General features: G+C 34.8%; 7 protein-coding genes and 1 long non-coding RNA gene across 19 annotated transcripts; 4 read left to right on the forward strand and 4 right to left on the reverse strand.

Moving 5' to 3' along the window:
* The first annotated feature begins 4,992 nt into the window (after positions 1–4,992).
* LOC129306711 (uncharacterized) lies at positions 4,993–9,204 on the forward strand. 8 transcript variants are annotated; one of them, XR_008592252.1, is made up of 7 exons: positions 4,993–5,332; positions 5,516–5,830; positions 5,912–6,025; positions 6,117–6,359; positions 6,639–6,869; positions 7,378–7,566; positions 8,453–9,204. It is a non-coding gene; the product is annotated as an uncharacterized LOC129306711 (long non-coding RNA). The 8 variants fall into 8 exon arrangements; XR_008592251.1 differs by having other exon boundaries at positions 4,993–5,309; positions 5,491–5,830; XR_008592253.1 differs by having other exon boundaries at positions 4,993–5,309.
* Positions 9,205–15,876: 6,672 nt separating this feature from the next.
* On the reverse strand, positions 15,877–22,618 carry LOC129306741 (receptor-like serine/threonine-protein kinase ALE2). Its single transcript, XM_054947473.1, has 9 exons — positions 22,048–22,618; positions 20,487–20,570; positions 20,262–20,360; positions 20,093–20,191; positions 19,030–19,398; positions 18,684–18,944; positions 17,661–18,050; positions 17,319–17,556; positions 15,877–16,823 (listed from the first exon to the last, which is right to left on the reverse strand). Exons 1-9 carry the CDS (start codon positions 22,103–22,105, stop codon positions 16,112–16,114), a joined length of 2,310 nt encoding a protein of 769 aa, XP_054803448.1. The 5' UTR covers positions 22,106–22,618; the 3' UTR covers positions 15,877–16,111.
* Positions 22,619–27,062: 4,444 nt separating this feature from the next.
* On the forward strand, positions 27,063–33,707 carry LOC129305634 (uncharacterized). Its single transcript, XM_054945616.1, has 15 exons — positions 27,063–27,133; positions 27,762–27,791; positions 27,877–27,993; positions 28,088–28,172; positions 29,095–29,203; positions 29,324–29,391; positions 29,498–29,623; positions 29,712–30,724; positions 30,950–31,150; positions 31,308–31,368; positions 31,907–32,020; positions 32,295–32,408; positions 32,494–32,597; positions 33,271–33,336; positions 33,503–33,707. The coding sequence occupies exons 1-13, from the start codon at positions 27,063–27,065 to the stop codon at positions 32,551–32,553; spliced, it is 2,169 nt and encodes a 722-aa protein (XP_054801591.1). The 3' UTR covers positions 32,554–32,597; positions 33,271–33,336; positions 33,503–33,707.
* Positions 33,708–34,981: 1,274 nt separating this feature from the next.
* Positions 34,982–35,646, reverse strand: LOC129307126 (uncharacterized). Its single transcript, XM_054948006.1, has 2 exons — positions 35,373–35,646; positions 34,982–35,261 (listed from the first exon to the last, which is right to left on the reverse strand). The coding sequence occupies exons 1-2, from the start codon at positions 35,465–35,467 to the stop codon at positions 35,039–35,041; spliced, it is 318 nt and encodes a 105-aa protein (XP_054803981.1). The 5' UTR covers positions 35,468–35,646; the 3' UTR covers positions 34,982–35,038.
* A 1,734-nt stretch (positions 35,647–37,380) lies between these two features.
* LOC129306145 (alcohol dehydrogenase class-3) lies at positions 37,381–41,273 on the forward strand. The gene is made up of 9 exons (XM_054946529.1): positions 37,381–37,529; positions 37,650–37,786; positions 38,497–38,543; positions 38,632–38,957; positions 39,842–39,924; positions 40,009–40,084; positions 40,409–40,566; positions 40,665–40,826; positions 40,933–41,273. The coding sequence occupies exons 1-9, from the start codon at positions 37,496–37,498 to the stop codon at positions 41,047–41,049; spliced, it is 1,140 nt and encodes a 379-aa protein (XP_054802504.1). The 5' UTR covers positions 37,381–37,495; the 3' UTR covers positions 41,050–41,273.
* Positions 41,274–41,792: 519 nt separating this feature from the next.
* On the reverse strand, positions 41,793–43,922 carry LOC129306143 (ammonium transporter 1 member 4). The gene has a single exon (XM_054946528.1). The coding sequence runs from the start codon at positions 43,550–43,552 to the stop codon at positions 42,059–42,061; it is 1,494 nt and encodes a 497-aa protein (XP_054802503.1). The 5' UTR covers positions 43,553–43,922; the 3' UTR covers positions 41,793–42,058.
* A 2,869-nt stretch (positions 43,923–46,791) lies between these two features.
* On the reverse strand, positions 46,792–50,632 carry LOC129306512 (uncharacterized). Of its 2 annotated transcripts, none has more exons than XM_054947148.1 (8): positions 50,396–50,632; positions 49,437–49,649; positions 49,137–49,247; positions 48,860–49,062; positions 48,690–48,765; positions 47,997–48,129; positions 47,324–47,410; positions 46,792–47,229 (listed from the first exon to the last, which is right to left on the reverse strand). In XM_054947148.1, the coding sequence occupies exons 1-8, from the start codon at positions 50,498–50,500 to the stop codon at positions 47,153–47,155; spliced, it is 1,005 nt and encodes a 334-aa protein (XP_054803123.1). In that variant the 5' UTR covers positions 50,501–50,632; the 3' UTR covers positions 46,792–47,152. The 2 variants fall into 2 exon arrangements, with proteins under 2 accessions (XP_054803123.1, XP_054803122.1); XM_054947147.1 differs by having other exon boundaries at positions 49,137–49,328; positions 50,396–50,631.
* A 5,463-nt stretch (positions 50,633–56,095) lies between these two features.
* On the forward strand, positions 56,096–65,515 carry LOC129305258 (uncharacterized). Of its 4 annotated transcripts, none has more exons than XM_054945265.1 (13): positions 56,096–57,237; positions 57,688–57,888; positions 58,313–58,396; positions 59,581–59,640; positions 60,130–60,174; positions 61,030–61,229; positions 61,328–61,813; positions 63,295–63,388; positions 63,495–63,674; positions 63,747–63,839; positions 64,899–64,961; positions 65,123–65,197; positions 65,288–65,515. In XM_054945265.1, the coding sequence occupies exons 1-13, from the start codon at positions 56,884–56,886 to the stop codon at positions 65,498–65,500; spliced, it is 2,148 nt and encodes a 715-aa protein (XP_054801240.1). In that variant the 5' UTR covers positions 56,096–56,883; the 3' UTR covers positions 65,501–65,515. The 4 variants fall into 4 exon arrangements, with proteins under 4 accessions (XP_054801240.1, XP_054801241.1, XP_054801243.1 ...); XM_054945266.1 differs by having other exon boundaries at positions 63,750–63,839; XM_054945268.1 differs by lacking the exon at positions 60,130–60,174.
* The last annotated feature ends 4,744 nt before the right edge of the window (positions 65,516–70,259 follow it).

Here is a 70,259-nt window from a genome sequence, read left to right on the forward strand (position 1 = left end):
TAACATGTATCATTCATAGTTAATCAAACCAGTTTAAATTTAATTTTAATTTTTTATAGTTTTTATAAATTCACGATATAGATTTATTCTGAACTGTTTTGAATCTAATAAGTATAAGAAGTTAAAAATTTTAAATATGAACAATACAGACTAAATCTATATAATCAATTTATAAAAAATTATAAAAAAATTAATAAAAATTAGACTCATCTAATTAAGTATAAATGATACATGTTAATAATAAATATATTTATTTAAAATTTTATAAATTTTTATTTAAAAAAATATTTAAATCTGGACCGTCCAGATTGTTCAAGTTCGTTTAGGGGTGATGAGCACCGAATGTGCTCCCGCGTTAATCATATGCTGTCTGATAGTTGACTTAGAAAAGTTCAATTTTACCCCATTGACGTTGGATTTCTTTTTTATTTATACAATAATTAAGTAACATTAAATTAAAATCACATTAAATTAAGAAAAATTAATCATTTAATCTCTATAATTTTAACTAAATTATAATTTAATTCTTAAATTTTGACTCACGATAAATTTACAACTTAATTTTTATAATTTTAATTTGATTGTAACTCAATTTTTAAATTTTGATTCAATACAATTCAATCTCTATAGTTTTGAATATTTAAAATACTGGTTCTAATATTTTGAAAATAAAATTCTAAAAATTAAAATTATTTTGACATTTAAGAACTAATTTTAAATTACTAAAACTTTAAATTTGATAAAGATTGTAAAGACTTAATCTTTCTAATTTCATTTTCTAAAATATAAAAAATAATATTTTAAATAATTAAAGCTATAAAAATTGAGTTAGAATGAGTGAAAATTTAGAAGTTAGGACGTTGAGTAATAATTGAATTAAAATGTAACATCCTAATTTTTTTTATATAAAAAAAATTGTTGTGAAATTTAAGTTTTTATTTAAAAAAATAAATAATAATAAAAATAAAAATTTATATTATTTGAGATTATTCAGAAATAATAATATGGTTAGAAATTTAATTATGAATTAAAAATTTAAGTTTAAAATTATATAAGAAATATTTTATTAAGATATAATATTAAAATTTAAAAAAAATTTATGTGTGTGTAAGTTAAAAAAAAACAAAAAGAAAAGAAAGTAAAAAAAATGAAAGAGGGGTGTAGAAGTCCCACATCGGTTAGATGTGGGACAAGGAAAAGATTTTTCATGTATAAAAGAAAGTGAGAGCGTGCACAGGAAGGCAAAAAGAAAGTTCATGTAATTTGTAAAAATTGCAACTAAGAGCCTAAGATGCAATTTAGAGAAAATTGCAAGTAATGGCTCAATGGTTTGAATAATTAAATTCAGACTTATAGTTTTTTTAATATAATTGTGGGACCTAAAATCCTATTTTTATATTATTTTTCTCTCTTCCTCTCACGTTGCTCGGCGTCTTCTTGTAAGGGGGATTATTTTCTTTTTCTTCAAGTATGTTCTAACTTTCCTGTTTAGATTAGCATTTAAAAATTTATTTAATTATAAAATTAATTTTATAGTTATTTTCTAAATAATATTAGCTTTCTAGTGATATGATTGTTTTGTAGGATAAAGTAAATATTCTGATTAGGATTTTTCTATAGGACAGTTAATCTGATGATATGATGGATTAATATAGGTTAAAACTCTTAGAGATATAATAAATATTATAGAATATTTTCTTGAGGTTGAAACTCATGTTTAAAAATTTTTGAGTTAAAATCTAGATCTATATGGTTGAATTTATGTAAAATCTGAGATGTAGGGATGAACCTCTGATTATTAAATATTTATTTAAGTATGAATAGGTATTTTGAGGTTATAGAAAGGTGATTTGAGGCTTCAGGATAAATTTTAAAATTTTTAATTTATTTTTGGATGAATTTTTAGAATATAGAAGGATGAAATTGTGATACTAGAAGTGATTTGAGGAAAAAAAATAGTTTATTAGGATACGAGAATTTTAGAAAAGAATTTGAAAAGTTAAATGAGGCATAAATCTTAAATTAGTGTTAATATGAATTATAAATCTAAGACTTTCTAACTCTTTAAATTAGAGTTATTTATTTTAATGTAAAATTAATATATAGTATTGTGAAATAATTATATAGATTTTATTGACAAAGATAGCGGTGAAAGAGGAGTTTTGAAGGGGAACTTGTTATTCAAAACACAAGGTAACCATTATTAATGTGTTGTAATGGGTGTATTTGTGAATTGTTATGTGTTGTTTTTATTGTTTGAAAAAATTATGAATTATTAAAAATAAATACTGTATATACTTGTTTGAAATTATTGCTAAGTGGGTTAAAAAAATTTATTTTTGTTTATCATGATGAGATATTATTGTTCGGATATATTTCTATTTGGATATTTAAATGATGCATGACTTATCAGGATATTTTAATGTATAGTGTTAATGAAAATTTCTGTTCTGTTAATTATTACCACGTGATAGACCCTCATTAGACCCAATGAGTGGCGTGTCGCTTAGTCCAACTCACCTTTGGCTAGGTGATTTGGCGTCCGAGCATGGCGAAGGGAGGATATAAGGTGCGGTCATGTAAATTAAATACTTGTTCGGTTTGTTTGAAAATATTGTTTGGTTAAATATTTTGTATGACCACTTAGCAATCGCATGATTATTTACAACCGCATGTATCATTACATATTAATTGTTGGTTACTGAACTTTTAAGTCTCATTCCCCGTGGTTAATATTTTTACAGGAGCAAGTTCGGCCGAGAAAGCACCAGAGGTGTAACTATGGTGTATGAGACACCATCTTTTATGTTGCTTCTTATTTTGGATTATACAATGTATCTTGTGCCAACTTAGGACATATCTTCTTTGTGAAGCATGTAAACTCTAATCCTTTTTATTAAAAGTATTTATATGACCAAGAGGATTATGTCTGTCCCTCTTGATTTATGATCTGATTTGAATATCATGCCATGAGGATTATGTCTGTCCCTCATGGTTTTAATTGCCTTTTTGAATATTTTAAGACTTGTGTTATGTCTTGGATGTATCATGGTAAGAAAATTTTCTACCACGATAATGGTTTTAATAATTTGCGAAAAATCGGTTTGTATTTTTGAAGGTGTTATAAAAAAAATAGGATGTTACGGCCTACCCATATAAATAATGCATCTACAAGTTCATTGCCCTCTCTTGATGATGACGACGACGACGACGACGACATTAAGGATCCAAGGGCAATGTGGTTAGAGTCTTTGAAGTAAAAAACTTCAATGGATCCACAAAGTGAGTTCGATAGATATCTTGTAACTGATTCTAAAGCTAAAATCTCATCATCTGATTCTGAGTTTGACATACTGTCATAGTGAAAAGCAAATTTTGAAAAATATAAAATTCTCTCCCATATGGCACGAGATGTATTGGCTATGCCAATTTCTACAGTGGCTTCTGAGTCTGCATTTAGTACTTGTGGATGTGTAGTTGACCAATATAGGAGCTCTCTATCTCCTAAAATGACAGAAGCACTAATTTGTGGGCAAATTAGTTGCAGAGAGGGCAATCTCTCTCTGAGTTAGTTGATAAGCTCCCTGAGTTTGCTCACTTTAATGAGACAGAAAATAATATTATTCAGCTTGCAAGTAACATATTTTTTTTTTCTAAAGTTTGCACATGCACATATACACCTTTTACTTTAGTTTTTATATTAATGTAATTTTTTTTGTCTTTAGATGCAACACTTGGAGGGGAGAATGCGGTTGCTAGTGTTGATTGAAGTGGTTTTTTATAAGTATATCTTGACCTTTTATTAACATTTTGAAAAATTAAATAATAAGTGTGTAAATTTGGTTAAGTTGGATGAAGTGGACACTGGTGATAGGTCCCTTATGCATGAATGCCTCTTGCTAGCCCCTTTTATTTTGCTTTGCTATTTACCAGAGTTATGCTTCGACTACTGCAGATTCCACTTCTTTTGATCGCTTTTATCTAGAGAAGGGCATATTTGAGCATTCCAAAGCAAATGTTGACTTGCATATGAGTTTCCTTTCACTCCATTCAAGATTCTCTATGCATTTGCCTTGAATAAGGATTTTAATCTGCATGATTGATATAGTAATTTAAAAATAACAATTAAGAACCTATAAGAATGTTCATAATAATTACATACCCTAGATTATTAAAATCTCAATGATAGATCATGATCATTTTTTAGAATATATTATCTTTTATTGATTACTCTGAGATTTGTGAACTTTAGAAGATTTTCAATTAACTCTACAAAAATTTTTAAATAACAATTTTTCTGTTTAGTTATGACATATTTTTCCTCTTCCAGTCACGTAGGTTGAGAGTTAGGAAGAAGTTTTTTGTGGATTGGAGTCTACTCTTTCAAATTGCTGTTTCTCATATGATGCTCCAAGCTTTTGTGAAATTTGTTGCTTTCAATGATCATAGCTGTTATTTTGAATTGAATTATGAATAATTTGATATTATGTCAAGACTTGTGATAGTTTTATATTTCAAGTAGGGTATTGAATTATGAATAATTAGATATTATAGCCGTTACTGTTATTGTGAATTTATGGGTTTTGATTTTATGGATGCTATTTTGAGTTGATACATAAAACTATTGTTGATTTGTGAAAGTTTTATTTAAAAATGATAAGAAAAATTGTGACTTAATGGGTAGAACGATTATTTGATGGATTAGGCAACTTAAAGCTGCCCAACCAGCCCTACCTAGCCTAAACTAATAGGGCATTTTACGGGTAGGGCTGGGCTTCGAGCTACATTTTGTAGCCCATTCATTCTTTAGGCTGGGTATCGGGCAAACTCCTACCTAGCCTAACCCTGCCCATGTGTATCTCTACGTTAGAAAACCATCTACAGTACTTGATTAGTGGACTGACAAAATTACCCTCAATTAATTGCCACTTTCTACAAATACAAATACAGCATGTGAAAATTTATCGGACAAAAGTGCCCCTGTGGCTGGAATCTGGCTTCAATCGGAAGACGAGAAAAAACATGAAGCAGGTGTCTGGCTGTGCTTTCTTGGGCACTGAGTTGGGTTCCCGCCTTCCAGTTTGAAGTTCCAGATTTCCGTCCTTCACCCATTTCACTCCTTCATTTGCAGAACATTTTATAACTCCTCACCATGTTTTTCGACTATCCTATTCTGCCCCGTTAATGTCTTGCCCGTTTTCTATTCCTTTTATCCCTTCTCAGCCGGTTTGTTCGTTCCCCGGCGATCGCAATCGTGTTCAGAGTGGACACTGTTTCCAGGCGATGGCTCTAACGGTCAATCTCATTCGGTAAGTCTGTGGCTCATCTCAGGGTAAGTTGGCGGGCTTTGAAATTGTTTTTCTGTTTCTTTTTTTTTTTTTCAAAATTTTTCTTCCCGGGTGTTGGCGGTTCGCACGATCGTGGGGGAAATTTTAACTCTATGTATTTTCAAATCACTCTTACTTAATTCTTGAAATTTCACAAACCCAGAGTTTTCTGTCCCGTCTGTTTATAGTTATTCCACCAAGATAAGTGGAATATGCCAACGATCTATTGTTTGAAGAACTGTGCTTGAAGAGCCCATCATGCGACACTTTGATTCCATGAAGCGGGACAAAGCCTACGAGGCAAGTGTTCAAAGCGGGGAAAGGAAGGTTTAAGGTTGTGGGAAGAGCTGGTATGGGGATCAACAGTGTCGATCTGCAAGCTGCTACAAAGTTCGGTTGCCATTAACGCTCCCACCACCAATACCAACACCGTCACCAAGTACGGCATTGGTCTCCTCACCGCCATGGCCAGAAATGTTGCACAGGTCGACACTTCCATGAAAGTGGGTAACATTTTACTTCAGTCTCAGACACCATAATATTTTTTAAAAAATTATTGTGCACTGAGTTTGATTATTGTTTAGTTTGAAGATGGAATTGCCTTAAGGAAGGTGATCCTTAGGGTGGGTCTTTGCTAAAGTTCTCAATCCAGATGAGCTTCTTGATTCAGTGCCGCGCTGTAAAAGGGAAGAGGAAATGTATTTAATCGATCCCTTTCTATTGCAAACTCCTCTGCCTCTACCCTATTTTTAATTTTGTTTTAATTATTCAGTTTCTGTCTGTCTTTAGGGTCACTGAAATCGATTCCAATGAGACGGAGAACGAAGATGAAGTACCTTGAACTTTGTGACCTCGATTCTCCAAGTCAATCCAATTGAGAAAATGAAGAAGCAATCTATGGAGTCCACAAGAAGCATCCTTGCACTGGTTACGCTGCAAGGGAGGAAAAAAACGAAGCAGGAAAATAGGGACCTTGAAGGCCATAAAGTCTTGAAGCAGCTCTGAGGATGCCAAAGAAGGAAGTCACTCAATGTGAGAAAACACTCTCAATATAAGACTCAGCATGAACGTTCTCAATATATTTATTTAGGATTTGTCTATTATCATCCCTTTCTTTTTTGTTTTTAATTCAAAAGCACCATTTTGGCCTGCTTATGGATTTTTTTTGTTAGATTGATATGAATAACCTGATGGATTAGAAAGTTAAAACATTGTTTTGACAGTTGATTCAGTTGATGCTTTCAATCTTGCTATTGTTGTTAATTCTATCACCAAAATTAGCACTGATTTTTAAGTTCTTTGAAAATCTAGGGGGTTAATCGAAGATTTGGGTTCGAAAAATTGGCTCAATTTCTACGAGGCTTTGCTTGGTGTGATTCACTTTCCTCTCTCATGATCTTACTTTCGTTGGTTGGTGTTGTTAATGGATGGAATGGGATTGACAGAAGGGTTAAATCTTAACTGCGGGCATATGTCAGCTATGACACCCTCAGAATCAGGTCCTAAGCTACTACATCTCTCTCCCGCAGCGTCTCCAAGATGGTAAGATTGCTGCACAATTGAACTAATCTTGTCGTTATCTCTTGTAATCTAATTTTTGTGCTCAGAAATTTTGGCAAATATATCATAGCTAATGATTTCAGTGCTCTTGATCTCACATGTTGCATGGTTTAAGCTTATTTCTCCAATCTTGAAATCAACCCATCATCGCGCTCAAAAGGACATTGGTAATAAAGAGTTAGTTCATTACTGAGTAATATCCCTAGGTTTTTTTAAAAATTTCGCTGGTTATGTGTTGAAAGTTGCTACAATTAGTCTGGAGCTGATGGTTTTTTTTTTTTTTGGTTGGGTCTTTGCTGGAGGAGTATTAGGGGGTATGAAAAATGATAGTGGATCATTTTATTTTACTTCAAGCATGTCATGGTTTTTTCTGCTATTAGTACTTACTATGCTAAAGATTCTAACAAGATTCTATTCATGTTTAAATATGAAATAACACTTATAGTGCTTAGATTATTTTGTGAATTTTGATATATTTATTGATTGACAGCGACCTAAATATCAATGCAAGGCTTGCCTCTGTAAACTTTAGCATGGATCATGCAGAAGTAGAGACAAGAGGAGCTCAAGCTCATAGCATCTGCACAAAAATGTATACAAGGGAGACAAACGGAGACCAAAAAACGTGGTATCTTTTGTAATAGGCATGGATCTCTTCTTGGGACTATTTGAACATTAGGTAATTCTAATCCTTGATTAGTAGGATTTATATATATGCTCCTTGAAAAGTATATATACATGCCTGTATGTATATTATTCTACTGTCTTGGAAATACATTTGTAAATTGATTTGATTATTTTTATTTATTATTTACAATGCTTTTATTACTGTACTTCATATTACCATGCTATTTTATTTTTGAAATTTAGTTCACTTTTTACAGGTTAACATTTTTCAGATTTTAGGATGTGAATGTGGTGGGCAAACATGAAAGTCAATTAGTTAATGGCAGAAGATTGCATTTTCATCACTAAGGCAAACGAAGTTGGACAACCATAACTCTTCAAGATTAATCTAGAATTGCAAATAAAATAAGATATACTCTATTCATAATGCCTCAAATTTCATAGAATTGTATGGCATTTGCACCATATCAATTTCCTTGCGACCTGTAAATACTAAGTAGCACCTGCATAGTTGTTTTATGCCTTTGCAAGTTATTACCTCTCAGCACCTGCTATTTGCTTTGTTCCTAGGCTGTCTTGTCTGAGAATTTTAATATCATCAATGTATGGATGTGTATAAACCACTGAAAGATACACTATTTATAGAGTCTTGACCATTGAGGCTTCCCGTGATAATAAGTTTGTACATATTTCTCACAAAATTCTTTGCTCTGTGCTGCCATGTACACTTCGTTTAACTTTGTTTCTGATTTTCTGCCCCGTAATATTGTGTGCTGACTTAACTCATTATTCAACCAAAGAGGAGTCATTTTCTATTTCATATTGGCCCAAGCAGGGAAAAAAATTGTGATTGGACTGGTTGAATCAAAATATTTTGAACAAATATATGTTTATTTATTGCAAATGTGTGACTACGGTTTTTATTTGTGTCATCACAGGTTCTCTTTTCACTTTAGTTGTGTTGTTGCAGTACCAATTCATCAATTTTGGGCGCACATTTGCTAAAGATTCCACTGCTTTGAAATTTTATACCTTGAACATCTAATGATTTAGGAAGTATATGGAGAGGGGATGCTCATTTAGTTTAGAGATATGATTATTAATTCATTTGGAAAACTTGAGTTGCACTAATATGGGAGAAGAGTTCTTCAGAGATTACTAGGACTATTGAACAAAGGACACGTTGAACTCAAGAGCTGCGGGAAGAAAAGTTTTCATGTGGAGCAAGATGCTACCATTTGAATCTCTTTATGAGAGATCGATGGCCAAGTGAATGGATGAGAATTTTGTATATGTGGAGGGATAGTGGGAAACAAAATGACTGGGTTGTAAGTTTCTATCATAAAATTGAGCCACTTCTACCAGTGATCTCAGAAATTAAAGCAATTATTATGAGATTAAGACTTTGTTGGGAGAACGCATTTAGGCACATTAACGTTGTATTATACCATCTCTGAGTCCAAGCTATCAATGTGATCGCAAGGAACATAAAAAGTGAACATTCCTTTAGCCAAGTCATCTGAGGCTAGGATTTAGTTTGTGAATTTACTTTTCATGTGTCGACGTCATTGGTGTGAATTTTATATTGATATGTAATTATTTATACAAGCAGGGGTGGGCCTATTTGTAAAATAGAGGAGGCAATTACCCCAACATGCTTAGTAAAACATACACATAGTGATCTTAAATATTTCATTGGGCTCTATTCAAAATTTTCAACTACCCCTACTCCCCAAAAAAAAAGAAAAGAAAATTTATGTGGTTACATAAAAAATTTCATTAATTTCCTAAAAAGTTTATTTGACCAAGATCTTATTTATGCATTTGAAGATTGAACCTTAAATAGAAAGAGTTTTAAAAAGAAGGGAGCAATATTTTAGAAAATAATTTTTTATTGTTTAAATTGAAAATTTTATCACCAATGATATATACCATACAAAAGAGTTAAGTTTTATTAGCACAAAAAAGTTTAGATGAGACAAATGTTAGGGGATTATGAACTAAGTCCTTATCAATTGAATTCACTTTCATTGGTCAAAACTCAGAAGAGTTAAGTTTTATTAATTAAAATAAAAAGCATAATTCTAATAGATATGTAATTTTTATGTTGTTATAATTTTATATTTTATGTATAGTTCTTTAATAGCATTTAATTGTAATAAAATTTTATATTTAATACAATTTAATAAAAAAGTATAATTAATTTATTAATGATATTAATATTTATCTAATATATTCCCTCCGTTCAAAAATGTAAGGTATTTTTAACTAAATTTCACTTCTCAATAAAGTAGTTACTTACTTTTAAACTAACATTATCTTTTTATATTTATTCCTATTAAATATCTTATAATAAATATAAAGTCATTATCAATAGGGGGCACATTTGAAAAAAAAGTAATGATTACACCTCGAAAGACTTAAAATGCCTTACATTTTTTAAGATTAAATTTTTTAAAAAATGTCTTACATTGTTGAATAGAAAGAGTATAAATTTGGAAGAATTACAGTTAGGTTCCACACAAGAGAATTAATTACTGCAAGATCTATTGACAACTGAATTAAATTACACTTTAATATAATTGTCCCTATAAATTTTGCCCTCACAAACTGATTTTTCTAGATCGTCACTGTATACAAAGTTCTATTTGATTTGCAATTTATTTTTCTTGTATTAGTTATAGATTATTTTTTTCATCCTCGGACTAAATTCTTTTTTTGTTATATTATTGGGTTAAAATTTATGTACTTTCTACTCCTCTTTTTATCATGAATGGATCCATTGAATAATTGTTAGTTTATTTAGTTTGTTATAGTATTTTGATTGTGCTGAATACTTTGGATAACAAATTCAATTAGTTTTTCTTTTAATAAACACTATATTATTATTATTTTTAATTAAAATAGCTCCCTTCATGCGTGATGAAATTTTCCCCGTACGATTCTAGTTTACCTATTAAAATTTCATATAGACATTTAAAACTACAATATTTTTTATATATTTTATGTAGAATAATAATAATAATTTTATTATATATTAAATATGAATATGGATTGTTGAAAAGTTTTGATTTATCGATGATGAGGGAAATAAGCGGTGAGGGAAAAGGAGACACTTTTAGTCTAAAAAATTGGAAGCGAAGCTTTTGCAGATTCGAATGACCGCAATCAAATTCAAAGGACAAATTGAATGAAAAAAAGATGTATGAGTGTTAATTTATCTTATTTTGGGCAAACTTAGGATGATATAAAAAGTCTCATATTAAATAAAATTTGTAAGATTATCCTTATTATCTCCGGCACTTAGCTAACAACCCTAAGGTATTCATGGTATTAACCCAAACGAATCATCTTAGTATATTTTAAATCAGTTAACTACAGTTAAAAAATAATAATTTCACCATGAAAGAAAAAAGGACCACTCAGATAGTACCAAGTGTCCTACTATTTTCAAACCATTAAATCAAAACAAATAAAATGGGATCCCAAGTTTTTAAAAGTTAAAATACCATAAACCAAGTATAATCAATATAAATCAGAGTTTAAAGCATAAGATACTATAATGTAGTTAAATTGAAATATAGTTGAAAAATAAACCAGATAGTAAAATTAGAGGGTGTGTCGCGAGTCAAGGTACACAAGCCATAGCTTCGCCTCTTTGTGTAATGCATTGTGATGTATTGCACAAATACTGATAGCATAGCTTGCTGTCATATGATAGCATCGAGGCCAAACTTCTGGCATGTCCCAATTCTTTATTTAATGTCCGATCAATATAATCTAGGTATTTATAAAAAGCTCTTTTTAAGCTCTAATTAATGGCACTAGTCTCATTTTAAAATTTCATCTCAATTGAAAATTAGATACCCATTTATAAACTTGCATAATTTATTAATTTCACACTTTAAATACAAATTGGGTATCTAAAACCCCTATTGAGTGCCAGAAGCTCACAATCAACCATAGATTACATTCAATCGACTCAAAATTACTTGTGTAACATACCACAGAAATACAAACACACATTTATCATCTTTCCAACCCTCAACCCTTTAATCTCAAAAATAAAAGAGGAAAGCAATTTCGTATCAAAATTCAATATAGCCATCCACTAACATGCATATATAGTCAAATCTATACTTGCGCTAGTATTTTAGCCCTGCCTTAACATATCAAATTATAAGCACAACCACAAGGGCTAAAATACACCAATCAATATCAACAATAAAGTGCAAGTAATTATCAAAAGTATGAATCCCTTATTGGCAATTATCAATATTAAATACAATTAATCAAAATAATCAAATAATCAATCCTAAGCCTCTGAAGCTTTCCTTCTATCTTACCTCATGCTAGTACTTATAAATTATTAAATAGAAAGGGATAAGTACAACTACTTAATAATAAAGGTCAATCTAACTTATACAAATGCAAGTCAAATAACCATAAAAAATGCAAGTGGTATAGTAAAAGACATCATATAATCACCATAACTATCAATCTAGTACAGTCACAATACTAACAATCACGTGACCTTAAACAAAGATATGCATAATATCAAAATAATAACAACCATGTTACTTACAAGATGCTATGTATTATCAATACCATTCTTATATTATCCTAATACCTTCGAATGAAGTCATGGGCTATTAAATCAGTGGGTTTGTTTGTATGAATAAACTACCCAAGCTCTTTAATTATGAGAAGCCACCTAGCTAAAGCTATTACTCTCACTCTTGAACCACGACTTTCCCCAAATAACACATTATGTGGTGTCCTGTCTTTAAACTAGCTTTTTTGTTGAACAAGTAGAAACTAGTTAGGTTTGATTCTTTCGATAAACCATGAAATAGTTTCTCATTGAACAAGTGAGACATTAAATAATCGATAAACCATCAAGCTCTAATGGCAGTCTTGCCACCAATAATAATCATATACTCAATTCATAATTAACACATAGCATGCATATCCCTAATCAACATGTTCTTTGCATGCAAAGCATTCAAACATCATATTTAAGCATGTAAATTCTCATGCTTTATACCTATCACATCATCCATCATTCCCATATCAACATAATTTACCAAATCACTATTACATCACAAATTTCAATTTCATGATTCATGACATTGATACCATGTGCATTCTTTTCAATCTTTGCCTAACACTCATAAATTAATAGAAGCAAGATCATGCTTATCACAATAATATAAATGTTTATTTCATGCCATCCCTGCATTTTCACATTTTAAAAGTTACATTTCTATTTTCAAAGCAAATCACAAATATCTATAATTAACTAACAAACAATTGCATAAGCTAAATTTTTTTTGATTACTTGAAATCTTTAAAAGGTCAAATATTTACCCATCAATAACAACTACTTTTAAAGCTTTGCCAAGCTTAAATGGTGTCAAAAATGATTAATCTATAATTTATCATACCAACAATCATTAATATCCTCATTAACAAAATCTTAACTCTCTATTTTAATACTTTAACTACTCGACATCCCAAGCTCTTGTAGTCAATCATACCCATTGAGTTTCTTAACTCCTATTAGCTCTAACAAACCTTATTAAACTCTTTAAACCATATTTGTTATAGCCCAACCACCTTAACCACCATCATTAATGGTATTTAGGACATAAATTCATCTTTTTAAGAGAGCACACTCTCATGGACATTCAAAATTATTAAACTTAGGTTTAGTTAACTCAAAGAACTCTTATTAATTTTATTTGAATCAATAAGTTTGAATCTATAACCCTATAAGTTTGAAAATTATTTTCTAACTACAAACCCTAGATAGAAGTAGTATAGAAAAGAAAAAAGAAAGGTAGTGAAACTTATTAGAGGTGATAGGAAGCTCCAATCCTTCACAAATAGAAGAGTTAAGTCGTGCTCCTCATCCCTCTCTCAGAAACTCTATTTTTATCCCTCTCTCTTTTTGCATGCAACTTGTGTTCTTTATTAAAATTTTTGGCCATACACCATGGCACACGCAACACGCATCGTGGTAAATAGCACACAAAAGGATCTTTTCCTTTTTTGAGTGATATGCCACGGCTCATGTAGCATATGCTGCGATGTATGGTACAACAAAGGGCCTCCTAAGTTATCTTCCTCTTTCAGAGCACAAATGACCTAACTTTACTTTGAGCCTAATCCCCAAGCTGCAACCATAACCTATTAGGTCCATTAGCCCTCTTTAACCATCCAAACACATACAATTACATGCAAAATTACTTATTTACCCTTAGTTAGATAAATTAATCAAATGGTTAGTTTTCAAGATGTCATAAAATTGAGTTTAATAATTAATACTACTTTTGTCCTAAATTATAAAATACTTTTAGATGAGATTTTCATATGGTTAGTTTTTAAGATGGTTTTATTAATGATACTTTTTCAATATTACCCTTCCCTCATATTCCCTCTCTTTAATATTCTTTACAAATTGAGTATTAAATGAAGGGCATTTTTAAAAGTTTATATTTTTGTCTTTAAAAAGTAAGATTGTAAAATGTATTTAATGAGTTTTATTAATATATGTAATTTTGTCTAAAAGTGTCATGTCATTTGGGACGAATGGAGAATAAAATAAATAAGAATGACCTATTAATTCAAATACTGAAGTTTTGAGTTAATATGTGATGTCCTTCCATTACTCTTTATCCTATTTCTCATCTCCCAAGTTTTCAAGTGGTCGCACATCATTTTTAACAATTAATATCAAAGCCAAGTTTTGCCTAAGACCTGAGGCCCTGTTTGGAATGCAGACTTCAATTTAGAGAGATTGCAATTAAGACTGGTACTGGTATTAATAGTGGGAGTGGGAATGATGGTTTAAAATTATATTTGGTATGAGCAATACGTGTAGGAAATACTTACTTTTATTTTATTTTATAATTAAACATAAATTATGAAAAGACTATAATATCCCTTACACTTGAAAAAAAATTGTGACCTAGCTCATGAGAAGTGACCATGGCAAATCCAGAGAAGTTGACCATGGCAACTTTAGTTTTGAAACTCTGTTCAATTTCAGGTTCAAACGCGACAGACTAGAGAAGTCGATAACTTCTCTGACTCAAATTTTTCCTCTTCCTCTATCTCCTGTCAGATCTGGAGAAGTCAACCATAGCAGCTTCAGTTCTGAAACTCTGTTCAGTTTCAGGTTCAAATTTTGCAAATCTGGAGAAGTCAATGATGTCTCCGACTCTGATCTTTCCTCTTCCTTTATCTTCTTCTTCGTCAATGTTTTGCATCTTCGGAAAGCAACTCGTCCAGGTCTAGATACGAAAGGAAGAGATGAGAGAGAGAGAGAGAGATGGTAAGGGCAACTTCGTCTAGATATTCCTAATCCCAGGAATGATTTTGCAAACCTAAGGGAGTAGGCGGTACTAAACAATCCCATGTAAGGTGGGATTAGGATTGGATTTGGATTGCTCAATGATCTAACTAAACATGAAAAGTTAGGTTTTCTTAGTCCTAGTCTCTAGCTTTCAGTCCCATGTACCAAACAAGGCCTAAGAGTCCATTATTGCATTCACATTTAACTCTCAATATGGGATTGCTCTTGGTTGCAATAAGGACTTGTGTGCACTATATCATTGAGCAAAAGGTAAAATTATATTTAATAACTAATATAAAATATAAGAGAATAACTTATAAATTTAAACTTTAAAATTTGAATTAAAATGTGATGTTCTTCTATTGTTATTTACCCATTTCTCTTCTTCCATTATTTCCAAATGATCGCTCCCATCCTTAACAACAAGAAATATTTTTGGGCAATAAAGAGGAGAATTTACCAGAAATTGTTTCCTTTTGTCATTCATTACCTATGACTGACTGATCAAATGTCCCAAAATCAACAAACCTATCATGGGATGGAAGCCTAGTCTTGATGGAGTCGTAAAATACCTTGACAAAGTGGACCTAAGACATGACCCCATACCAACCTACTGAGGATTTCGATCTTGCTTAGAAATAATATTGTCACGAGAATCTTTAGAATTTTATAAACACGTCAGAGCAGCGGTAAATGTATCATCAGAGTACAAGTCATCGTCCGGATCCGGCTATTTCACATACATTTCTATAATCATTTTGGAGGCTAAATCTTTTTTTTTTTTTTGGGTTAAACGGCCTACAGAATATTCTAAAATGGTTGCTTCTAACATCTCATGGGCCAAAAAAAATATATCGGGGGCCATATTTCTTTTAAGGAGCCGACAAAAAGAGATAAAAGATGCGGTCTAGCAGATCAGGATTGATCTTTTACCTAAACAAAAAGATCAGGATTGATGTTCAAAGATGTTTATTTAATTTTTCAACATATATAAACGCGGGCTGCAACCAAATATAATTCAGGGCATTTACATAACATCGCATAAGTTACATTTCAATTCATCATTGAGTAATGAATCAATATTTCAAAATTAGAAGTCAATAATTTGTCTCTCCCCAATGTTAACACGAAAAACGCAGGAATATGAGACGCCTAAACTATATCAGTCATTCAATCGATGGTTCATATCCTTGTAGAACTGTACATTTAGAGAGAGACAGCCCAGAAACCTGAATTCTTAAATCCAGTAACCATCGTTTAAACCACGCTGAGAAGGAAGTCCCCCATGTTCACTCCGACTTCCGGTAAATCTATACAAAGATAGCTTGCTTCGGACTGATCTTAAGGGCCCTGATCTGTTCCCATGCCTAATTGGTGAAGACATCTCGTCACCCAATAAGCTTGAAGTTGAAAACGGTCTATTTTCCATTTCTTCAAGTGGACCAGAACTGTATTCCATTGTGATGAAAGACGATGCTTGACCATAAGTAAGCCTTGGGGTCATCCCTCCGGCATTCCACCAACTGCTATCTGAAGGAGCAAGATCAGCTCTAATGTCAGACTCCTGAGCAGAAGATTCCTTCTGACTACAGCAATCCCCACAAGTCTCGTCTGTGTCATTGTATATCAATTTCAGAGCTTGCACAACTTCACCCATAAAAGGTCTCTGAGTGACCTCGGGGTGGACACACATGGAGGCAATGGCGGCCACCTTTGCCATGTCATCAAAGTCATAATTTCCAGCTAAAGATGGATCCACTAGCTGTTCTAAACCTTCTCTGCTCGTCAAGAGTGGCCTTGCCCATGTCACTAGATTCTCCTGTCCAGGAGGTTGAGACATGTCCACTGGTTTTCTGCCAGTAAGAAGTTCAAGCAGCACTACTCCATAGCTGTAGACATCACTCTTAACAAGTAAATGGCCTGTCATTGCATATTCGGGGGCAACATACCTGCAAAACGAAGCACAACTAAATTAAAGGCGGGGTATTATGGCATGAGGAACGCAGACGCAGACTGTATCCAAACGTGATTTTATTAGACACGTGAGTCATAAATCATACAGCAGAAAAGTTGTATTTGCTATTTGACATAAAAGAAAGTGCTTAGATGAGAAAATAAATGACGATCTGAATAGCTCTTATTATGGATAGACATGCAGTGTAGCAGAAGAGTTGTATATGCGATCAGAATATTTACTGCATTAATTAAATGAACCATGAATTAAAATTCAGTAGCAAGTCAAGCAAAATAATGAAACTATTATGCAATATAAGAGGGGGAACCTGCAGATTTAGAAAGTTAAACATAATTTCTACACGCTTAGAAACATTAAAAGATGTTGAAGATTAACTATAAAGTTTTGTAGCAGTATACAAGGTTTATAAAATGAACATTTAAAAATATACTACAGAACTTTGAAAAAGACTGAAGAACATTTAACATACCCAAAAGTTCCCATGACTCGCGTAGAAATATGATGACTTCCTTCAGTGGCTTCTCTTGCCAAGCCAAAATCAGAAACCTTAGGGGTGAAATCATCTTCTAATAACACATTACTAGCTTTGAAGTCTCGATGAATTACACGAGGATTAGAGTCCTCATGAAGATAGGCCAAGCCTCTTGCCGCTCCAAGAGCAATTTTCATCCTTGCTTCCCAATCAAGAGGCTCCTTCTTGTCAAAGCCTGTTGAATATAATGAGAAATCCAAAGTGATTTAATTGAAAAGATGTCACTGAAATATAAGTTGATTAAGGAGTGGATGTCTATTACTGATGTAGATATGTTACCATGCAAATGGGACTCAACACTGCCATTGCGAACTAGCTCATACACCAAGCACCTTCTACGCCCTTCAATACAGATACCAATGAGTTTCACAAGATTACGGTGGTGCAAGCGGCTTAGCATCTCAACTTCTGCAATAAACTCACGGTCTCCATTCTGATTATCCTTTGTTAGCAGCTTGACTGCAACTTCAGTTCCATCTTCCAATGTCCCACTATAAACTCGCCCAAATCCCCCTTCTCCTAATACTCTCTTTGAACTGAACTTATCTGTTGCTTTCTCAAGCTCAGAAAGTGAAAATGTTCTCACAGAGAGAACAGAAGTAGCCATGGTTGACATGAGGGACACTGATGTTGAGCTTGTAATACTGCTTGACAACATAGACCCCATGCCTGAATTACACGTATCATTCTTTACACTTCGCTCAACTATGATGCAGTTGAAAATTTAGAAAACCACAATAGCATGAAATTTCCTATAATTAACAAGGATAAATACCACAAGTGCATGCATCTCACTCATCAAAACAGGTTAGTTCACATGTCTTCATATCAAGGACCACCAAAGATAAAAAAAAGTCCCGATTCTGCTATAGATTCTTTCCATAGCATGCTTAAAAGTTGCCATGAAACAGTCAAGTGCGTGAATCATGAGGCACACAGATGTAAATTAGGGAACCTAATTGAAATGCAGCACAAAACTAAACCAATTAAAGAGTGCAAACTTGCAAAGTCCAAACTTCAACAAATTACGAAGTTATAAAAGCACAAAGCGTCTTATTAATTTACTTTCCCAAGAAAAATAAAAAAAAATGTTCTACTAATGACAATGACAGCATACTTCAATAATGGAAATAAATTGCAAAAAGAGGCACCTCCAAGGAGAGAATAGCTAATATTTTAGACTATACCCAGTTAAGTATTGTAGACAATAAATAAAATGCATTGCAATGAAAACATTTGCTTCAATTCCTGTTTCAGCATCATAAATCAAAATGCCAAAAACAGAAAAGTTACAATTTTTACCAGATCGTTTGTTTATAGATGAAGTAAATGCAGGACCAACAGCACTGGATGGTCTGGTAATCCTCCTCCATTTCAACACAATGGAAAATGCTCCGATCAAAACCAACATGAGTACAAAGGCAGATAAAGCAATGATGACTGTGGTTCTCAGATTCATTTTCTGGTTCTTGCTGACAAAGTTGGCAGTGATTGGAAGATTACCGGCACTTCCACTAGGACCACTCCCAACATAGCTTCCATATGGTGGCGATGATGGAATCCCTGATATCAACTGCTTCAATTCTTAACTAACAACGTAACAAAAGTGGAGTAAAGTAAGATGTAATTAGGGAAACAATACAACTACCTGGATAACTAATGGACAGGACTGCATAGTCACCAAAAAGGTTCATATCTAGAGGAACTTTCTTATGCCAAAACCGATCATATATCAGAACTGCAGTGGTGTTGTCAAACTTCTCTCCTAGTGGAACCAAGTTCACATCAACTACAGTTCTTCCCTGATTTTGACTGTCAGCACTTGCACCCATTATCTTCACCTGGCTCTGTGCCAAATATGTGCCTGATGCAACCTCAATCTCTAATTCATTCATTACAGGAAAAATTGCAAAAGGTGCAACATCCAAAATAAGTTTGACTTTCATGGGAAAGACACAGCCACAAGGTGAACCAAAGGGGGTTGCTGTAAGCGGATCCATACATATTTGGTCACAACCTGCCAGAGACCTCACGTTAAAGTGAGTATATAAGAGTTATATATTAGGAGGGCAAATGAAAATGCTAGACTGCAAAAAAATAATAATAATAACAATAAATGCAATCCAATCAGGAAAAGTCATTATCTGACAGCATCCAAAGCTTTAATTTTGCCACAAACATGAAAAACCAGGGCCACTGCATTAGTTCAAACCATTACACTGACACCCTACCAAAATTTAGAGAAGCAAGAAACGCTTTTATGGTGGCAATGGCAGCTTAACATTAGGGGGAAATATAATTTAGGATGATTCAATTGTTTTTCCACGCATTTTCATATAAAGAATCAAAATATAAATACAAAACTTTCTTTCACATAAGTCTGTTTTTTTACTTCAAGACAATTCATCAGCTTATCACCACAACTAAAGAACATTATACATTTAAAAACAAAGTGAGAAGGTAGTAAAATCATAAAATTCATTTTATTTGGTTGCAAAGAATAAAATCATCATTTCTGTGGCCTACTTACATGACTAAGTAGACATGAAGAAAGTAAAGAAGCACATGCAGAGTCATGCACATGCACAAATATAGAGAGAGAGAATGTAATACCAAGTGTATAACCATGAGTTATTCAGAAATTATATTTAAACCTCCTCTGCCCCAAGAAAGTACAAGAGGGGGAAGGGCACCTGACTTCCAGATATTACCTTGATCTTTAGAAGGGGATGGAGCTACTACATGAGGTCTCATCCCACGGTGATGATGAAGATGGTGATGATGTCTTGGCCTATGATTCACGAGAGGACCTAAGAGAACATGGCTAAGTTACTGAGAGATATAGGGTCTAATAGCAAGTTATTGAAACTTATAATATACCTTGACCAGATGGAGACGGTGCAGGTGCCAAAGAAGGAACCAGCCAAGTTTTAGCAGGTTTAGGTGAGGCAGATGATACAGTAGTAGAAACTGACTTCACTGCAGAAAATGAAACTGCATGTCATACATGATGCCATGGTGCAATTATTGTCACACTTTTTAAATGAATTATCAAACAGAACAGATCAGATAATGCAGAATCAATGATGAAATCTGCCATCATACCCTGCTTAAATAACATTTCCCTGACAGACAGTGGGTGGTATGGTTTTGGAGAAGGAGACATGAGTACTTTTAAAGATAAATAACCTGAAATACAATGGGTACTGAGCATCTCAGAATCTCTATTGAGTATTGACAGTGTCAAACATCCTCCCTATCAACTTACACTAATCAGATTAAGCAAGATCTTAGAACATACACATACATAAAACACATGAAACTCAACTTTTTGCCCAAAAGTTAGGGGGAAACAAATTAAGTGTAGAGAAAGTGAATTCATATTTCCAAAATAATTACATGAGCATTTAAACAAGATGACTGAATCTTTAAGTAAGATTTCATTTCAACTGGCACGATGATGCAAGAACTACTTAAAATAAAAAACTCCCACACTTAATGACTGGGATTTTTACTTAAACGTTTACGTTTCTCAAAGAAATGGATATCAATTCAGTGTTTCAGAAACAGCAGTGCATCAAACAGTTCGTTGGCTAATAGAGAGAGGAGACAAAAATTAAGTTCTAATTATCTATTAGATCAATTCTGAAACAGGAAGTGAACTTTGATTTAATTTCAAGCAAATACATTAGCAGAATGGAGCGTCTTACAAGCTGTAAACAGTGATTTCATTGTAAGTTATTCTTCAAGAGGCAAGCAAAATACGTTACTTAGTAGCTGTTTGCTCAGTTTAGTCGATAATGCAGAAAACATGGGGATGAGAGTAGCTGGATCGAATTGCCAGAATATTCAAATTTAATGAAATTATCATATTTAAAAAAAATAGTGAAGGTGAGGGGCTGAGACTAAAGTGCTCAATATTCTCGTATCTAATGTAATCTGTAGTTGAAAAAATTATACAGAATAATTGGGTTTGGTATATTTCGAAAACTCGTGTAAGAGATCAATGGAAACAGCTAAGTCATACACCATACATACTGCCTGCATTGACCAAGTTGAACTTTAATGAAAAACAATAAAACAGCTGTTCAACAAAATCATTAATAAGTTAGCAAAAATGAATTTGGATGAGCAATCAATTATACTAAGTCCACTTTAATGTTAACACTTGATAGCTTGCCTTCTTAAACAAGGCAATTGAGGAATCCAGCTAAATCATCACTTTCTATAATTCAGGTACTACCAAGCTACAGAATTGGCATTAAACAATCCATTCATTCAATGTAATTTTGGATTTTCGCCAATTGACCATGCATATGTAGAACCACCACGTCTATAAATTAGAACTCATTGAAGATCAAGCTCCTAACGAAACAGTAGATGAAGTAAAAGGAGGACTATACGTTGCAGAATTATATTTTTTTTCTAAGCGGTTCTAGTGACCAAATCGTCGTTTATCATTCATATTTTGAAAACGAAAACGCTATTTATCCGAAGAAAATTGAATCCAAAAGACACGAACAAAAATTGAGTCACAGTAGCAAGCATATATTGCATATAACTTGCTCCGACGGCTCGTTTCCGAACTGCAAGAAAGCCAAACAACATGCAGCATTCACAGTATCCTAGTATAGACTGCGGTGATATAAAGGGAAAAATTGCCTACCTGAGCAAGAGATAAGCAAGTTAAGAAGAACAAGGAGGAAGACGATCAAAGTTGGCATTTTCTCTTGCCGAACCAGGATTCACAGAGAACCATTTTCAGAAACAAACAACTTCGAACTAGCTAAATATGCTGTGTAAACCCAGCAACTTCTAAAATCCCAGCAAAGCGGTCTCCAGCAATCAGCCTCTTCGCGGTGGCATTGCCAGCCAGGAGGAAGATATGTCATAGCTGCAAAGTTTCGTTGGAGTGAAGAAGAAGCATATGGTCTAAAACCCTAGGAGAGAGAATACAGATAAGAAGATAGATGCAACAATGCGCGCGGTTCGGATTCTAGATCCATGGAATGCGGGAGAAGATCTTGGCAAGCAGAAAGATGTAGGTACACAACAACAAACAAGTACGTCTCGAGATAGTAGGAGAAACGCAGAAAGTGAGGTTAAAGAAAGAACGAAAATGGAGGCCAAGGTAAGATAACGAAGTGCGGAAACGGACGGTGGGGGGAGAGAGACAGTGAATGAAGCAGAAAAGGAAAAGTAGGGAGAGGGTGGTGAGGGACTTAAATGCGGGAGAGTTGATGCAGTCAGGATGCATATACAGTTTTTGGGGTATTGATGATGAGTGATGACTAATGTCTAGTACACGCAAAGTGGGGGAGCGTGAGGGAAACGGATTCATGAAACGACAAATTAGGGGCCGTTTAATGTCGACATTGCGGAACGTTCTTTTCCCTGTGGCCGTTTTGGAACGCAAGCGAGGAAGTGTGCGATCCAATGAGCTGATGGTTTCTCGGAAACATTTGAAAGTGGTGGGACTAGTTTGTTTGTTAAATAAATTTGGAGTTATTTTCTTTTGATATGAAATGTCTGGAAAGTGCTGTTCTTTTCTCCGAGAAGCAGACCTTGCAAGATTTTATTAAAATTAAACAATAAACCATGCAACTTTTGATAGTATTAATTTTTATTTTAGAATGCATAATTTTATTTTATATTGTATGTTAATATTAATTTTAATGATAATATGTAGATAATGATGGTATTAATTTTATTTTAAAATGTATAGTTTGATTTACATTTTAAAGTTTGTTTTCTTGGTGTTTTTTAAGATAGATAAATAGATTTACATTTTGTTTTATATTCATTCACGAATAAAAATAAAAAATATATTCATTTTAAACATGTTCTCTAGAAAAAGGTGTGACTTGTTTTAATTAAATCTAATAGCAAAAAATAAGGTGATAACGCGTATTTCGCTAGAGGATGTCAAAACTAAATTATAGCGCGACTTTTATGTTGGGATATGCTATAGTATACTCCAAATATAAGAATAAAATAAAACTGTTCAGTAAATTCTGTTGAAGGAAGCTTAGTGTGTGTTATCCTTTCCACGAGTTAAGTGTCTATGCGTGCATGTTTAATTTAACTGCAGATGAGAATATAGTTAGGTGTTATGCAGTGTAAGTATAAATGACTACTTCATTTTGAATAAAGTTTAGTTTAATAATTAATATAAAATAAGAAGAAATTACTCACAAACTTATGCTTTAATGTTTTGAATTAAGATATGATATCCTTCTGCTGCTTTTAATTATTTGTCCTCTTTATCTCTTTAAGCAGTTACTCTCCATTTTAAGCAAGGATTCATGTGCATCATATCATTTAAAACCTAAAAACTAAGCTTAAGATAACATGAAAAATTTTACATTGAATAAAATTAAGTTTAATAATTAATATAAAATTAAAAAAAGCACATAAACTATAATATTAAGGTTTTGGATTAAGATGTAATGTCGTTCGGCCATGCTTGCCCATTTCCCGACTTCTACTTTTGCAAATGGTCACTTCTTATTTAAAGTAAGTGGTATTAGAGCTTGAATTCACCTAAAACTTAGAAAAAGTTGGTTTACATGCACATTTAAAGTCCCAAATGGAATTAATCTTGTACTTGAGCCAATATGAAAAGTCCTATCTCAAATAGAGTTAAATATTAATATGAAATAAAAATAAATAACTCATGAATTCAAATTTTAAGATTTTGAATAAAGATATGATGTCATTTTGCTACTTTTATCCATTTATTATCTCTTATATTTCTAGACAGTCACTTTTTATTTCTAACAATAGGCGCCTTGAATTGTGTTGGGAAAAAAAAATTGACAGTATGAATGGGGAAGAAGAGCATGATTTGATTTAAGCGTTTTTGTAATTGGCCTGAACTCATGACATTTACATCTAACTGGGCCAAATTGGATTAATAAAGACTGGCCAATATCCACAGTCGGGGGAAATTTCTTTAGTTTAGACAATTCTCAAATCATTTCTTTAATATTAATAATAGGATTAGCATTGCCTTTCGCGTGATAAAATTATTGTGACATTGCCCTCGGATTGATAAACATTGATGTTGATAGTTGGTTCTAAGTTGATTGACTTGGGTTAAATAATATTTTGTCTTTAGAATTTCCATGGAAGAGTAACCATTGCAGTAAAATTTAATAATATGGAGCCATTGATGGCTTATATTTTTTCTTGTCAAGACATGCGGCATCAGGTTCAGAGGATCTCTTGTGTCTTGCTAAATTGGTGTTCATTGTTAAAAAAGAGGTTTGTCAGTATAATTTTAATCAATGATCAACTAGCAAGTTATGTGACACACATAAACTTATTATGACTTGCTAATCATGCACATGTTAGGAGAAGAACTCTCAACCTACATTGCACTTGTGTATGTAACAACTCAGTTGTTGGAGATCTGCTCTCTATTACCAGTATTTCAAAAAATGATAGTATTTATATTTTTTATTGACGAAATATACTCTTTATGTTATAAAAAATGCCTTGGCTTAAAACATAGGAGGAGGATATGGATACCACCTTTTCCTTCCAGCCAATAATTTATTGATACAAATGAAAAAAGATTAACAAATACTTATATAAACCACGACAACACAAACAATTAATCACCAATAGATCACCATAACTTTTTTGACATGTAAATATTCAGCAAGACATGTGACATTTTAAACTAAAATGCATCCATCCTGTACCACTAAACTATATGTGTCAAGTACTTTTTCGTGAATAATTTAAAAATTTAAATTAGAGTCAATATTGAATTAATAGTTTACAATGTCCATTGATCAAATAGCAACACTATAATGATTTTTGTGCTTGAAAAATGATATTGCTCTAATAAATAATTTAAGGTAATTGGTATTCAATGTGAAACAATTTAGGAATGAAAATATCACTTAATCCTTTTAATATTGTCACAGTTGCACGAGAACAATTTCCAGTTAACTTGGATTATAATTACAAATAAAAAATAAAAATAGGAGACAATTAAAACTAAAAAACAAAATAAATTTAGATGATAAAAATCATTCAAAAAAATGTGAGCTCGGGTGAAATGTGGCCAATAAGATGGCTTCTGGTGTATATTAAGCATGCATTTACATTTGTATTAAGGATATTCACATCCCATTTACATGATGCAGCGAATCCTTTCCCTGATAAAATGAGTTTACGATGTAAAGGCCTGTATTAACCTATTAAAGAACCCATCGTCTAATTTCCTATAAGGTGGCACTGGGAGAATAAGAATCCTATCATGCTCGAATTAGGAGTGTTCATGATGTTCGATTGCCTGATTTGCCCGCTCGAACCTGAATATTTTTTGCCCAGCCCGGCCCAAAAAAAAGTTCGAAATGTTCTGTACATGTTTGGGCTAGGCAATGTACGGGCAGGGCTAGGCAGTAGGCAAGCATACAGCCTTGGATGTTTAGCCCAGCCCAATTTTCTATGATTTTTTTGTTAATTTTTCAATTAATTTCTTGCTAACTTTCCTATGATTCCTTGCTAATTTTTTTAGCAAACTTATATATTATTGTTGTTAATTCTCTCATATTTTGATTCTCATTTTGCTTTAAATTTTCATGTATGTTCTTGCAATTTTTCTATTTAGTTATGACATATTTTTTCTCTTTTATTCATGCAAGTTGGGAATTGAAAAGAGGCTTTTTGTGAATTAGAGCCTACTCTTTAAAATTATTGTTTCTCATATGATGCTCCAAGCTTTTGTTATTTTGAATTATAGCTGTTATTTTAGATTGAATTATGAATAATTTGATATTATGTCAAGACTTATGGTAGTTTTAGATTTCAAGTTAAATGTTAAATTTTGGATAATTGAATATTGTGGTCATTATTGTGAATTTATGGTTTATGATTTTATGAATGCTATTTTGAGTTAATATATAGGGTTATTATTGTTGATTTGTGATAGTTTTATTTTAAAATGATGAGAAGAGTTGTTATTTTATAAGCAGGGTAATTATTTGATGGGTTGGGTGACCCAAAGTTGCCCAACTAATTTTGCCCAATCTAAACTAATAAGACATTTTTGCAAACAGGGTTGGATATCGGCTACATTTTATAGCCCATTCATTCTTTAATCTAGGCATCGAGCAAAATCTTACTCAATTCAATCCTGCTTATGTGCACTCCTAGCTCGAACCTAGTCATATCACAAGGCGTTATTGGCAAGCTAAAAAGAACCATCATTTGCGTTTTTTTTTTTTTTGTTTTTTGGTTTATCCACATCACCAAACTTGACCCGTGGAAACTGGGCCAACGCGTCAAAGTGTTTCTTTCTAGGTCAAAATCCGGCCCGCAAGAGCATGCTGTTTGCCGGCTACTCCTCGACCTTCAAAATGCTCGTTATTTGCGTCGCGTTTCCCCTAAAACTCCCTAGTATCACATTTCATCCCAAAATAGATCAAACCTTGACTCCCCGGAAAGGTGTTGCACGGTGACCGATCCGAAATCAGACAAGGAGGCTGAATTGAACTCCCTAAGCACCCTCTGGAGGAGGGAGGGAGGGAGAGAGAGAGGAGAGGCTAGTCTCTTCGAGACGAATCATGCTTTCAGATGTTAGGATTTAGGAATTAGCATCCCCTCCCCTCCGGTAACTCTCTCAGATTCCAATTTCTGTTGTTAATCTCAATGAAATCGACAGAAATGACGGACTTCCCTGGGTCTCATGATCAGACCCTGTTCTCATCTTCATCTTCCCGCAACTCCAACAGCAGGTCAGAGTGGTCGGACCCGATAATCTATTATATTTTCATCGTTTTGATCTCTAAAAAAAAAAATTTTATTGGTGGTGTTTGAGCGTTTTGTGCAATCTGGACTTCAATTTCCCATTTGTCTCATTATGGAGGACACGAAGAAGACATGCAGGAAGGTTCATTCAGGGAAACATACTTAACGGCTGTTTGTAAACTCCGACGCATTGTGCCAGTTCTGGTTTTTGCTTGTTTTTAGGGGTGCATGCGTGTGCTACATAGGAGTTGCATTGCATATGGTGTAGGGAGTAGGAACAGGAGGCATGGTAGGGATTGATCCCATACACGTTGATTGAATAGTTCTCCAGCTCATAGCTATGCTTGCCATGGTGATTGGTCATAGATGTAGAAGCTGATAATTCATAATCTTTTTAATGCCTACAAAACTTTCATCCTTTCCTCCGAATTCATATATAGTTCTTGCAGTGCTTTCACTCATTCAATGTGTTGAATTTTTTCAGGGGTAGAAACGTAGTTAGTTTGCTAGCACGGAGAGAGATTTCGCTCAGCACAAAACATGTTCTTAAACGAGATCGGGGAGAAATGTGTGGGTTAAAATCTGGTTCTCCCTCTCGTCCTAAAAATGAAGCAGTGAGGATGCAAGACGTGGTCTTCTCTCATGGTACTTATGCAAGTGACAAATTTACGTTTTCTCTTTCTTCAGAGAAAAAATATTGCTCTGAAATATTTATAAATTTGATTTTCAGGGTTGAGGCAGAGTCGTTACGGCACTTATCTGCTAAGTACTGCTCTTTATTGCCTCCCCCACGGTCTACTATCGCTGCAGCATTTAGTTCAGATGGAAAAGTGCTTGCATCAACACAGTAAGTTGTGACTTTATTCTCCTTCTGCCTTGTCCGCATTTGATCTAAAGACTATCTTCTGCGGTTGAGTTCTGGTTCTTGTTGGCTTATGCAGTGGTGACCACACTGTAAAGGTAATTGATTGTGAAACTGGGAGGTGCTTGAAGGTGTTAACAGGTCATAGGAGGACGCCTTGGGTGGTAAGCTTGAATCTTCATGTTTGCACTAATTTCTGATTTTTTTTTTTTTCACTTGTAATACTGATTATATAGTCCTTTAGTTCGATTAGACACACTCTGAGGAGGTGACAATTACCCAGGAATCGAGTAAACATAATTATCTTTTTATCAATCCCCACACAATAGTATGTAGACTGAGAAGAGGGTAGAAAAGATATTGTTAATTATTTGCGAATTAGGGGTTAAGATAAACTTATGTATTGGTTTGGTGCTCTGTCTTCCACCCTTGATTCACCTGGTTCTTAGGCTTTGGCTTCTGCCTTCCACCCAATCTCAGGTTTAAGTAGTTGATTGTATTCATACACATGCTTCTCAGTGTTTTGTTTGTATTATATGCATAAATAAAATCATCAAGAGCCCAAGACAACTGATTTTTTATGCAACAAAATATAATGAAGCTTGAATAAGACTTGTTATTGTTGAAAGTTTAATGAAGCATTAATAAACTGCTTCTCAAAGATGAAATGCTTTTACCCAAAGAACTTTGATACATGGGTAACGCTTAATGTTGTTTGTCACTGTATTTGCGACTTATGACTTAATCATGATTCATTGGTTATTCAGGTAGTTTTTGTGTGATAATGCGTGCAAGAGAAAACTTTTATCCAATAACGAGGCCTTTTCTTCAAATTTGATATCATAGATATGTTAGTCAATGCTAGTTGTGCATGTTAATTATTGTCAAAGGATTTGTTAATTTCCAGTGAGATGCATGTGCATTGTTTGATACGCTGTTCGTTCTGACTTATGTATGCTCAACTCTCTCACTTTGCGAGCATTTTTATCTTATAGGAACTTATTTTGTGTCATCAAAGTGAACACTGTGGTCAGAACGTGTTGCCACTTCATATTTTGCAATTTTAATTGTGACAATGGGTTACAGGTTAGGTTCCATCCACTACACTCACAAATACTAGCTAGTGGGAGCTTGGATCAAGAAGTTTGCTTATGGGATGTTGACACGTCAAAGTGCCTATTTTTTTACCGTTTCTGTAATTTTACTTCCTATCGCTTTTATACTGAATCACTTTTCCAACTTTTACTGAATTTGTTTACGGTTCTTTTGTTCATATCATTACTCCTAATTGAATCTATTGGGTATGTTGTTGCAGATCGCCCCATTGCATCTGTTGCTTTCCATGCAAATGGGGAAATACTTGCTGTCGCATCAGGCCATAAGGCATTGATCTTGCTAAGAACCTGCCTTGTTAAATCCTTTAATCTGATTCATTTCTGGTGATATTTTTGTGCAGATCCTCTGACATTTTTCTTAAATATTGTGTCAGTTGTACATGTGGCCCTACGACAAGAGAGGTGAAGCTTCCTCACCAACATTGGTGTTGAAGACAAGGCGTTCACTTCGGGCTGTTCATTTCCACCCGCATGCTGCACCATATCTTTTAACTGCTGAGGTAAATGAACAAAAGTGATTATCTACTAATGATATTTAAAATATTATGTTGGAATTTTTTTAATCTATATTGCTGGATTGATGTGCAGGTCAATGATATTGACTCTTCAGATTCCATCATGACAAAAGCAACGTCCCTTGGTTATTTACAATATCCTCCACCCGCTGTTTTTGTAACAAATGTTCATTCTAGGGAACATGTTAATTTCTCCAGTGAACCACCCTTCATGTCACCTTTCTTCTTCATGCCTTCATATTCTATGGGCGACTCAAGATTGGAACTACAGCGGGATAATCAAGCAGACACAAATTTAACAGAGCAAAATGATGTTACAGTGTCTCCCATGGATATATGCTCTGAAATTCCATCTGGCTCTCAAACTAATACAGAGTATGCTGCCCATGATACTTTCTCTAATAGAATGAGAACTGGCATCACTAACCTGAAAATGGATGGCATGGCTATTGATGAAACAGAACCATCTGAAGGATCAAAACATGGATCCTCAACTAAGGTCCATTCTTTTAGTGGTAGACAGCATGGACTAACTAGACAAGCTGGAAATCAAGAGGTTCTTTCAGAATTAAGTCAATTTCTCCGGTTTGTCCCTTCAAGAGACTCCTGTGGGTGGGAGCTACCATTTCTTCAAGGATTGTTAATGGGGCAAAGCCTAGTTGGCGTTCCCTCTATGCTTTCTCACATGGGTGGTAGTTGTGACAGTCTAGCTCAACAAATTGGTTCTTCCATTCTGCCATCTAATCTGTCCACTAATAAAGTTGAGGAAGCAAAACGAGACAGCATCACCATACCTGGAGCTTCTGTGAGATCAGGTTTACAGAATGATTTCCCACATTCCCATGTACCAGAATCTGAATATGGGAATTATGTTGCTTCAGTTAATAAGCTGCAGGATAGGATTGATATCCAAACCATTGCAAGTCGGATCCAGTCTGAACTTGCTACGTCAATGGCAGCTGCTGCTTCTGCAGAGTTGCCTTGCACTGTGAAGCTAAGAATTTGGTCATATGATATACAAAATCCTTGTGCCTCCCTTAGTGATGATAGTCACTGTCTAACCGTACCACATGCAGTCCTCTGCAGGTATAATTGTAATTTATGTTGTTGCTTAATGATGTAATCAATAAGGTTTTATTCATCTCTGAAAAAATTTTGCTTTTTCCCACCTCCAGTGAGTTGATTTTTTTTTTTTTTTTGGGAAAGGTTGTGAATCAGATTACTTCATGGAAAAAAAAAAATTTCTCCAAAATTTCAAAAATATTTGGAGTGATTTGATCAAGTTGTACTCTAATGCAATTGTGTTTGCAGTGAAATGGGGGCCCATTTCTCACCGTGTGGTAGGTTTTTAGCTGCTTGTGTTGCTTGTATGGCTCCTCATACTGAAGCTGATTCAGGTTTACAAGCACTAGCACACCAGGAACATGGAGCTGCAACATCACCAACTCGACATCCAATCTCAGCACACCAAGTCATGTATGAGCTTCGGATATATTCCCTGGAGAAGGCAACGTAGGGCTTACTTCCTCTACCTTCTTTTTCTGCCCCCTGAAGAATTCCTTAACTAGAGTTTCTAAGCGCTCTTCAACTTTCTCACTTTCACTCACTTACTGTATAAGGGACACCATCTGGTTTTAGATAAGTGCATGATTCATGCTTTTCTGAACAGATTTGGATCAGTACTTGCATCTCGAGCAATTAGAGCAGCACATTGTCTGACTTCTATTCAGGTAGTTAAATACTTATACTGTAAATTTAAATTTTATTTTGATGTATTCACAAGTCATTATGACCGACTGAGGGCTGATGTATTTCTCTCCTGCTTCATTGTGTTGCTGGAGTAGTTTTCTATTTTTCAGATTTATTTTTGCAGCTGATGGTTCAGTTTTTTAATTATATTATAAAATAGTATTTGAAATATAAGCAATGAGTTGAACGCTTGAGCAGTTTTAGTAGACTTTGCTTTCAACCTTAAATTATTCCTGTATAATCTCCCGTGTGCAACTTCAACAGTTGAGAGATCAGAGATATAATTATCTTTTTCCCCATCCATCCCATTGTAGTTTGGGCACCACAAAATAAAGCAATAAAGTCGTTTGCATTACAAGTTGTCAAAGTTTTACTAATAGCTAGCATACTTTATCTGTTTTGATAACTGTTATATTACTGACATATTCAGGCCTAATTCTGACCTTTTCTTTGATTAATTACAAAGAGTGTCCCCATGAATTGAATTTGTATTTTGTGCAACTGTTGCTTTTTGTGTAGTTCTCGCCCACATCTGAGCACATACTGCTTGCATATGGTCGACGCCATGCCTCTCTTCTTAAATGCATTGTCATTGACGGGGAAACAACCTTGCCAATTTATACAGTGTTGGAGGTAGATGCCTTTTGATCTCAAAGTTGTTTTCTCATCTCAGCTGCCCATCATTGTGAAATAACTGTCTCACCCCTTATCATACTCTATAATGTTTATGAAATTAACACATTTTCCATAGCATAAAATTTATATTATCATTTTGGGTGGTCACAAGGTTTTATACTCATACAGTGCCGGTTGTTGATTATTTTTAGTTGGTATTGCATGTACCCCTTTTTGTAGTTAGGAGTGTTTAAAGCTGAATTTTAGGGCTAAGCATGCTTTTATGATCCAGGTGTATAGAGTATTGGACATGGAACTTGTTAGTGTTCTTCCTAGTGCAGAGGATGAGGTCAATGTTGCCTGCTTTCATCCTTCTGCTGGCGGTGGGCTTGTTTATGGAACAAAGGTATGATTTTGTTTGTGACCAAAGGTTTATTATTATTATTTTTTTAAACAATCTTCAGTTAATAATGTATGGGTTTTGGTTGTAGGAAGGAAAGCTTAGGGTGCTCCAGCGTGATGGTGCTCTTGCTGTGAATGGCACATGTTAAATGTCTTCTGTAGAGAGCAAAGTTGGACTCAATCAATGAAGAAGGTTTTGTGTTAATTATTTTTGGATTTCCTAATTTTATTGGAGAGCTGCAAATTGATATTTGTGTTTGGTTTGGTTTTTCCCTTCCTTTTGGGGTTTGATAAATGGGATACCACTGGCAATTAAGTTCATCTGAGGATGAGGGATAGATTATGTTGATGCGATGTTCTTTGCCCTCCCCACCCCCCAAAAAAAAAAAAAATAGAAATGAAAATGAAGACAAAAACTCCACTAGATGTTTCTGATTAAGTGTGGTTGTTGTCTGATGGCGAATTGGAAAAAAAATTGAAGGATTTATTTGTTCATTTTTTTTTTGGCGGGAGAAAGTTGAGTTGGGTTTGAAGTATGATTTTACTGCTTGATACTTATCAGCATCTCCCTAGATTTTCTGCGGAAATGCTTGGTGACTTATTTTTGGGTTGATGGGAAGGAGGATGAGGTGATTTGGCTTTTCCGTGATTTAAGCTAGTGGCTGAAGAAACTCATTGACGAGTAAAAGAAGATGCTATACTTTAATCCTCTTTTTTTCTTATTTTGATGAATCAAAGTGGATCGTGTGTACCATAATCTTATTACTGTTTTGACTAGCGGCAACTCCTTTCGATTGATTTGTTGTTAAGCCCCAATAATTGACCCGTTGCATATCTATCCTTATCAAGTAATTGTCCGATTGTAGGTTTGGACAGATAATGGGAGTTTATACTTCAGTAATTCAGCATCACCATTCCTTACTGCTAAGATGGTAGGTGGAAGACTCCAAATGCCCTCCCTCACTCTTGCTTTGGTTGCATTTGTAGTGGTGTGAAATGTAGACATACCTCGCTTGATCTTTCAAGATTTTTTGTATAATGCTTTCTCCTGCGTAAGAGTTTTTTTTTTTTTTTTAATTGTTTCTCATTCCCTTGCAGCTGACAGCTTGTCACCGCTGATGATCATCTACACTAACCTAACTCCGTATCCGATGCTGAGCACAGGGAATAGAATGCTAGAGCTTCACTCCAGTACCAGCAGATGTATATTACATGTTTTTGCATGTTTGTATATTTATGTGGCCCGTGCTAACTTGTTTGTATTCCCTCTTTTCTCCAACCAAAAGGCTTCTCTCTTTTCTCTCTTTGTTTCTGTTTTTGTTTTTAGTGTGTGTGTGGCGGGGGATCTAATGTAAACAAGTTCAATAGTCAAAAAAGGGGGGTAAAGGAAAGCATGTGTTTCCAGTTGAGTGAGGAAAGTTCTCAACCTTCTGAGGCAGGTGTTTTAAGGGCATTGCGTTGCATCATACAACATACTCCCTTCCATTTTAATTATAAGATATTTTTTAAAAGTAATTTTTAGTTTAAAATATAGAACATTTTATAATAATGAAATTATTTTTTTTTTCAAATCTTACCTATTCTTAATTAACATAAAAGTATTTAGTATAGTTATATTATTATTTAAAATTAAGGGTATAAATGAAAGTGTATATCATTTTTTTATAATATTAAGAAAAACACTAATTTTTTTTAAAATATTTAAAATGATTGAAAGTATTTTATAATAAAAACTTAAGGGAATAATAATTAATAAATGAGTTATTATTGTTGAACCAAAATATCCATCAGTATTTTGCTTTCAACCGAGCGTCTTACTCTTACTGCTTTCCCGGTTCCTATGGTCTTTTATTGGTTTGATTGGCTTACATATTCTAGAATGAGGTTTGATTTGCTTGTTTACGAAGACATTTGTTTTTTTTTTGGGGGGGGGGGGTGTTATAGTAACATGGAAATAACTTGAACCACGGTTTCTAACCAATAGGTTGCTTCTGCAAAAGGATTTGTTAGAAATAGCTCAATCAGGACGATTTGGAAAATTTTACTTGACTTGGCTTGGGATGGAAATTTTAATGATATGCAAGGGCGCCGCAAATCTAAGCAATTTTCTAGTTGAATGGTATGCAATTGTGGAGAATAAAATGTCTTCGGCAAGAGGTACGAGGTGATTTAATGGAAATGACCGTATTCACCGTCCTGAATCAAGCGAAGTGGATTTTACATGTAGTCTCATTTTAATTTATCCGCCTCTCTAAAATGGGGGCGTCTTGAATCGAAGTTTTCCAGTTTAAGAAGAGTTTCTAAAATCATTTGCCGCAATAGGAGGAATCTGTCCTTCTGGCCCCAAGATGTTAAATTTTCATTTAAAAAAAAAAATCTAAAGCGTTGACCGGTCAAAGAAGAATTAAAAGCTGTCTTGTTAACACGGAAATAAGATTGGTTTGAATGGGACATTTGCATTGACTGATTGATTTCTCCTTCTTCGACTAAAATTGCCCTCGCACCCTGGCAATTCTCGACCAAACGGAAACAAGGGGAAGGCACAGCCACCACAAGTTAACAAAATTGTGAACGAACTTGACAAAGAATAGATCGATGAATGAAAATCTACAACTGACAACATGATCCAAAACGCTAAGAAGAAGAAGAAGGTGACTCAAATTTGTAGTATTTATCAACGGCAAGAGAGACATCCCAAGTGCAACTAAGTCCTTTTGGGATGATAACAAGGTCGCCGGCACCAAACTCTACAAACTGCGATGACCCTTTTGGGTATGCTTTCACCTTCCCTTTCAACAAATAGCATGTCTCTTCTGCATCAAACTTCAACTGGTACTTCCCTGGAGAGCATCCCCATCTTTTTTGTTCCCAATAAATAAAATATCCATCCCCACCAAAAGAAAAAAAAAGTCAGGTTACGATTCAGAAGACACAGAGAGAGAGAGAGAGAGAGAGAGAGAGGGCGTACTTGGGCCAGCACTTGATGTTGAGCTCAGCCAGGCGAGACTCTGGAGGGTTTCTTTCAACGACGATTCTGAGGTTTGAATTGGAATCTGCAGCCATGGAACGAAAAGGAAGAAGAGGAAGACAGTGATAGGAAAAGGCCGAGGAGGGAGACAAGTGATGAGAGAAGATCTCTAGCTACATGCACTGTGGGATTTTAGAAGGGAAAGGGGAAGGAATCTTTTGGCAGCGTTAGAATATAAGAGGATAAGGGACATTGAAAATGTGTTAAGTACCTCTCAGCATATTGAATACTCGTTCTTTAAGATTTTACCCATCCAATTCATGTCCTGTATGTATCCCCGTGCATTTTTTCAACGAATTCATTTAATGTCCCTTTGACCTCTTGGGGATATGAGTCCAACGTCCTCTAGCCCATTTCGGAAGGCAAAATTTAGTTTCGTCTTTCCATTATCTTTTTCGTCGTGTGTCGTGTAGTAGGTTACATGATTGTATTCCAGGATTTGGTGAGCCCTCTCAATTTTGATTTCTTAATGCGGAATACTATTCGACTGCAGTTTATTTTTATCATATAATTTCATACAAGATATAATTTTAGTCTATTAATTTAATAATTTCTTCTTTAAGTTCTCTAACGCTGATATTGTTAATTTCATCAATAAAATATTTGATATTGATCTGTTAAATGTTAAAAAAATATTATCAAATGTTAACATATCAAATTTAATTTTTTTAAAAAGTAACAATATTTAGCATAAAAATTATTATTTGAGACTAACCCCAACAAAATTAAAAGATTAAAAAGATATTTTTATAAAATTAAGATACCAAATTGAAATGTTATATAAAAATGTATGACTAAAATCGGTTTTTGCGTAATAGTGTTGAATATATGCATGCATGCATATACACACATGGATGCATTTTTTGATTTGAATACTGTTGATCTATTTTAAAGATTGATATGAGACTCTTAAAATAATTAAAATCAAATTAAATATTAAAAAATAATTCAAACATGCCCACAAATAGATATATATTTTTTCGCAATCTTAGCAGAAATTTAAAAATTATTGGTTTTCTATTTATTTTTGAAAAAAATTTATGCATGAAAAGAAATTAGAGAAAAAATTGTACATAATTTTAATAAAATGAAATAGTAGTATTCTAAATGGTACAAATTGAGTCTAGAAAAAAAAGCTAGTCACTTACAACATAATAAATTAAAAAGATATTTATGAATTGTGAATGATAGTGAAAAAATTTATACTAATATTATAAACATTCTCAGCTTTGACTTCGTCATGTCCTATAATTTCCCAGAACTTTTGTTTATTTAACATATTTAAGTGGATGGCGCCGAGTACTCATGCCATAGCTTATTTGTAGAAGCCATATGAGGACTCTACCAGGTCATCATCTCTGTCGGTGACGTTCATTCAAAACTCTGAAGTCTAATTTCTTATTCTTTTTTTTTTTTTTAACCTGCCATAAACGTTCTAATTAAAAGCTCTTCACATCTAACAAACTTCACAACAACGGTCCTACGGTTCTCGAAATCAATGCCTCCATAATATATTAAACTCGAGGGATTTGACTTCTGATTGTTCAATCAAAACAGACACGTGTAAAGTAGCTCTCCTTCCTATCTACAATGCATGAAATTTTTTATAAGCTATTAATTGTTTCAAATATAGGATATCTTAAAATTTTAAGAAATATTTTTCATTTTTATCCTTGTATTGGCTAATATGTACTGAGTAATTATGTATATCAAATTGTGAGTATTATTTATGAACAAGGACAAAATTATAAAAATAAATTATCTTCCATAATATTAAACTTTTTTCCTCAATTATGAACAATGAACAACCCAATTAACCATTCTAGTTGTTGAATCCATGGACGGCTCACGGACACAAGTACGGCCCAAGCTTACCGGTCCAAATGTAAGCCCGGAAAATATAAATCGGTTCGGGTCACGCCCAAGTTATTATCGCCACGACGTTCCAGGGCCGACCATACCCATGTAAAATTCATTTCTTTTATCTGGTATCGATATTGTTACCTCGCTAGCTCGCAGTCTGTGTCTGATCTTGTGCCTGTTCTGTGGTTCCGATCGCTTTCATGGCTACTCAGGGTCAAGTCATTACCTGCAAAGGTACTCTCCCTTTCTTCCTTCATTCTATTCGGCTTGCAGATGCATTTTGTTTTGCATGAAATGGAGAGCCCCTAACAAGGTTACACTGTTCATGGTTTTGGGGTTAATCTTTTGTAAAAGCTGCGGTGGCCTGGGAACCCAACAAGCCATTGACTATTGAAGACGTTCAGGTGGCCCCACCGCAGGCTGGTGAGGTTCGGGTCAAGATTCTTTACACTGCTCTCTGTCATACTGATGCTTATACTTGGAGCGGCAAGGTATATTCATTTTGATTCCCGACTTTTTATTATTCCTGAGTTTTGTTTTCCGCTCTGTACGATCAGTAAAATTGATGGCAATTTGGAAGTGTGTTTTCTAACTAATACTAATGAATACCCAATGCATGATCAATACCGGATTTTGGGCAGAATCCTGATGTTAAAATTAGATGTTCGAAATGAAATGATTCTGGTCGAATTTAGATTTAGCCTTCAGCTATCCGATATCCGTACCGATAGGTTAATAGCTACTAACCCAACTTTATTCATTACTGGACTTTTTTCTCTCTCTCTAGATTAATCTTTATTTTCTATACTTTGGATTGTCATTCCTTTCTGGCATTAAGCAATGACCTGCAATGTTAAATTTATCTTACTTGTTTGATTGCATTTAAGTCTGGAGCCTTCTGCACTCTATCTAATTGGAATTCCACCATTTTGATGGGTAAATTTTTAGTTCTCAGTGCGAGGTCCTGTAGTACCCAAAATTTATCCGAAACAGGTAGTTTTTTGTGAAATCAATGTTCAATAATTCTAATCCGTAATTTTACGGTGTTATGGCCATTCAATTCATGCGGATAGTCTTAGATACTTTAACATGTCAAAGTTTAGAAAGATATCCCCCCTTCCATTTGCACTGCAAGAAGCTCATTACACATGTTATTAGCGTATGAAATTCTTATATGAAATTTGCTTAAATTGATATACAGGATCCTGAAGGTCTCTTCCCATGTATTCTGGGTCATGAAGCTGCCGGGTAAATGATAAATAGAGTTTAATCTACAACATATAGACTTATATATTGGCAGACTTGACTGCTTATTGGAATTTATAATTTGGCGCAGGATTGTAGAAAGTGTTGGAGAAGGTGTTACTGAAGTTCAGCCTGGAGATCATGTCATCCCCTGTTACCAGGCTGAATGTAAAGAATGCAAGTTTTGCAAATCTGGCAAAACAAACCTTTGTGGCAAAGTCCGTTCTGCCACTGGAAACGGGGTCATGCTGAGTGATCGCAAGAGTCGTTTCTCTATTAATGGAAAGCCCATCTATCATTTTATGGGAACCTCAACCTTTAGTCAATACACCGTTGTTCATGATGTTAGTGTAGCTAAGATTGATTCAAAAGCTCCTTTAGATAAAGTTTGTCTTCTTGGATGTGGTGTCCCAACTGGTAAGTATCTTAGCTTTGTTATTAGAGGAAATTTTGAGGGTTACCAAATATACAGAAGTAGTCTGTCGTTTCTGAATTCTGATTGTCATTATCTGTCTTTGCAGAATTTCCAATATGTTTTTGAAATGTGGCATTGGAGATTTATTTTTTCTGCTATAAGAAACTTCTTGCTGTAGTGGGAGAGTTAGTTCATTCACTTTGTAATGGAGAAAAATATTTTGAGATTTAGCAAATAGTTAATTGTAGCCTATCATTCCTGAATTTTGAGTATCAGCTATCTGTCTTCATAGAATTTCAGATGAATTTATGAAATGTGGCAATGCCTTTGCATTTGCCTGTATAGATTTATTTTCTTGCTATAACAATCTCCCTGCTGTACAAGGAGACTAATTTCTTAAAAAAATGCCACCAGCTATATTTTTGGCACTTAAGGTACTGATTTTTTATGGTTTGAAATAAATCACCAAAGTAGTTCAGGATGTTTCAGACATGTTCAAAGATGTTGTGTGGGAGGATATGATGGAAAGGTTTAGTCTTCATGTATCAAAAAGTCTGTTGCTGACTTGCAGTTTATGAAGTATTCACTTTAACACTACAAATTTTGTAGTGTTCAGTTAGAAGACTATGCAGCAATAAGCGCATAATTGTTATTAAATTTTAATTACAGAGGAGTCACAATTTTTGCCAGAACTATGATAGGTGTTAAGCTCTTTTAATTGACTTTTTTCAACAGGGAATGGTGTTACAAGCGTTTTCTTTATTTGGTTGTCAGAACCATTAGTCCATTTCATTCCCAATTTTTTGTTATTATTTATTCTATTTGTTTATCTTAATGGTAACACATCTCAGAAAGTGTAGGCAAAAACTAATCAAAATTTATTTAGGTCTTGGAGCTGTCTGGAACACTGCAAAAGTGGAACCAGGGTCAATTGTTGCTATATTTGGCCTTGGAACTGTTGGGCTTGCTGTAAGTTTATGAAAAGGCAAAGCATTTGTCTGTATTTTTGCCTGATTCTTATCTGCTATTGTAATGAATGATTACACTTGACAGGTTGCAGAGGGTGCAAAAACTGCTGGCGCATCACGGATCATTGGCATAGATATTGACAGCAAAAAATTTGATATAGGTACATCATAAGCTTGCTTGATTTTATGCCTCTGATTCTGTGCAGTTTTCAATGTATAGACTCATCACCGGCAGTCTGATAGTCTGAAAATAAAATTTTTGACATAGCCTCCTGATGAAGAAGAGAATACTATTTTCTTTTAAAGATATTTGTTCTCAGCTGTGGACTAATAACGCTTTGTTCTAGTTGTTGTGTGCGACATTTTCTGTCCACTTGTTCAATTGACTAAAGGACTAGACAATGCTAAAGAAGAGGTTCTTCATGTTATATGCGGCTTTTAAAAAATGTTTAAATCTGTCTTCTTTTTGCTACAATTCCTTGCAGCAAAGAACTTTGGCGTCACTGAATTTATCAACCCAAAAGATCATGAGAAGCCAATTCAGCAGGTCATAGTTGATAGCACAGATGGTGGAGTTGACTATAGTTTTGAGTGCATTGGAAATGTCTCCGTGATGAGGGCTGCTTTGGAATGTTGTCATAAGGTGAGAGCTGCCGCCACTTCATGGTCAACTTTGTAGCACAAATGGTATGATATGGTTCTTGTAAATGTTGATATGTATTTGCATATCAAAAAACGCAGGGCTGGGGGACATCAGTTATTGTGGGTGTTGCAGCATCAGGACAAGAAATATCAACCCGCCCTTTCCAGTTGGTGACTGGTCGTGTCTGGAAGGGAACAGCTTTTGGTGGCTTCAAGAGCCGGTCACAAGTTCCCATGCTTGTAGATAAGTACTTGAAGAAGGTAATGGATTTCCATTCTTGTTCGTTTTCATCGACCCTTGCCCTAGAGTGGTATGTAGCAGTAGTATTCATGAGTGCTATGTTGTCTGCTTCATTTGTTTTTACAGGAAATCAAGATCGATGAGTACATTACCCACAATTTAACTCTTGCGGAGATCAACAAGGCATTTGATCTCATGCATGAAGGGGGATGCCTCCGATGTGTGCTTGCGGTGCATGTATGAGATGATCTTGATGAGCCTTTTCAAGTTGCAAATGTCTTTCGTTTCTCGTATGATGCTTGAAGTAAGCGTCGTGTTTTATATCTGCCCTAAAAACGTGTCGTGTCTTGTATTGGCAGTGTCCTATATCTCCTGACAAACTAGCAACTTTCTGCTGAATCACGCCATGTTATATGTGTGAGGATCATTTTGAGTTGACTGGTGCATTTTGACCTGGTTCATGTGAATTTGTTTCCTCCATAATTTTTATCTGCCCAAGTTCACTCAGCAGTGGAGGAGTTCACGCTAAGCTGTGAAGCACGTATATTTAAAATGAATTCGTATTTTTTTTTTAATGTCTGGCACGTTTACAATACAGCACTTCAAAACACGAATTTATTATGAACCAGCCAAGAATGTGGTCAGGTCAGGTAAAGCAGACCACCGGGTCTACTAGGGGATAATGCAATATCAAGAAACTTGAATGACCGAACAACTCTACCGAGGGAACCAATCAATCCGAAGCGGTCTATGTATGGCTGATAAATTCCAGATGATGTGTCAAGACTCAAGAAAATTGATCCATGAACCATTCAATTATTTGTACACCATTTTTTATACTCTTAAAAATTGAGGTGTTAATATTTTAATTTGCAAAAAATATATTTAAAACTTATATTATTGAAACTAGATTAAGGGCATTTTAGTAAAGGAAAGTATTTAATTCCATGGGAGGAATGAGGATTGCTAAAGAAATAGAATCCAAAAATGAAAACCTCCGATTAGTGTACCAGAAAATTCCGGACCAACCAAACACGGCGTTAGCGGATCAGCTCTAGCCAAAATTACGGTAGCCTAACGAACAAAATCATAACACCATGGGCCCTTATCTTCAAATTATCTGCTGAATAATGCAATATCAAAAAATGTCGAATGACCGAAAAAAGAAAGACTGGTAGCCTAGCATTTGATGGTCACAAACTATTTTGATTTTGACAAATGAAGTAAAAGATGTTTTCCAAAATGAAACTAATTAAACAGCCGAAGATCCCATCCTGATGGCCCCAAATGCACCTTTTTGAGCTAGCTCGATCTCCTCGTTATTATACACATAAGCCAATCCACCGTGGCTGGTAACATCCAACCCAGCCATTTCCTCATCCGGTGAGATCCTCAAAAGCTTCAATTTATGAAGCAAGAAGAAGAGCGTTCCCATAGTAACACTAACCCAAGCCACAGTCACCAAAATCTGAACCATATGCGCTCCCAGTAGCTTCCCACCTCCTCCTAGGAACAACCCATATGGCCTACCATCAACCCCTGGATACACCTCGGTCACATACTCTTTCCTTGCAAATAATGCTGTGAAAATTATGCCCCATGCCCCGCAACCTCCATGAAGCTGTGCAGCCTCCAATGGGTCATCGTACTTTAACTTTTCTGCTACAACGTTGCATCCAATGAGCACCCAAGCTGCCACAAACCCACACAAGATCGCAGCCCATGGGTCCACCACTGAGCACCCAGAGGTTATGGCTGCGAATCCTCCGAGCAGCCCATTGCACACGTCCGTCACATTCCAATGGTCACTCAGAAGGCGTTTGCCGAACAGGGTGGTCAGCGCCGCCGCGCAACCGGACAGCGTTGTCGTTACGGCGGTTCTCCCGATCGCACTCCATTGCCCGTAGTAAGAGCCCGAACCGTTATAGGTCTTCATGATTGTAAGGAAGGATCCTGGGTTGAATCCGTACCATCCGAACCATAACAAGAATGTGCCCAAAACAACCAAAGTTCCACTGTGTCCTCGCATGGCTATAGCTTTTCCTTCATGATCGAATCTGCCTATACGTGGGCCTTCGATGAAAGCACCCCAGAAGCCGGCGACGGCGCCCACCAAGTGGACGACGCCGGAGCCTGCGAAATCGATGACCCCGGAACCGAATAAGAGATTTTCAGACCGGGAAGGGCTTCCCCAACCATCCGCAGACCAGAACCAATGAGAGACTATGGGATAAACCAATCCAGTGAGGAATGATGAGTAAATCAAATAGGCGACGAACTGGGTTCTCTCTGCAATCGAGCCACTGGTGATTCCAGCTGCCGCGATGGCAAACGCCCACTGGAAGAGAAAATACCCGTAATCGAAAGATGGCGAAGGGAACTGGTCGAGGCCGAAAAAGTGATGCCCGATTAACCCATTTGACGGCGATCCGTAAGACAAGGCGAATCCGAAAAGGTAATAGAAAATGCCACCAGTCGCAGCATCAAGCACATTGGTGAGCATGATGTTCATGGTGTTCTTGGCTCGCACAGAGCCAGCACAGAGCATGGCGAAGCCTAGTTGCATCGCAAACACAAGATAGGCAGAAAAGAGAAGGTAGGTGTTGTCGACAGCATAGGCGGTATCAACAAATTTGCTGGAAATCTCTTCGAAACGGTTACAAATGTATTCGGCTGCGGCGGAAGAGTTGGTTGCGTTGGCAAGAAGAGAGTGGAGATCAGCGGCGGAGCACGTGAGAGTAGTCATGGCTGAGAGAGTATGGAAAGAGCTTGTGGGTGCGTGCAGAAGAAAGGTCCGAGAATATTTGTGAGCAAGACAACTATTTTGGAGTGTTGTTAGTGAAGGGAGCGAGTCCTAAGCATAGATTCCACAGGGGGGGAGCGGGGGAGAGAGAGGGAGAGAGAGAGAGTTTCTCTGCACTGAAGAAGAAGCAGAATGGAATTGAATTTCAATGGCTGACAAAGATGCATGGATGGAATCTTTGAAATTGATGGGCTTTATTAATAGCAGCGTGATGGTGGGACTGAATCATAACTGTCATGAAACTTGGTCCACGGCAGTGGCAGAAAATTGGGATGGAGCACTCCTTCAAATCCAAAGCCATTAATGCTTTCTTCTTCTTCTCCTCCCTTTTTTTTTTTTTTGATATTATAACATTACATTCTTAATAAATAAATGAATAACATGGCATTCTTAATAACGAGCATAATTCTGTATTAACAAGTAGAGATTGAGCTATCAAGTTTTTGTATGATTTGATGGCTAAGATATTATAATATATAGATCCCGTGAGTTGATTTTATCTTCCTTTTTAATATTTAGTGCACTTTTGATTCCATATACAGTACTACTTGTTTGAAAATATAAATTATTTTTAATCAAATTTTATCCTTTAATAAAATAGTGGTTTATCTTAAAACAAACCATATATTTTATATATTTAATAAGTTATTTTATTATAAAATAAATATAAAGTACGTTATTTAATAAGACTTAAGAGTATTTTAAAAATAATAATTATTATATATTAAAAGACTAAACAGTGTCATTATTGAACATGCATGGGGTGATGAATTTAGAATCTTGAATTAGACAGGCCTTTAATATTGGTTCATTGGTTCATTTGTTTATATTTTGTCATGATTAGTCTACTAGATAAAGAAACGCATGGCTATGAAGAGATTCAAGCCAGTAAATCCAAACCATTTAGTGGTGCGCATCCTTTCACCGATACGTAAGTGGCCAACTTATCGGATCAATTACTGAATTTCTAGGCCTCCCAGACCATTTGTCCCCAACGAATCAGTCATCTGTTCTCTCCCTGTGCCTTCATTATAGGCATAATCTCCGTTTATATTATTTTTTAAAATCTTTATTTGAATCAAATCACAAAATATAACGTCTAATCCAAGTCGAACCTCGTTCCCGTTAAGAAGTTGCTCGAGTTTATCAAAATTAAAACAAGAAATAAATGTTAAACTTAATGAGCCACTCATCTAATCCAGTTCTTAATCTTATAGGGGTTTGAGCTTAAAAGAAAGATAATTTTTTAGGAAAAACAGGTTTTGATGCCGTCACTGATAGACCCTAAAAAAAAGATTCAGGCTCCAACGACTTGTTTTAGGCCCGTTTTAGTTTTATCCCTAAAAATTAAAATATTTTTAATTTTAAAATTAAATTTAAACTTTGAAATATATATTTATGCTTTAAAATTATAATTTATATTATTTATTTTTAATTTTTTTTACATTTTAATTTGTATTTAAAAAGAGTAAAAGATATTATAATTGAAAATTTTAATTTTTAAAATTAAAAAAATGGGTTTCAAGCTTGACTTTAAACCCTATAATTAAGGGTCAAGCTTCACAAAATATGCAATTTTGGAGTAATCGAATTTATAAGTTTGAGCCCATATGGCTCAGCCCTATCAATTCAGCTCTAGTGAAAATTGACTTATTAATAATATTAATTTTATTAATAAAGACTGATCTATTTGATAAAGATTTTGATAAATTAATGATTTCAATTCTTGCTCTCAATTTAATGACTTTATTAATGGACAATTTGCAAATATTTTGTTAAGCACTTATTAAATTTAGAGGCCAGGTTATGGTTATAGTAAATCTTCAAAACTCAACTTACCTTAAATTCCATATATATATATATATATATATAATAATGTTAATTATATGTTAATTTCGTCGCATGTGTGAGTAATAAAATATTTGATAACAAATTACTCACTTTGTCTCAAATTATGCCATACCTTTGAAAAAGATTTGACATATCAAAATATAAGATGTTTTGATAAAAATAAAATCTCATTAATGATATTTTTTAATATTACCTTTTTTATCATATTTTTCTTTAATAGTATTATTTCATAAATGGTGTATTAAATGAATGCATTTTTAAAAATTTATATTGTTATTTAAAAAATAAAATTATAAAATATATTTACTGAAATTTTATTTAAAAATATTTTATGATTTGGAAACATATGTTATGATAATTTTATTTTTAATATTTTTGTTAGAACTCAATTAGAATACACAGCGGCCTCCTCTAACTCAATTCCGTTAAAAAAAAATAAAACACGCGGGAATAGTTTAAATTCATATTTTCGTTGGTATCCATCTCTATTAAATATAATTTTTTTAACAAGTGGCATATCCTTTGGATTCGATGTGAGGGCCACCCGCGTCGATCATTAAACTGACTTTTTTATTACAGAGAATTACGTTCAATTCTACACACAAAAATTATCACAAATATTCAATAACAATTAAACTAAAATTATTGATAACACAAGACCTTAATTTAATTATTAATAAATTTTATAATAATTAATTTCTTTACATAAAACGTGTATGTAATTTTTCCTTTTTAATTTTGGGCCAGCCATCAACTGATACCTAATATTAAATAAAACTTAGCTTATTATAATGGAAAAATATAATCATTGACTTCTATAATTTCACCAAGTTTTATTTTTAATTTTTATAATTTTTTTCAGCATTTTTAATTCTTACATGAACTAAAACTATTGAAAAAACTGAAATGATAAGAATATGAAAAATAAATACCATCTAATATTTTGAAAACTATAAAGGCTGAAATTATTAAAAAAATTACAGAAACTACAAATAAAACTTAATAAAATTATAAAAACTAATTATTATATTTTTCCCATTATTATAATCTACCGCTGCACACACACACACATATCATGCTTGTGAATAGTGAAAGTAATTCCATATTCTTTTATGGCCAAAAGAAAAATCCGTAACAGATTGTGAGGAAATCTTCATTTCTGCCCAACCAAAAAAAAAACATAGAAAGAAAGACACGAATTATTTTCATATCGAAAATAAAAGATTCTACATCACAAATGCACTTTGCAGTCATGAGGTTTATTATGAAACTGAATAACTGACAGCCATTGAATCATGTGGTGGCTTTTTTTAACATAGCTAGTAAATCAATTGATAAATTGTGATGGACTGTTACTAGAATAAAGAATATGATACATTGAACCTATTGGTCTGGCACAGATCTTATTACAAAGATGGCCCTAAACCCTCATTGACAAAACAGTTGCAAAATTCAGTCCTTTTTTTTGTTTTTTGGGTTTAAAAATAAGACATAAATAAATTTTTTCAACAAGTTTCAAGGCACTGCATAATATCCGATGATGACTTCATGAGCAACTACCTTGTGTGCCTTCAATGGTTGGATGCAACCAATTGTCAGATTTTGCAGGTCACAACCAACCTTAACAAAGATGGGCGCTTAGACTCAACCCGAGCCATTCGCTTTCTTCAATAAAAGCTTGCTGCCGCCTCTTCATATGCTTGGAGGAGTCCATTTTCCAGCTTTGAACTTGCCGTAAAAGCTGGATCGCTTTGAAACAACAAAGAATACTGCGGGTGCACAGTAAACTTAGATGAAATTCTAGGCAGAATAATTGGGAGAAAGACCAAAAAAAAAAAAGCGTTTAAGTGAATTATATGACACCTGGGATGCCAGGAATGATAAAATTGGGGTCCTTCAGAACATCATGAAGCGTCGTCCTTTCATTTACTTTGACCCATTTAGGAGTGCCTGATCACCACCAGAGATCACATAAAAATAATTTCATGCCACACAGAGAAACCAAGGCCATTCATTAAGCCATATCTTTGAAAGAGCAGTGCTATGTCCCAAGCAATTATAGTTCTTATTTTCAGGAATTGCGTCCAATTAAATACCTATCACAGAATTGAATTTGGATCCCATCTCTAGCAAGGAGGAACCTATATGGTTCAGCTAAAAATAATGGAGTCCACACAAACACGTCCATAAATATATATATATATATAGCCACAACTGATTTAAATTTGCAGCCAAAATTAACTGAACGTCTCTAAGCAAAATATGACAAATTATCATTGCATAGAGCTAAATTTAGGATAATAAAAAGAGTTCATTGAGGCAATTAAGGATTAAGAAAGATCATGAATCAAAAGCCTGTTCAACATAAATCTAAAGCAATGCATGCTTTCCTCACTTTTCACATCGTTAGAAACCAAGCTATACAACCCTAGGGCTACATAAACCACCACTACAGGAGGGCAGGGCAATGGGATATGCGACAAAATCATCACATCATTTTCAAAAGAGGAGGGGAGCAACTTCAAAAGTAATATACCCGTGTCAACGTGGTTAGAGCCATGAACTGCATCTTTCTCTTCATCACTGACACTTTCATGTCGAGAAGCTGCAGTTCCCTCCAGTAAAAAATGAAGTAGCTTCGCCTTTGGGAGACAGACTCCAGAACCAGCCTGATGTTACCAAGTCCGATGGATGGGGGAAAAAGTAAATAATCTTTTATTATAAAATGTCATACGTATGACCTTTTTTGAAAAGAAAAAGGGGGTCAAATATGGTGTATATTTCCATAAAGTGAATTAAGTTCATAGCCAAAGTGAGTAGGAACTTACAGTCTTAATTATTAGCTACATAATGCTTGCAAAAGCAACAATTGTCCTTTCTAGATTAAGTACCTGACATCAGTTTTTACTTACTTATTTATTTCAATTTTTCCCACCTTACTCATCTCAGCAATCAAAACAGCTGGTATGAGCACTAACATGTGCACTCTAAGGTAACATTTAATTCGAAGCCACATATCCTTTGTTTTAACGAGCCACATTTTAAACTACTACAATTGTGAAGGTATTCCTATTTCCTAATATGGTCTTTCTACATGTGGAGTTCAACATACCAAAGAGTGCCAGACACTCATGAGTCATGAATCAATAAGCATTCCAAACAAAAGTACAGCTAAATGTCAAGAAAGCAATCAAACCCAATACATACAAAGTTCCAAATGAGAGCTTACCTCATAGTATAATTCTATAAATTCACGTTTGTAATTGTTATTATCATCCCATGGCAAAGGCTGGTCTTCTGCAAACATGTTTGGCAGTTAAGGGTGTAACAAGCATGGATGCATGCATGCATAAAACTCATTCAGATATAAAGCATTCAAAGAAATTTATAGAAAAGGATATCATATCAAGATGAACTGCAAACATGTCAGTCTCACAGAAATCTTCAATGAAGTCACTGGACATAACCTCTGCATACAGGAGAAGAACAGGCCAATGAAGAATATTGTTTTTGTCTAATACTGGTTTTTTAAGTCCAGTAAGTTCTTGAAACACTGCCTTTCCAATCTTCAGGCCCCTATTCTCGATAGCCAACACTAGTTCCTGCAAAGTTGTGTTGAAACAAAAAATGAGCCTTCAATTAATAAAAGGTCAAGCACTACAGACAAGATTATGACCTTTGTCTCTGCAACAGCTTTGGATAATTCAGCTTCATGCTTTTCCTGCTCTGCTTTCTTTAAATCAATCTGCTGGCCAAGCTTCTTCAAGTCTTCATTGTTTGGATCCAACTGAAGGCCGTTTTGACAATGGCATTGTGCTTCAGCCAACAAATTTAATGAAAAAGATGCTTTGGCAGCTCTATAAATTGCCTGAGCAGGATTAGTACTGCTTTAAGACATTGGCTCAAAAGTACAGAGAATAAATATAAGTTTACAAAATTTTTCAGAAGGCAGTGTTGCAAATAAGAGAACTAGCACCTTTATATTTGATGGGCACAACTTAATTGCCTCCTCTGCATCTGTTAGAGCTCGTCTATAATTTCCTAGCAGCAAATTTACATGTGATCTATTTGCAAAAATGACTGAGTTCTCGGAGTCGCTCAAGACTTGCTGATTTATTGCCCTTGTGTAACAATCAATAGCATTAGAATAATGTTTTTTACCCATTTTGACATATTGATTGCCCTTTTCCTGAAAAGTGAATAGAAAGGTGAAATCGTGAAAAGTAAAAAGATAGAGTGAAGATTGAAAACGGAAAAGACAAAACAATGCTGTCAGTATTCAAAAAGTTACTCAGGACAACTTGAAGCAAGATTAGACCGTCTTTTTTATGAACAAGGCAACAGGCTAAGCAAGATTATACCATCTAGTCTAATGTCTATCTGGAACTTAGCTCACATTATAAACCTCTTTATTGTTACGGCATGGAAACTATGCTCCAAAGAAACAATTAATTTTTCATCTATGGACGACGTGTCATCTCTGACAAACATTTCATGCTCCCTTCTAAAGTAAAACCAATCTCATCAGGCAAGATAAAAATATATGAATGTTATGCATCCAAGGTCAGGACATCGTTTCCTGAGCATAAATAATCCACCATTCAATATCTCGAAATTTAATAGGACAGTTGGTGCAGAAAAAATCTTGAACAAGCACAGCTCCAACGAAATTAAGAAGATTGACAGCTTGACACAAACAGTCCTACCATACATGGAAACTGAAAAACAAGATTCAAGCTTTTATGCGTCTCAACAAAGTCAGCAGCCATACAACTAACGCAGGCATCAATGATGTCGCTAGTCATTAAAAAAGGAAAAAGGAATCCTTTCTAATAAATCTCTATAAGACAAGGGCATTGGTAATAATGGAGGGCTAACTACAAATTCTATAGACACAAGATGATAGAGAATACAGATGAAGAGCGAAAGGAAAACCTTGAGTTCAATAGCAGCGGACTCTTTCAGGGCAGCAATAGCATCAAGGTCTGCTTTCTCGCTTTCGGTCAAGGGCTCGGAACCCTTTTCCATCCACAGCGCCATCCTTGCTTTGCTGGGTTCGCCAAGTGACACTGTACCTTGCTGAGACTTGAGAGTTGAGACTGGGAGCTTCAGAAACTACTAGAAACTGAACTTCTAGACATCACTCACAAAGGCGGTCGCACAGAAACCCGGTTACCACTGAGGTTGTTTAATCGGTTTTTTATTTTTACAAATTGACAATTGATCACTTTGCATACAAAATTGTCAAAGCCATCCATAAGCTCGCAAAGTAAACTCGTATTATAACATTATAAGAATTTATTTATATGATAAATAGCTATTAAAATGTATAATCAATATATATCTATAAATTTTATAAAATGAAGGTGATTAATCATAAATGTTTTCTCTCCCACTTCTCCCATTGGTCAATTAATTTTTATATAGTTATTTTAATTTTAATCTAATATTAATATTACTATTTTATTTGTTGATATAATTAAATATTTTTTTATTGATTGATAGAATTTAATTTATTTTTATTAAATTTTTATCTTTTCGGGAATGATCAATTTAATTTTAATTTAATATTAATATTGATATTATTATTTTTATTGATTGATGTGATTGAATATTTTTATAATTTATTTTAATTAATTTTTATCTTTTTATGAGACAATCAAGTTAATTTTAATCTAATATTAATATTATTATTTTATTAGTTGATGTGATTGATTTTTTTATTGGTTGACAGAATTTAATTTATTTTAATTAATTTTTATCTTTTCACAAGATAAAAGCATTAAATTTTATTTCAAATTTTCCTTGAGTCACTTATTATGAAAGCATTAATTATACTATTTCCCATGTCATCAAATCCCACTTGAGAGTACAGGAATATCTTTTGCATCTCTTGATCATATATGCCTCAATTGAGTATTGGTCAGACATTCTCTTAAACGAGTTTGTTGTCAAATATAAAAAGTTGGACAGTTGAGATGGAGGAGTTTTGCACCTCTTTTCGACTAATGTCAGTCCACGTGCTTCTTGAAGAATTAAAAAGCTTGACTTCACTATGCTTTGCTTGAATGACAACCCTTAGCACAAGTTTCCTTTTATTGGGTCCATTGCTATGGTGTCCTTCATAAAAATGTTGATGGTGGATCCATTTGCGATTAAGCATTGTAAGAAAAGGCATTTCAATTCAAAATTAGTTTTCACCTATAAAGAGAAGTTGTAGTGTCATGAGCATGCCAATTATATTCATGTGCACACTCATGCTATGCATAATCATACTCATGAATCAATAGAGGAACTCTAAAAAAATTTAATCATTTTAAATGTGTCGATATCAATATATTAATGATGTGTGTTTTAATTTTTTTTAATTTCAATCCATATAATGCACAAAAAACTGTCTACTTATATGATTACAGTGATATATATATAACACAAATTTATTTAAATGTAATTCAAATCATAATATTATATATTATAATTATTGTTGCCCAAACTATGTTTCACGCTACTCATTTAAATTTTTATTTTTAGTTTAATTTTAATAAAAATAACTCCATCTTAATAGCTTTATATTATGCTAAGAATTTGCTTAAATTTGTTTTAATTAAAGCTAGTAATCAAAGTTTTAATTACAAGATAAGGAGTTATAATTAAAATAAATTTGTATCTATTGACTAACATTTATCATGAAATTATTTAATCAAGTAAGTGTGTCCATGTTAGTGTTTTGGAAAGAGCAACATTTCCAACATTTTATTGTTTGAAATTAATTAACTATTACATAGATATATATAAAATAGTTTCACACGGACAAGGGCTATGTCTTGTCTCAATGGCCGGGCTACTTTTTCCTTCCCTCGCTTCGCGTGATAGTGTCCAATCGGCTGGGGCCTTTTTTCACCACAATTAGGCATGAAATATTGAAATCGCAACTCGCTTGCATGCACGATTTTGACCTCGATTTCAACGAGTCTGTGTGTGTGTTTTCCAAAATCAATATGAGGTTGTCTAATGATGTTCCCGCCCCACGATTTTGTCTTTTCAAATACATTTGAAATAACACCTAATCCCACTAACTTAAGTAATTGAGCAAATTGAAGGGATTTCTTTGATATCAGCTTGCTTGGATGGGATTCAAATGTGATTTTCCTTATTATTAATTCTCCATTATACTTTGTTTGATTGGGAAGAAAATATGGGAGGAAAAAAAGCACAAGAAGAAGACAATTTTTCCCTTATTTAGATAGAAAAAAAATGAGAAAAAAGAAAACTGTACCTTCCTTTCAACTTTTATTTTTAAAAGTGAAGAGATTTTGGAAGCAATTTTTTCCCCAACATCAACCCTCCCTTTTCCTCTTGCCTATTTCATGCTTTGACTCTCCTTTATTTTTTGTTTTAGCGCGTCTCAAGAGACCCCCACCTTTGACCAACCCAGGCAAAGTACTATCTTCATTAGTGGCTTCATCTTCTTCTCTCGCATGCTCTCGCTGCAATTCCTCTACTCATCAAGGTTAGTTCTTCCCTTTCTTCAACCTTGTCTTCATCCCTATCAGGTTCAATACATTCTTGTATTTGCAATACATTGTCTGCTATCATTTCATTCTTGTTTCTTTATCATTCAAATTCAGCACATTTATTCTAGTCATTTTTGTGAAATTTTGATTTGGTGAATGAGAAAACAAAAAGCAACATATAAATCTATAGATTTATCAGTTTGGGTTATGTGAAGTAATTTTTTTAGCTATAGCTTAGATCATTCAACAATATTTACAAAAAGGATATGCTATATTTTTTGCTTCTCACTTTAGTCCTTCTATCTTCTTAGGATAGTATAGAAGTAATGAACAATTTTATTAGACTGAGTTCAGATATTAGATTGTTTGTTGTTCTGTGTGTACTAGCGTGAAGTTTTTTCATATGTCTGAAAATTATATATTAAAACTATTTTAATGTAATATAAGGTGCTCTTCTATATTTGAATTATTTTATCATTGCATCCGCAAAATTAGTACAAGGCAATACCTTTGGATTCAGATTTTTTTTTTTTGGAAGCTAGCAATTGTTTTCTTCTTACCTAGTTCCATTAATTTTAGTCCTCAAGTAGCCTGTTAACACAAGGCTTAAGTTTTTTCCTCTGCATACGGTTAGGCAAAATGCGAGTAATTAGTATAAGGCTATATCTTTTCTGTGTTAGATTCAGATTTTTTTTTTAAGTTAATAATCATATATGGTTTGACAGAATGTGAGTGATTTTCATTGGATGTTTCTTCCTCTGCATCTTCATTTTAGAAGAGCTATCCCTTTTGGTTTTAGCTAGTGATTTGCTTAGGGGTGCCCCGTACATGTTCACATCAGAGCAAATATATATTGGATTTGTGAATTACGGTCACGGAGGATTTCTTATTCTCCATTAATGTATTGTTCTTCTTTTCATCAATACATTTATATTCAAAGCTACTCCTTCATTTTAAATTATAAATAATTTTAAATAAAATTTTATATATTAATAAATTTTATTAAGTATACTTAACAACCTTATATTTTTAAAGTAAAAATAAAAATTTCAAAAAATACCCATTATTTAATATATTAAAAAAAAAGAGACGAAAATTAATTATAGAGAGAGAAAGAATAATATTAGAATTAGCATATTAAATTAAATCTTAATTTATTTAAAATTTTTTATATTTTAAGATAATAAAATTTATTTAAAAATATTTTATAATTTAAAATAGAGGTGGTACTTGTCTAAAATGTATTTGTTGTTCCACCGACGTCGGTGGGTTAGTGAACTATTGGGTTATCTTATGGACCCAATGGGCTTTTTATTGAAGTCGGTGCGTGTCCCAATTAACGAGTTAGTGAAGGGTGGCCTTTTTTTTGGTACGAAAAAGGTACAAAAAAGGGTAGCCTTTTAAAATCTCATTGTTCATTTCTTACTCGCTCGCATCCTTTCCCGAACAGAAGCATCAAGCAAGCCGAACTCTGCAGTGACGGGGTTACTTCGTTTGTTCTTCGTCTTTATCAATTCGTCGGTGTTTTCAACTGGCAATTAGGAGACCTTGTTCAGAGGAGATTTGAATCCTTTCCACATCATTTCTCAATTTTTGCTTTTTATATTCAATTATATCCGTCAATTTAATTATTTTTTTTTGTTTAACAGTATAAGATTGTTAATTATAATATTAAAATAAATATATTATTCATCATCATTATCATTATTTAAATGCGTGCTTTTGAAAATAAAATCATAACGGTTCTTTATACTTGTTATTAAATAAATGATGTATTTATTTTAATGTATTAATTAGCAATTTTACATTATCAAAGTAAATAAATAATTAAATGAACTGATATGATTTAATACGAAGGCAAGCAATAAAAGAGAGAATTCAAATCCCTTTCAAAAGTGAGCTTGTTGCCTTTTCTTGTTATGTTTATAAATTATAAACAACATTCATTTATGCAAGTACCTCAGTTTAATTAGTTAGACAAGTCTTGCGTAGATTTGCAAATTGCAAATAGATCCCTATATAGATTAAAAATAGACAGACGTTGGTAGAATTGATCGACAGGACTGATCAAAAGTAAACAAAAATGTTTAACATAACTGGAAATGTTTGTGAGTCACCGAGTTAATGTGGACTTACTTTTCTTTTACCGGGAAAGAAGATCATAGGATAATTTTATTGTCTCCTTTTCGGTTCAACGGTTAAGGATTTGGAAGATTTGAGTGCAATATGATAAGACGCTGTTTTTCAAGGCTGTTCACTTTCACTTTCAATTTAGATTTTTTTGAAGAATAAAAACTAAACTGGGATGTCAACGTCGAACCTTACCTTCGCAGTCAACATAGTTGATGTTTTGGTCACAAGTTAGGCAAGTACCAAAGGACAATACCCAGTCCAGAGAAAGAGATCAAAGTCGAAGAAGGCAGTCAAACCACAAATGGCGATTGGCGGGTCCTCCAGGGTCCATACTCGCAACTTTCCCTATTCGGGATTTGCACGCGTTGCCTTTCCCTCCGAGTTCAATTTTTTTTTGGAGGATTACATTTAAATTTTATATAAAAAAATTAATTATTATAAATTTACTGACAAGTGAATTAAAATTTTAAAAAATGATAATAAATTTTATTTAAAATATATAAATAATAATTTAATTTTTTAAAATATCATAATTTTTTAATTTTTTTTATTATTAATAAATTTATATGAATTATAAATTATCTTTATTGAAAATAATTGAGTTACAATTTTTTTATACTCGTAATTTTTTTTAACATTCATAATAATGTAATAATAAATAAAAAATTTAACATATAAAATTATAATTTATTATTATATTGCCTCGAATGTAATATTATAAGTATAAAAAAAAATTGTGAATCATTTATTTTTAATAAGAATAATTTAATAATTTATATAAATTTATTAATAATATAAATTTTTTTAAAATTTTAATAAAATTATAATATTTTAAAAGATTTAATTATTATTTATTTATTTTAAATAGATTTTATTTTCATTTTTTTATAAAATTACTGACTATTCATTTTAATTTTGTTATTAATAAATTTTATAGTAGTTAAATTTTTGCGTGGATCTTGAATGTAATTTGCTCTCTTTGTTTTTTGCCAACTTCTTTGTTCAGGATTGAAACCTCGCCCTCCATTCCTCTCTGCTCTAACCTTCTCTTCATCCATTAATTCTATAACCCACTTCTACATTTAGAAACTTTCTGTCACGTTCTCCTTTCTTCCATCTCCAAAGGACCAAGCCTTCGAAACCAGAAAATTAGAGGTACTTTACAAGATCGCGGCGTTTTTTTTTTTTCCTTCTCCTTCTCGGTAAACGGCGATATTATCCGTCCTGTCTCATTTATCTCCTTTGTCCATCTTTCAAATCATGCCCTATTTGCTTTATGCATTTATTGGGTTTCGTTTGCGTTACAAGTAATTACGCCGTTTGCACGTTGTAAAGAATCGAAAGCTATTAGGAGTTTTATTGCTCGGTCTGGCTCTTTTACTTTCTCGGGGCGTTGTTTTGCCTTGAGTTAAGAACTTGGCAATTCCATTTTTCCCTTGTTCGTTTAAGAACCGAAAGCAAAATCTGTAAAGACTCGAGGGTTCTTTCGGCCGAGCATTGCAAGATTCCTTGATCGTAAAAGCATGCAAAACGTTATTGAGAGCCCGGTTTGCCACCTGTGATAAACGAGGATCATCAATGGCCTAAGAGAGCCCCGCGATATTAATTTTGGAGATACATTTCATCTGGGTCCACCAATTTAAATCCGTATCTGATGGAATAATCCAATTTTGTGGTGGTTTTGAAATTAAGTTAAAGCAATGGTGCAAACGGAAGCTTCAATTGCTTGCCGAACTGAAAGCCCGAAACTTCAAAAAATGAGCCTAGTGTGAAAATATGGACGCAAAAGAAGACGCTGAACCTCATGAGGATTGGGCCTTGTCGTCAGCATCGACGCTCAAGCAAATGCCTGGGGAGGGTACCAGAGCTGCTGGCGAAACATCGAACACTGTGTACTCTAATGTGTCAAGCGTTCCGCCTATGGAGTCTCCTTCACATAGACGTAGCCACAGCGAAACTGTGATTGCAGGATTCCGTCGTAGTGATAGCTTTCGAAAGTTGAAATCTCATGTGCAGAAGGCCTGGCGGTGGGGTGGCAAATCCCGTGAAGATGGTTTCTCGTCGACTTTCAACCCTGAGGACCTGGCAAACCAAAAACGCCTGTGGTATCAGCTTCATTCCAAAGCTATGGTACTCAATTCTATTTAGCTGACCATTGGTGTTCATATGTGATTTTAGTTTCTGATAATCATAACTGTTTTCTTTGCAAGTAACAGTATTCATACAGGATGACGTTGCAGTGTTAATAATTTGTATTACAACAAGCTTATCATGTTTGGCCTTCAAATCTCATTCCTTTTTAGTTTCTTTATATATCCTAGGAATTCTTCATCTTAACATTAAAAGTTGAATGCTCGCCGTTGAAGAAAAACTGGTTCAAGTTCCCTGCCCCTTTAAATAGGTGATTATTTTAGTTTCCTAGGTTGATCTTACACATTAGCATGTCATTTTGGGACTGTGAATAATGATTAAATGCGAGAACACATGTTGAAAGTGCTTCCTCTACTTGTGTTGCTTCAATGCATTCACCCAAAACATAAACTTCTTAGTTTGTTGAAGTCACTGTGGATATTATTGTAGGAGTGTGTAAATTATAAGGAGCCAACCTCGCTCTTCGAAAATTTTGTGATTGTGGGGCTGCTTCCAGAAGCTAATTTGGAAGCCGTGGAGGAAGCATTTGTAGAAAGGAAGAAATGGGGAAAAGATATAGCAAAATCTGAATTTGTAGACTCCAAAACGTTGCGGCAACAGGGGCCAGCAGCACCAACTTTGGAGCCTCAGGTTCATTGGATATTAATTTTTTTGCATCTATAGAACTGCCATCAACGACAGCCCACGTTAACCCACATTCCATATGCTTTTACTAAAATATATGAACTACAACCCAGATGGTTTTATAAGAAGAAAAACTTAAAATGCATTGTGTTATATGTTATCTAGCAATCATGATTTTCTGTTGATGAATTCTTAGGCTAAAGATTTTGGAATTTTGGAATGTTGCATGTTTTCTTTCTTTGATGGTGCATATATCAACTGTGCAAACAGTCAATTTAATGGCTAGATTTTTTAGCAACATAGACTTTAAGAAATTCATTTCTTCCCTTGTTTTGGTTACCATTTGGTGTATTTTTTTGTAACGACAATTCTGTGTATTACTATAGAACAATAGGTTCTTCATGATCAATATCTATTTATATATGTGCAGTTACTTTTCAAATATCCTCCCGGGAAGAGGCTACCAATGCGTAAGAAGGATTTAGCCTCCTTCTGCTTTCCTGAAGGTGTTAAGGTCTGCTTGATGCTATCTTTACTTACTTTAATCCCTATCAAATGTGTGTGTGTGTTTTAGTATACATCCAAAGATGCCTTTGTTCTTTCTGCCATATTTCTTGTTCAGTATCCTTGCATTTGCAATCTTTCTTCTTTTCTTCTGAGATTTGGTATCTGTGCTGCTAGTACATGAGGTAACATTTTTCTTTTCCTAGAATAAATAATCGCATAAATGTACTAAACATTAAAAGTCTAAAAAAGAATTTTGCCGACCATTATGTGGTTTACAATAAACCTCACAAATAAATAAAAGTATGCATTGAGACAACTTCCCTGTGTTTTTATTTGCACAATCACCTTTCCTCCATTTTATTGGTTTAAATTATAAGAATGATTTTCAGGAAAAGCCTAAAATGTTATTATATACTTGTTTGATTGTATGCACAAGGAAGCTTCAGAAATAAGATCAAATTCTATATTCTTCTTACACTTCTTTCTAGATAACCTAGAGTACACAAGCTTTTAAATGACCTGTGGTCATCCCCATCTTCTCCACTCGCCAGGATCACAATTGTATGGTTTCAGCATTGATGTTTGATGCCCTTTTAATCAACAACAACAATAAGAACACGCTTTATCCCACTAGGTGGGGTCGGTTTTGTGCCCTTTTAATTGTGCTTGCAATTTTTTTCCTTATTGAGGGAGACAATGGATGTAGAATGTTTATACTGTAGATGCAGAAAGGAGAAAATACTGTTTTTTTAATTTAGTTGTAAACTGTTTAGCCATAAACATATGTAGCAAACAGTGCATGTTGAAAAATATGAAAGCTCTTTATATGGAAAGATTGTCCTTATCTTGTCCCTTCTATGCTGCATTGAATTTATTGGCCCCCCTTTTGGCATACTTTCAATTGTACATAGATTTTCATGACGGGGATTTTATGATTTTCAAAATATTGTATGTATATTGGATATCAGTACTTTTCTTATTGGTCCATATAACACCTGCACTGGCCATCTCATAAATCTTTTTGGCTTGAAGAAGAAAGTGTTGCTTTATTCTTTCATGATTAATGTTGCTTGATGTTGTTATATATGCTGATGTCCTTCTCCTTCTACTGGTGGTGTTTTGTGTGTGGGTGTGTGTGTGTGTGTGTTGTTTGCTGCCTCAGTTTAATTTATAGAGATATTGTATAAACAGGCATGGGTTTTGGAGAGGACCCCATCTCTTAGTGAGCTAAATGAACTTGTCTATGGACAGGTATGCTGCAATGATCTTGGACTAGCTTTTGGGAACATATATATTCATGCTCTTTCACAAACCAGTTGAGGAAAAAAAATAAGAATCTTTGATTTGTGAAATCTAGTTTTTAACATGTTGCATTGAGCATTATTCACTGCTTAGACCAAGTACTGATTAAGGCATACGTATGTAGAGAAATATTGAGGTGCTCTAAATTCTTTTATCTCTCTTTAATGTCTTCTTTTTCCACTTTTCATTTCTCCACGGTGAATAAATGTGTCCAAAGAGATGAGAAATTATTGATAACAATTCTGTCACTTTATTTGTATCACCACTTTATTGTTGAAAGATTCTTTCATCCTGCAGTTAGTCTGTAAATGGATCTATCTCATCTTTGTGACTCACAGCTATTAGTTCTCATTCTTATCACATAATCAAACTTGTTTTAAGCTCTGAGCACCTTTAACCAAAAAATCCATATTTTCATTTTTTATTTATTCTCTGCAGGAGCATTTAGGCAGAGATGATTTGTCTTTTATTTTCTCAGTCAAGGTAACTTGTGCATTCATCTATTGGTGTTATCGTGTCTATGGACAATTTGATATTTTGTCTTACTGTGCCTGGTTCACTCATGCAAGGGCATGCTGTTCAACAATCTGTGTCCCAGTGTCTGTGTATGCACATATCCTCTTTTCGATTTTTTTGGGGGGCATTGGTGGTTGGGAGGGATGAAGAGTAATATTATAAGATGAGAGTTGTAAGCACAATTATCTAAACTTTTTTGTTTAAAAGGGTAAACCTTGTTCTTTTGTTTTTTTTGGCCTGAAATTATCTAAACTGTTCAGAACAATTCAACTGTCAAAATTTCTTGATGTCACAGTTTAAGCGATAAGTGAGAACTAAGAATAAGATGTAATTGGTGACATACACTCTCATCCACAAGCCTGTTAGACTTAAATGATAGATGGAGCCTAGACTTGTGCAAATCTTCTGTTAAGGAGTGGCATGGGGCATTCAAACTTTGGAAGCTAAACTGTCTGGTTAAAGAAAGTCCAAATATGTGTTTAAGAATCACATAATAGAAAAGCGTATGCAATGGAGTGATCACAATATTTTGAGTTTTTCAACTCTAGTTGTTGGATGGTTTTAAAAAAACTATAGCGGTTGACTTTTTGTGGAAATATGTTGCAATTTTATGCACTTATAGATATCTAATTATCTATGTTGATTGGCATGTGTTTGGATGTGTTCAAGGCTGTTGAGCTTCCAAATTTTCAACTCTAGCTGTTGACCATTTTTTCATTCTTGTTTTTTTTTTAAATGCTATTTCTTATACTACAATACATTGACTGAGAAGCAAAGATAGCTGGTTGCTGAAACAAATTTATACGTTCATGCCTTGATCAGGCAGCTGACAGTGCAACACTTTATGGAGTTTGCTTACATGTGCCTGAAATTGTTCAACGTCCTCCTGGTATCTTAGGCGTTTCATCTCCCCAGTCTCCACCTTCTGCAGCATGCAGTCATGTTCTAGTTTCAGCACCTCGTTGTTACTGTCTGCTCACTAGAGTTCCTTTCTTTGAGTTACATTTTGAGATGTTGAACAGGTTGGCATACTGACTCATGTTTCTAGTCAAAGATTAAACTGTGAAAATTTGGTTTTTGATAGATCCAATAGAATTCATTATGTCTTACTTGGACGCAGTCTCACTGCACAGGAGCGTCTAAATCGAATAACACAGTTTGTAAGTGATATGAGTCTCACAGGTTCCTTTACATTAAGACCTAAACCAGATGATCAAACGAGTTCACATATTGATACCCAAGAGAGGGAGTGTTTTAGTGATTGGATGGCTTGTGCAATACCTGTTGGTGATGTAGCAGCTATCACTGCTGCTGCTGCAGGAATTATAAGTGATGATGAGATCCAGCGCTTCTCACCCAAATGGGATCCTCAGTCCCCTGTTAGTCTGACTGGCAGTGAAGCTTCAGATTTTTCCCGAGATAGCAAGAAGAATCTACATGATCATGATGACTGTACTTTTGGGACACCAGAAACCCATCCAGATGCTTCAGAAAGGACATATGAAAACTGTGAAAATGGCCATATTTCTCCAGAGTTTGGAACACCTTTATCTTATCGAGGTCCTGTATTGGAGCGTACAGGGAGTTCTGAGTCACTTTTCAAAAGGTAGATTGATAGTTTTGTAATAAAGCTAGATTACAATTTTAACCTTTGCAGATTGTTGTCTCTATGTTTTTCTTCAATGTCTGTGCTGAGGGATGATTCTAATCCTTGTTTATCTTGTAATTTGAAAATCATTCTGTTGGCATGAACTTTATAGCTGCTAAAGTTGCTAAGACCTATGGGAGCAAATTTCAAAGAAAATGATAGAAGAGGGCAAAACAAAAACTGCTGAGTCAAAAGATTACACTATGGCCCTGTTTGGTTGGGGGGGAGGGGAGCCCTCTCCTCCCCTCCCCTCATTTGGTTAGGAGGAGGGGAGGAGAAATTTTTAAAATTTTCCCTCCCCTCGAACCAAACAGACCGCTATGGGTCCTGGTCAAAAGGGAAAAGAAGTGACATAGGAGTAGGGAGTAGGGGCAGTGATTTTGAACCTTTTGGGTTAGAAGTTCTCCAATTCAGCCAAGAGAGGGAGTTTAATCTTTTGAAAAGTGAAATGAGTTTGGGAGAGTACTAGCCTCCCGAAAGTCTAGTGTATTGGGGTGGAGGAAGATCTTCTTGCTTTATCATTTTCTCTCTATGGTTTAGTGTGTGTAGTGAGTGACTTATGTTCTAGGTTATTGTTTTATGGTGTGTATTTTGTACTGATGCTTGTGCTCTAACTTTACTCTGGGTGTATGAGGGAGTTGGGATTAGCTTGAATCCTTATCTTCCTTGTAATCCTTCTTTTTTATTATTCAAAAATAGTATTTTCAGTCATTTTTCGTTTTTTTTTTTGCTTTTTTGAGCTTATTAGGATAGAGGGTTCTATCATTTGGTATCAGAGCAGTGCAATCTTGGGAGGAGATGACAATGGCTCTGGATGAACATACAATATTAATGATGAAGGAGTTGCTAGAGAAGTGTAGTAGGCATCTAGATATCATGACAAACACTTCAAACGTTTGGGAAGAAAAAGGAAGAATGAAGGAAGAGTTAAGAAAAGAGAACAAAGAGAAGATGCACAATGAAGCAAAGAAATCAGGGGTGAAAGTAGAGGAGAAGGACGCTGGACCATAGGAAAAAGAAGAAGACGAGAAGAAACAAACAGAGCAGGAAACAGAGGGAGGAATGCAGCCAAAAGAAACAAATGCATTTCCCCCCGTACTTTCCTTTGAGAAACATTAGGCATACTATACTAATAAGTGGGGTATTTTTCTCCTTAAACCATTTTCCAGGAGAGCAAAAATGCCCCTTCGTTGGTGATTCGTTAATGGAGGGGGTTTTTTGCTCCTCTAAAAAATGGTTTAGGGGAAAAAATACCCCACTTATTAGTATAGGGTGTCCAATGTTCCTCGAAAGAAAGTAGAAGGACAAAAATGCACTTTAACCCATTTTTCAAATCTATTATAGTTTGTTCATAGCCTTTACTTTTTTCATTATTATCCTAATTCTTATGCATGTGGGCTTTCCATTCAACTTCAATAACATAACGTTATAATTGGCAGTCCAGGAAGGAGCATGACATCAGATGATGAGGGTGATTTTTTTGCAAATACTGAGAAAGATTACGGGAATGAATTCTTAATGGAATGGGCTAGGGTTAGTATTAAATGGTTCACCCTTTTTTCCCACTGATTTAGCTAAATTGATACTTGATTGATGCTTAATTTTTTTCTTTTTCGTTTGTTCTGAATGATTTTGATAGGAGACTAAGAATGATTTGCTACAGATAGTGTGTGGATATCATGCTCTATCTATTCCTGCTCGAGGAAGTGAATTTATTTTTCACCCTCTTGAGCATCTTCAGGCCATTGGCTATAGACGGGCTTCAGTTGCTGCTCTTGGTTTTCATGGACATTATTTTAATTTCTTGGAATCTGCTCAGGTAATTCTGGAGATGTAGTTAGTAGTTTACAGAAATCTTCTCTACAATTGGCTCACTCACTACACTTGGTAGAAGGTCAATGCAAAGTTGGCTGCTGCTGAGGAAGCTCTTGCATTATCAATATGGACAACTGCAACTACTTGTCGTGTTTTGTCCCTTAATACTGTAAGCATAAATTATACCCAAGTTTCTTGTATGAGATTGATGTCGTCAATAGTTCTTTATAAAATATGTTTTCAAAAACAATCTCATTTGCAGCAATAAGTCTTTTAAACAGGTCTTTCATGCCATTGGTTGAGAATGTTATTAAATTGAAGGAACAGACCTTTAAATTTTGTTTCTTTTGTGTGTTTGCTTTACTTTCTGTTTCTCTGCAGTCTGTTTCTTGTAGTTATAATGATAAACAACATTTTTTTTGTTGAAGCATAGCTCATACCTTCCGTACTCTGATCCATAACTATAATTTGTGAGGATTAATACCACACTGTTTTGCTGCCTGTCAGATTCATTTTGAGCGCTTAGAATTTTTGTTTTATGCAATTCATTGCAACTCTGTCATTGGTTCAGGGCCACAAGTTGGACTTGTGTTTGAGTTGCAATTTTAAGTTGTAGTTTGATATAATCATGGGCCCACTTCCTACCAGCTTAAGGTTCTAGGAAACTTTCAGTCTCAGTTATGCTATTCTGCTTCCTAGTTCACTGTTTTAACCTGCAGAAATATATATATTGCTTATTTTTTATTAATAAATTGAAAACTTCCTGCTGAGGAAGCATGCTTGAAATGTTCTTATATTATTCATCCAAACTAATGATAAAAGAAAAAATATAATTAAAGCAAAAAAAAAACTTCCAATTAAGTAGTTCCCAGAGAACATACATGAGCTGTTATTTCTTTTCTGCCTATGCTTTCACGTAAGCAGGATCTTCTTGTTTTATATTTTGAAAAAAACTATAATGAGGAAAAAGAGAAGACTTGCAAAAAGAAATGGTACCACTGAACGTTGACTCTACTGTTGGAATAGACAAAGACATGTTGGTTACGTGCATCCAAACCTTTGGCAAGTGAAGGATTATCTTTCATTTTTTTAAAAGTAATAATTAAATTCTGCAACTTACTTCACTTCCTGTTGGTGATTTTTTTCACATACCACTTGTTGCAACTAGTGCAGATAACTTAATTGTATCATGATTGGTTTAAATTTTGATACATAATGTTACTGCCAGGTGCTGAGTTTAGTTACTGGAGTGTTATTGGAAAAGCAGGTGATTTTAGCTTGTCCAAATCTGGTAAGTCATTGAAACAGTCATACAAATTTATGGTCATTGATTTACTTAACAATGTTATATGCTAGAGCTCAACAATTATTTGTATCCACCAACCAATCTGGATTCTTACAGATGTTATATTAAAATTTTCCATTCATTTAGGCTATTTTGAAATGATGCAGGGTATTCTATCTGCTTCAGTACTATCTCTTGTTCCTATGATTCGTCCATTTCAGTGGCAGAGTTTATTTTTACCTGTGAGTTCATTAGCATTCAACAAGGCCCCATTTTAGATATCCCTGGTGGCACAATCACGTCTTTCTAAAGCTATGTACCTTGTTTTTCAGGTTTTACCTGCGGGAATGTTTGATTTTCTTGATGCGCCAGTTCCTTATATTGTGAGAACCATTTTGTATATCGTGGTTTTGCTGATTATTACTTTACCATTGATTACTGATATTCTACTTCCTCCAGGATTTTGTTTTGGACTTTTGTTTTATCTAGAGTTAACATCTAGTGTTTTAGCGCTTTTGATGGTGCTGTCTCAAACTTATCTTTAGGAGGGTTTCTTATTGTGGTTGACCTATATTTAATGTAAATATTATTTATTAATAAAGGGGATACTGTGAGGAGTAAAAATAGGGATTTTGTAGATATCCTATTCCCGAATATCCTCTCCTGATTCCATCTCCTGATTTCTTGGAGATTTGATCATCTTCTCACATGTATAAATCAGTGTACATACTCTGGGATTCAATAATAAGAGTTTTTCGGTCTATTTGCTACATGGTATCAGAGCAACTAGCAGATATCGACGCCGAAAACTCTGAGACAGAAAGCACCGAAGACGAGACACAAGAGTTGCACCCGATTCACACTTCTCCAATGTCGAAGAGTGATGGGTCCTCGCAAATCGATCCAGATAAGGCCGGTAGTCCCCTCGGGTCGATCACTGGTCATGACGGATCATCGGTGCTCGTGGTTACCATGAAACTCAATGGCTCGAATTATCGGGTATGGGCACAGGCTATGCGACTTGCGATTGGAGGCCGAGGGAAGATGGGTTACCTCGATGGCTCATCAAAAATTCCAGAAGAGTCCAGAACGCAGGAGCTACAGCGATGGCATACCGAAAATTCGTTGGTATCATCGTGGCTGATCAATGCCATGATTCCGGAAATTCAACAGAGCTTCATATTTCTTCCATCAGCTCATGAAATCTGGAAAGCTGTGCGAGATTCATACTCTGATGGGAAGGATTTGGCGCGAATATATGAGCTTAAAACAAAAGCATGGTCACTGCAGCAGGGAGAACGTGATGTCACGGCTTTCTGGCTGGAGCTGAATACCATCTGGCAGGAATTAGACTTGATGACAGAAGTGGAATGGTCTAGCAGTAATGATGCAATCCGTTATAAGGAGCAAGTCGAGAATGAACGGGTGTTTCAGTTTCTTGCAGGACTGAATCAATCTCTAGATGATGTACGGGGGCGCGTTCTGAGCCGTATGCCACTTCCATCCACTAGAGAAGTATTCTCAGAGGTACGTCGAGAGGCTTCAAGACGCAAGGTAATGACTCCTGGAGCTATTTCTGCACCAACTTCTTCCTTGGACACTGCTGCACTTGTGAGCAAGGGCAGTGATTCAAATCATAAGAACCAAAAGGGGAAGGTCACTTGTGAACATTGCAAGAAGATTGGGCATACCCGTGACACTTGTTGGGATATACATGGAAAGCCAGCCGATTGGAAGCCGAAAAAGGGCAAGCAACGAAGTTATCAAACTTCTCATGATGTACCGCCAGATAAACCAGACTCAATACCTGAAATTGATAAGGAGCAACTAGGTAAGCTACTTGAGATGCTTAGTGTGTTGCAGAAGAATGAGAAAAACCAGAAACTGAATCCTACTGCATCTGTGGCCCACAAAGGTAAATGTGCCTTACTTACTTCTAATAGTAACCCCAAATGGATTGTTGATACTGGGGCAACTGATCATATGACCTCAAATGTTAAACTATTCAATACCTATATTCCTAGCGCTGGGAATGAAACAGTAAGTACAGCTAATGGATCTTCCTCGTCAATAGCAGGAACAGGAAGTGTGGTTATTTCTAAAGTCATGAGACTGAATCATGTTTTACATGTACCTTACTTGGCTTGTAACTTATTGTCTATAAGTAAGTTGACTAAAGAGGCAAATTGCTGGGCTCATTTCTGTTCTACTCATTGTATTTTTCAGGACCTCTTATCGGGGAAGATGATTGGCAGTGCTAAGGAGCATAACGGTCTCTACTATCTCGATGAATCAACCGTGAGTAGTCTTTGGTCTCGAATCCAGTGTCACATTGCAAATAAAGACTTTAATGATCTTATGTTATGGCATAGGAGAATGGGTCATCCAAATTTTCAATACTTATGTCGTTTGTTTCCTGAATTTCAAGTTAATAAAATTTCTTCATTTCACTGTGCTGAGTGTGAACTTGCTAAACATCACAGATCTGTGTTCAAACCTGTTGAATATAAATCTACCCGTCCTTTTTCCATTATTCATAGTGACTTATGGGGTCCTACTCGTATTGCTAATCGTACAAATACTAAATGGTTCATTACATTTATTGATGACCATACTAGAATGTGTTGGGTCTACCTATTACAAGATAAATCTGCTGTGCCCTCTGTCTTTTCTCAATTTTATACAATGGTAAAAAACCAGTTTGACACCACAATCCAAGTCCTCCATACTGACAATGGCACTGAATACTTTAATAAAACCATGGATATGTTCCTCACAGAACATGGAATTGTCCATAAAAGTACCTGTCCTAACACTCCCCAACAAAATGGTATTGCGGAACGGAAAAAACAAACACCTCTTAGAAGTTGCACGTGCCTTGCTCTTCACTTATAACGTTCCCAAATATTTCTGGGGAGATGCAATTCTTACCGCTACATATTTAATCAACCGCATGCCAAGTCGTGTCCTCTCATTTACCACACCTCTTGAGAAATTAAAAGAATCTCACTCCATTACTCATCTTGACACCAACCTACCACTTAAAATTTTTGGTTGTTCCACTTATGTTCACTCCCATCACTCCCAAAAGCTGGACCCTAAAGCCATCAAATGTATCTTTCTTGGTTATTCCTCTACACAAAAAGGGTATAAATGCTTTGATCCTCATACCAAGAAACTTTACATAAGCCGAGACGTTAGCTTTGTTGAGCATGAGTCCTTTTACCCAAACACTTCAAGTCAGGGGGAGAGGGGGAGTGACTTTCAGTTTTTGGAAAGTGAAAGTGAGAGGCAAAGGGGTAAAGAAATCACCACCATTCATGATTCTGATCCCTTCATTCTTGCACCAACAAACCCTCAAATAGAGTCTGAACTCTTAAACCCACAGTCCACCGAATTCAGGGTCCAATCTCCTAGGCCAGAAACTGAAGTAAAAAGTCTTTCAGATTGCACTGAAATTGCTGGAAATGCACTGGAAAAGACACCCATAGTCTACTCTAGGAAGAAATGGCGAGAAAGGGAGACTGTTATACCTGAAGCACAACCAGAATTCGAACCACAAGAGGCTCCTGAAGCTGGGAAAGCGGAGACAGACTTACCGATAGCCCTCAGAAAACAACCCAGAACTTGTACACAGCACCCCATCCAAAGGTTTGTGAGCTATCAGACTCTATCCTCACAATTCCGCACTTTTGTAACTAACCTTGATAAAGTGAAGATTCCCAATGATGTATATGAGGCCCTTAGCATACCAGATTGGAAGAATGCTGTGATAGAGGAGATGAATGCTTTAACAAAAAATGGCACATGGGAAGTTGTAGAGCTACCAAAAGGGAAGAGGGTTGTGGGCTGCAAGTGGGTGTTCACCCCAAAATATGATGCTGCTGGTAAGTTGGACAGATTAAAGGCACGGTTAGTGGCAAAAGGGTTCACCCAAACATATGGCTTGGACTACAAAGAAACTTTTGCCCCTGTAGCCAAGCTTAATACTATCAGAATCCTAATCTCTGTGGCTGTAAATCTGGATTGGCCTCTCCAGCAGCTAGATATTAAAAACGCCTTCCTAAATGGTGACCTTAAGGAAGAAGTCTTCATGACACTACCTCCAGGTTTTGAGGCGGGAAAGAACAATCAAGTGTGTAAGCTTAAGAAATCCTTGTATGGCCTAAAACAATCACCGCGGGCTTGGTTTGACAGATTCTCGGAAGTCTTGAAGAATGAAGGATATAAGCAGGGATTGTCTGATCACACAATGTTTGTAAAAATGGAAGGTGGTAAGAGGTGTATTCTCATTGTATATGTTGATGATATAATTGTCACAGGTGACTATGAGGAAGAGGTAGATAGAGTAAAGAAGGCTCTTGGAAAGGAATTTGAAGTGAAGGATCTTGGTAACTTGAAATACTTTCTGGGCATGGAGGTTGCAAGATCACAAAAAGGGATTTATATGTCTCAAAGAAAATATGTTCTCGACTTGCTTACTGAAACAGGAATGTTGGGATGTAAACCTGTAGAGACCCCTATTGTTGTGAAGAAGAAGGGGAAGAAATTAATAAAAGATATGGAAAATCAAGAAGATGAAGTTGAACCTGAGGAAAATGATTGTGAAGAAGAAGGAGAGAAGAATGAGCCTGTGGAAAAAGAAAGATACCAGAAGCTAGTTGGGAAACTGATTTATCTCTCTCATACTCGACCAGACATAACTTTTGCAGTAAGTGTGGCAAGCCAGTATATGTGTGACCCTAGAGAAAGGCATATGGAAGCTGTATACAGAATCCTAAGGTACTTGAAGGGGACACCAGGTAAAGGATTATTGTTCAAGAAGCAAAGTCTACGATCAATAGAAATCTACACAGATGCAGATTGGGGAGGAACATACAAGGATAGAGATCAACGTCAGGCTACTGCTCATGTGTATGGGGAAACCTAGTTTCATGGAAGAGTCAAAAGCAAAGAGTGGTCTCAAGGAGTAGTGCAGAATCAGAACTAAGGGCGTTGGCCCAAGGTATATCAGAGGTACTATGGGTAAGGCGAGTACTAGATGAGATATACGTCAAGACTGATCTTCCACTGAAGTTGTACTGTGACAACAAGGCTGCCATAAGTATGGCGCTAAATCCAGTTCAACACGAAAGATCCAAACATGTGGAGATTGATAGACATTTTATAAGGGAAAAGGTTGAAGAAGGAATTGTGTGCCTTGTCTACATACCAACAAAGCTTCAAGCTGCTGATGTACTCACCAAAGGATTACACAAGCCAGCATTTGATAGTTGTATAAGCAATTGGACATGATTAGCATCT

This window comes from Prosopis cineraria, unplaced genomic scaffold (genome assembly GCF_029017545.1).
Source record: "Prosopis cineraria cultivar Desert tree isolate PC_DT_omini unplaced genomic scaffold, ASM2901754v1 PC3, whole genome shotgun sequence".
Lineage (NCBI taxonomy): Eukaryota > Viridiplantae > Streptophyta > Magnoliopsida > Fabales > Fabaceae > Prosopis > Prosopis cineraria.

Excerpts from the sequence above, each read along its gene's own strand:
- LOC129306741 (XM_054947473.1), bottom strand. The coding sequence starts at position 22,105 with ATGCCAACTTTGATCGTCTTCCTCCTTGTTCTTCTTAACTTGCTTATC. Across the intron at positions 20,192-20,261 it reads ACCGTCTCCATCTGGTCAAG|GTCCTCTCGTGAATCATAGG; the intron begins GTATATTATAAG and ends ATGTTCTCTTAG. Across the intron at positions 18,945-19,029 it reads CCTGTCCATTAGTTATCCAG|GGATTCCATCATCGCCACCA; the intron begins GTAGTTGTATTG and ends AGTTGATATCAG.
- LOC129305634 (XM_054945616.1), top strand. The coding sequence starts at position 27,063 with ATGACGGACTTCCCTGGGTCTCATGATCAGACCCTGTTCTCATCTTCA. Across the intron at positions 27,134-27,761 it reads TCCCGCAACTCCAACAGCAG|TGAGGATGCAAGACGTGGTC; the intron begins GTCAGAGTGGTC and ends AAAATGAAGCAG. Across the intron at positions 27,994-28,087 it reads AAAGTGCTTGCATCAACACA|TGGTGACCACACTGTAAAGG; the intron begins GTAAGTTGTGAC and ends TGGCTTATGCAG.
- LOC129307126 (XM_054948006.1), bottom strand. The coding sequence starts at position 35,467 with ATGGCTGCAGATTCCAATTCAAACCTCAGAATCGTCGTTGAAAGAAAC. Across the intron at positions 35,262-35,372 it reads AACATCAAGTGCTGGCCCAA|ATGGGGATGCTCTCCAGGGA; the intron begins GTACGCCCTCTC and ends GGAACAAAAAAG.
- LOC129306145 (XM_054946529.1), top strand. The coding sequence starts at position 37,496 with ATGGCTACTCAGGGTCAAGTCATTACCTGCAAAG. Across the intron at positions 37,530-37,649 it reads TCAAGTCATTACCTGCAAAG|CTGCGGTGGCCTGGGAACCC; the intron begins GTACTCTCCCTT and ends CTTTTGTAAAAG. Across the intron at positions 40,827-40,932 it reads TAGATAAGTACTTGAAGAAG|GAAATCAAGATCGATGAGTA; the intron begins GTAATGGATTTC and ends TTGTTTTTACAG.
- LOC129306143 (XM_054946528.1), bottom strand. The coding sequence starts at position 43,552 with ATGACTACTCTCACGTGCTCCGCCGCTGATCTCCACTCTCTTCTTGCC.
- LOC129306512 (XM_054947147.1), bottom strand. The coding sequence starts at position 50,500 with ATGGCGCTGTGGATGGAAAAGGGTTCCGAGCCCTTGACCGAAAGCGAG. Across the intron at positions 49,329-49,436 it reads TGTGCCCATCAAATATAAAG|GCAATTTATAGAGCTGCCAA; the intron begins GTGCTAGTTCTC and ends AATCCTGCTCAG. Across the intron at positions 48,130-48,689 it reads TTATAGAATTATACTATGAG|GCTGGTTCTGGAGTCTGTCT; the intron begins GTAAGCTCTCAT and ends TGGTAACATCAG.
- LOC129305258 (XM_054945265.1), top strand. The coding sequence starts at position 56,884 with ATGGACGCAAAAGAAGACGCTGAACCTCATGAGGATTGGGCCTTGTCG. Across the intron at positions 60,175-61,029 it reads CTTTTATTTTCTCAGTCAAG|GCAGCTGACAGTGCAACACT; the intron begins GTAACTTGTGCA and ends TGCCTTGATCAG. Across the intron at positions 65,198-65,287 it reads GGCAGAGTTTATTTTTACCT|GTTTTACCTGCGGGAATGTT; the intron begins GTGAGTTCATTA and ends CTTGTTTTTCAG.